This window comes from Clarias gariepinus, chromosome 16, assembly GCF_024256425.1.
Source record: "Clarias gariepinus isolate MV-2021 ecotype Netherlands chromosome 16, CGAR_prim_01v2, whole genome shotgun sequence".
NCBI classification, from domain to species: domain Eukaryota; kingdom Metazoa; phylum Chordata; class Actinopteri; order Siluriformes; family Clariidae; genus Clarias; species Clarias gariepinus.
The window spans coordinates 25138700-25210788 of record NC_071115.1 but is presented as its reverse complement, the minus strand read 5'-3'; the positions used below and the strand labels follow the sequence as shown (position 1 = coordinate 25210788).

General features: G+C 38.6%; 2 protein-coding genes across 3 annotated transcripts in view; one reads left to right on the top strand and one right to left on the bottom strand.

Moving 5' to 3' along the window:
• Nucleotides 1-33966: 33966 nt before the first annotated feature.
• Nucleotides 33967-39113, bottom strand: LOC128544240 (interferon-induced protein 44-like). Its single transcript, XM_053514299.1, has 4 exons — nt 38925-39113; nt 36626-36842; nt 36189-36289; nt 33967-34175 (listed from the first exon to the last, which is right to left on the bottom strand). The coding sequence occupies exons 1-4, from the start codon at nt 39111-39113 to the stop codon at nt 33993-33995; spliced, it is 690 nt and encodes a 229-aa protein (XP_053370274.1). The 3' UTR covers nt 33967-33992.
• A 32836-nt stretch (nt 39114-71949) lies between these two features.
• Nucleotides 71950-72089, top strand: part of ints10 (integrator complex subunit 10) — a 15611-nt gene continuing 15471 nt past the window's right edge. For both annotated transcript variants that reach the window (XM_053514759.1, XM_053514760.1), the window contains exon 1: nt 71950-72089. This exon is cut by the window's right edge and continues 111 nt beyond it. In XM_053514759.1, the coding sequence (XP_053370734.1) occupies nt 72072-72089 (18 nt within the window). In that variant the 5' untranslated portion in view covers nt 71950-72071.

Below are 72089 nucleotides of genomic sequence, written 5' to 3'. Positions count from 1 at the left end.
TTTGTTTTTTGTTTGTTTGTTCTGTTTTAACTTGGAGGCATAAAGGAGGCATTTTTTTCAGACTTCTGAATGATTCAAATAGTTTTTAACATTATTTTATTTATTTATTTATTTTTAACGACTTTATTTAACAACACTAATATTCCTATAAAACATACTGTATATCTTAGGCATAATGAAGGCTGCCTGAATTTTTTTAAACTTTACCTCCTTATTTCCACTTTTAATGTCATTTCCCTTTTCTTGTGAGCCTGTTCAAATTTATAATGCAAGCCTGAGACAGAGTTTCCAGAGAGGAGAAGTGCAATTTCTTTAAAAATCATTGAAATGCAGTTCCAACTTTGTGTTGGTCTGTCACATAAAATCCCAATAAAATACATTTTTATGTAGTGGTTGTAATATGACAAAATGTGAAAAAGTTCTATGGTGTAAATACTTTTGCAAGGCACTACAGTGGTGTGAAAAACTATTTGCCCCCTTCCTGATTTCTTATTCTTTTGCATGTTTGTCACACAAAATGTTTCTGATCATTAAACACATTTAACTATTAGTCAAAGATAACATAATTGAACACAAAATGCAGTTTTTAAATGATGGTTTTTATTATTAAGGGAGAAAAAAAATCCAAACCTACATGGCCCTGTGTGAAAAAGTGATTGCCCCCCTTGTTAAAAAATAACTTAACTGTGGTTTATCACACCTGAGTTAAATTTCTGTAGTCACCCCCAGGCCTGATTACTGCCACACCTGTTTCAATCAAGAAATCACTTAAATAGGAGCTACTGTACCTGACACATAGAAGTAGACCAAAAGCACCTCAAAAGCTAGACATCATGCCAAGATCCAAAGAAATTCAGGAACAAATGAAAACAAATGTAATTGAGATCTATCAGTCTGGTAAAGGTTATAAAGCCATTTATAAAGCTTTGGGACTCCAGCGAACCACAGTGAGAGCCATTATCCACAAATGGCAAAAACATGAAACAGTGGTGAACCTTCCCAGGAGTGGCCGGCCGACCAAAATTACCCCAAGAGCGCAGAGACAACTCATCCGAAAGGCCACAAAAGACCCCAGGACAACATCTAAAGAACTGCAGGCCTCACTTGCCTCAATTAAGGTCAGTGTTCACGACTCCACCATAAGAAAGAGACTGGGCAAAAACGGCCTGCATGGCAGATTTCCAAGGCGCAAACCACTTTTAAGCAAAAAGAACATTAAGGCTCGTCTCAATTTTGCTAAAAAACATCTCAATGATTGCCCAGACTTTTGGGAAAATACCTTGTGGACCGACGAGACAAAAGTTGAACTTTTTGGAAGGTGCGTGTCCCGTTACATCTGGCGTAAAAGTAACACAGCATTTCAGAAAAAGAACATCATACCAACAGTAAAATATGGTGGTGGTAGTGTGATGGTCTGGGGTTGTTTTGCTGCTTCAGGACCTGAAAGGCTTGCTGTGATAGATGGAACCATGAATTCTACTGTCTACCAAAAAATCCTGAAGGAGAATGTCTGGCCATCTGTTCGTCAACTCAAGCTGAAGCGATCTTGGGTGCTGCAGCAGGACAATGACCCAAAACACACCAGCAAATCCACCTCTGAATGGCTGAAGAAAAACAAAATGAAGACTTTGGAGTGGCCCAGTCAAAGTCCTGACCTGAATCCTATTGAGATGTTGTGGCATGACCTTAAAAAGGCGGTTCATGTTAGAAAACCCTCAAATAAAGCTGAATTACAACAATTCTGCAAAGATGAGTGGGCCAAAATTCCTCCAGAGCGCTGTAAAAGACTCGTTACAAGTTATCGCAAATGCTTGATTGCAGTTATTGCAGCTAAGGGTGGCCCAACCAGTTATTAGGTTCAGGGGGCAATTACTTTTTCACACAGGGCCATGTAGGTTTGGTTTTTTTTCTCCCTAAATAATAAAAACCATCATTTAAAAACTGCATTTTGTGTTTACTTGTGTTATCTTTGACTAATAGTTAAATGTGTTTGATGATCAGAAACATTTTGTGTGACAAACATGCAAAAGAATAAGAAATCAGGAAGGGGGCAAATAGTTTTTCACACCACTGTAAGCATATTAGAAAAATATATGATTTAAGCCTACTTGTAACCACGTAAGTGTAATATAACTAGGTTGTTAATAAGAGCTTTACTGATGTGTGTGTGAACTCTACTGACCCAGTAGACCCATTATCAACAGAGATCATCCCCTCAGGTGTCCGGGAGAAATATCTACAAGGTATTGTCCACTACTTTTTCTCCGGGTGTCAGTCTCTTAGTTGTGATAATTGATAAGTGACGGTATGCCCATCTATGCAGTGAGAGGAGATGATGTAATTCTGCTTGATCCCCCAGCTACATTTGTGCAAGACACTCCTGACCCATGTGTAAGTTAGTCATGGTTTTGGTTTACAGGCTAGTCATGCTATCTTCTCTTGCTTTAACAGATTTAGTTTTCCCCATTTTGCAATTTGATGGCCCCAGTACATCCAGGGCTGTTGATGAAGAGACAGTGTCTGCAGACACTGATCTTCAGGAGGTAAGCCCAAATCTGAAATGGTTTGCATATGTGTGCAATCTGAAGAACTGTTTTATTAACAGTAAACCTTGTTGCAGGATGTGCCCACACCACCGTTCCTATCAGCAAAGAGTGAAGTGAGTAACTACCCATTATTACCAGCAACATACTTGGCGTCTTTGTGACGCATTATCTTTGTCACAGGATGTACGAGCCATTTACAAGCGGAAGCTGCTCCTGTCGATTGAAAGAGAAAAGCTAGATATAGAATACAAAAAGCTTCTCATACAGAAAACGAAGTTGGAGATCAAGAAACTACAGACTGAGGTAAGTATACATTGTAACAATGCAATAGTACATGGTTCAAACTGGGTTTTTAATTTTCTGTTGTCTTTCTCTCCACAGCTCCAAGAAAAGGATGATTGACATGTATGTTCTGAATGTGTCCAATTAGGAGTAATTTGACAGCTTCAGAACAGCGACGGCAGGAGGCAGAGTTGTGAAACGGCACCACCAGCTGGTGATTTAATACACGGACATATTTTTGCACCTCGAATAAAGTATTCCAACTTGTTTAAATTATTTTGTTTTGTTTTTTTTATTTATTGGGAAAGTGTATTTTACATGAAAAGATGTTATGTTAATGTTTTTTTTAAAAGTTACTAATTAGACTTGCCCTGCAATAGAAATGTGTACGAATTTCGAACCTGGATTTTAATTGGCAGAAGGTAATTTCTATCCGTGCCCTTGTTTTCGAGTGGGCATTGTTAAATTGCCTTTCTGCCTCAGTATGAGGTTCTGGGTAAGGGGTTAGAAGGTATGGTATGCAGGCATAACCCCTGTCCCCAAGCAGGACTCCATTAAACTCCCCTGCAAAAGAAGGTATCAATTACATATGCTGTGACACTCCTACAGTTCAAGACACCCCCCCCCCCCATATATATATATATATATATATATATATATATATATATATATATATATGAAGACTTATAAAGTTATGTGTGCCTACTGACTGTTACAACTATTTCTCTTTTAAAATTATGATCACTAGTTTCCATGAAAAATGCTTGTGAAGTAAAAACCCTTGCTTGAAATGTTTTCTTGCCTTCTGCAAACCTCTGTGCCAGTGAGGATGCTCGAAAGATCCTGGAGTCATGGACAGAGCCTGGCCATTTTGCCTCAACATTAGGAATTAGACCTTTATGCTTACGATTTTATTTAAATTATTTGGGGGATAATTCAAATGCTGAAACATGATTTTTATAGACTTAATATTTTTTTATTACACGACATGATTAGTGAGAGCGCGGACATTAAACTGACGGTACGATCTTTAGGGAATATGTTCCCACACGTCGGAGATTCTTTGAGACACTGCTTAAATAAGCGAGACAGTTAACCTGGTCCGGAGCAGACTTGTTCGGAGGTGTAAGTTACCATGGCAACTCAGCGGGGATTTATTTAAGACACGTTGATGGAACGGAACTCTCACTTTAATAAGACAGATTTACCATTCACCTCTGCCATTGCCTGAAATCTATTGGCTGCTGCTCTGTCTGTCTTTGGTTGGTCCCGCCTCCTCCCAGATTATTGGTCCTACAGGAGTCCCAGAGGCCTACTTAAGGCCTTCAGACCAGCGTACCCTAGACTGTGTTTTTGCTTATTGTTTATCCTATGTTTGATCCTGAATGATATTCTGTGTATAACCCCTTTCCTACTGTATGTTTCTGACTACTCTTAGACTTTCCCCTTTTGATAGTTGCTTGGTTTTTGTTTGCCTATTCCGTGTATGACCCTTTTGCTTGTTTTGACGACGCTTTTGTGTTTGCCCTCTTTGTTTTTGTTGGTTTGGTTTGTAAATACTTTTGTATATATTTGTACTTAATTCGTTATTGAGTGGCTTAGTAAGGAGTCAACGCCATTTTGTTTGCCCTTTGTGGTTAGTTAGGGAGTAAGGAAAGAATCTTGTATTTCTGTTTCTTTATTTTTGGTGCAGGTAAGTTGTTTCACTTGGTACTAGGTAGAGGGAATTTTGTTTATTGTTTTGGCCTTGTCGGCTTCTGAAGTTTACAGCCACCTTTTGGGGATTTGCTTATTCACCTTTTTGTAAATTAATATTAAGCAAACGCACTTTTGGTCTCACCCTCTTTTTTTTTTTTTTTTTTTTTCACCCTGTTACGGCCCGACCTAGACCAGGGCGTAACAATCTGGGCTTGGAATATCACTAGGAATGCACTGATTCATGCAAATCCTCAGTGGCTCGGGCTTGTTCCCTGATCAGTATTCTAACCCAGGATGCAGTGGTGAGTGTAGCACATGCTAGGGAGCCTAGTGTGTGTAGCACAAAAGGAAACCACTGTTGTGGCCAAAATTTTATGGACACCTGACAATCACACACATACAAAACATAGTATTCCCCAAACACATAAAATCTAATATTTTTTTAGTTTTATGCTGTAAAATAATGAATTCCACTAAATTTGGTTAGATTCTTGTTTCTTTATTTTTTATTACATTTAAAAAAGGTTTCTTATTAATTAAATCACAAGCTCCACAAGTACAGTTTTATAATGCAGTGATTCAGTGATTATCAGATGAATAAAAATAATACAGATTTACCTTTTTGCCCTACGTGCCTTTTTAATGTGAAATATATAATCATTTTTTATCAAAGAGAAAGGAAATTGAACGCCACCCCTTGTACTTAACATGAATTGCTAACTTAAAAGTAAACCTTGTTATCTTAATAACAGACTGTGTTTATTTAGAAAGTGTAGTAAATAAATTCTTAACAGTTACAGGAATTAAGCCAATAGCTGGCTATTAGGCTGTTATCAGCTTAATTAGAAAAAATAAACCATACCATTTTGTTTTTTTATTCTCTATTCACTATTTATATCTCTCTATTTTTTATTCTTCTTGTCTCCAGGCTATTCAGCATAATCATTGGCAAAATGTGCAATTTGTCTCAGTGCCAGTAGGAGGAGGACATCCATGTCATTGTTTGTTTCGATCTCATCACTGTAGTTCTTCACAGGGAAGATGCAGGTCATTGGGACAAGCAAATTGTTGCAGCATTCTTCCATCTAAACACACAAACACACATACACACAGACACTTACAGTACAAAATGCATTAACCAATTGTTTTTGCTAGTAGAAATAACATGAAATTATGTAGTATAATATAATAACCTATTAGGTGAACTGAGCTGCTTACACCCTGATCCTTGCTGTGTGATGTGTGTGATGTGTGTGCATGGTGTCCTTGCACTGTTGTGTAATTATGAGTGGATTTGTCTTTGCTTGTGCTTGTCTGTGTCCTGGCTCCCAGGTATATACACTGATCAGCCACAACAATAAAATCACCAACCTAATATTGTGTCAAAAAAACACTCAAGGAAAGTACTCCACTAAACCTCTGAAGGTGTGCTGTGTTATCTGGCACCAAACCATCAGTAGCAGATCCTTTAAGTTCACTAAGTTGCAATGTGGGCCATTCATAAACCAGACTGGTTCGTCCAGCAAGTCCCACAGATGCTCAATCAGATCGAGATTGCCAAGTCAACACCTTGAACTCTTTTTCATGCTTCTCAAATCATTCCCAAATTATTTTGCAGTGATACAGTGTGCATTGTTCTGCGGAAGAAGATTATTGCCATCAGGGACTACTTGTTCTGCAACAATTTTTGTTAAGTGTTACGTGTCCATACTTGGAGGCCAGGACCCAGGGTTTCCCAACAGAACATTGCCCAGATCATCACACTGCCTCTACCAGCTTGCCTTCTTCCCTTTGTGGTTCCTGTATCCATCAAGCACCCAGCTATCCATGTAAAAAAAAGCTTGTTGAATCAAACCAGGCCACCTTCTTCCATTGCTCCATAGTCCAGTTCTGGCGTTCAGATGTCCACTGTAGGCATTTTCAGCCATGGACATGGGTCAGCATGGGGACTATGACCAGTCAATGGCTACACAGTCCCAGTGATGCACTGTGGGTTCTGACACCTTCCTATCGTAGCCAAAAATACGTTTTTCCGCAAGTTGTGGTAAAGTAGCACTTTTGTAGGATTGGTCCAAACAGGCTAGCCTTTGATTCCCATATGGAATAATGGGCATTGGACGGCAGTTCACCAGTTGTCCTACCTTGGACTACTTTTGGTAGGTAGTAACCAGTGCACACCAGGAACACCACCATTCTGAAGATAAACCCTGCTTTTTAGCGATCACAATGTGGCCCTTGTTAAAGTCCCTCATCCTTATGCTTGCTCATTTTTCCTGCTTCTTGCACATCAATTTCAATTAACTGTTCATTTGCTGCCTAATTACAGTATATCCCAACCCTTGACCGGTCTCAATATAAGGAGATAATCAACACTATTGACTTCACCTCTTAGCACTCTGATCTTTGTTAAGTAATGTGTACATGTGTCTCTCTTCTCTCTCATACACAACCTAAACATCATGACTAACCTTCTTTTTAATTGCTTAGCTCATGTAGATACTTTTCACGTCCCACTTAACAGCTGGACAAAGCACATCACCCATAGTCATGATAACAACACAAAGGATTCCTGCAAATAAGATAAAAAATGAAAAGGCTTTCTAATAAGCATGTATAGCTGTTGAAATTCTATAAAGTAGAAGAAGCGGTATAAGTAAAGAAATTACATCAACAGCATCACATGGTAAACAATGAGCAATTAAACAATGGTAAACATTATATTGTTATTATTGATATTATTGTTATTATTATTTCTAGAAGCTGATGGTTTTAAAAATCCCTCTTATATCAAACTAATATCATGAATAATATTCTTACATCATTTATCACAGGTCTGAAGTGCACAGTTCTCTAGGATTACCTCATTATGTATAGTAAGTTTACTGTAGAGTGGAAATCTATCGGACCATCTTATCTGACTTGATGAATATATATATATAGATGTATGCACATTGCACCATGTGTTATAGATAATAATATTAATGTATCCTATACCAGTTGATGCATTTTAAATAACACACACACACACACTAAGTGTTGTGCCACTTTATTATATTTTCATCTGAGGGGTTCATAATGTAGCGTCGATCATTTGGAGACAGTGGCCTTTTACCATTAGGCTGTAAATAGAAAGCAAATATTGTGGAGTTTAAAACATTAACGTTACAACACTGTTTAATTCTTGCATAGGATTTGACAGAAGGTTGTGTCATTTATCTTTAAAACAAGCCTGATGGTTGTTCCTGCTGCAAGGTTTATATTAATATTACTTCTCTAAACCAAACAAATTGAGTTTCTTTTAACTTTTTTTTTCTTTGGCCCTATTACCGAAGCGATGTGATCTCTTACCTAGTGCTACCTAATGTCAGCACACCGCGTAATGGTTTTGAGACACACACACACAGGTGTAGTGCACTAATTACGCTTATGGCATCGTTGCCTAGCAATCACGTGTATGGGTGACAGCGATTTCCTGTTTAGAACTCTGTAGCGTAACTGCCTGTGGATCTGGTGTTCTGAACAGTGCAGGGTGTCACAGCTCGGATCTGCCCCTTATGAGACCAACATCATTACAATCAGACCTTACTTTGACCTCCACCTGTTTGGATCAAATAAGTTCGACTACTGGACACACCCTATACAATCTATTGTGCCTTACGCTTTTCATTTGTATTAGGATCACAATACTGGGACAGTGCAGGGTTTCCTGAGATTCAGCAAGGGAGAAAGATTGGAAACACTTTATGGATTAATGTACAATCGGTGTCAACTTTATTATGAACACGTGCACACCTGCATATTCATGCAGTTTTCTAATGAAACGATCATGAGGCAGCAGTGAAAATAAAAACTTAATTTGATACAGGTCAAGAGCCTTGGTCAATGTTCACATCAAATATCAGAATTTTAAAAAATTTTGACATTTCTGGCTTTGATCATGGTATGGTTGGTGGCATCAGGTTGGCACTGATTTAAATATTCCTGAATACCACTGAGCTGTTGGGTTTTTTCATTGAACAGTCAAGACTACCACATTGGGTTCAACCCTTTCAGCCAAGGAGAGAGAGTATATTGTAAGCACAAGCTGACAGTTAAAAAATAAAAAAAATACTTGTCAAGTCTCAACTGTCCAGTTTCCATTTCCCAAATATTTATTTATAATAAATAAATAAATAAAAAAAGTACTGTACACTGCCATAAAGTATTTGCCTAATCTTTGCATATTTGTCACACCAGCACCGTGTTTGACTGTTGGTATAATTTAATGAAATGCTGTGTTAGTTTTACGCCAGATGTAAAGGGAGATACCCTTCCAGAAGTTCATCAGTCCATTGAATATTTGGCCAAAAAGGATTTTTTTTTTTTTTGGCAATTGTGAGATGAGCCTTTGTGTTGTTTTTGGTCAGAAGTGGCTTTCGTCTTGGAACTCTCCCATAGATGCCATTTTCGACCAGTCTCTTTCTGATTGTTAAATCTTGAACACTGATCTTAACTGAGGCAAGTGAGGCCTGCAGTTCTTTAGATGTGGTTCTAGGTTCTACAGTATGACCTCCTGGATGAGTCATTGTTATGCTCTTGAAGTAATTTATTGGAAGGCCAACGACTAAATTCTTGGTAAGCCAGCGACTAATGGAAAGGTTTACCACTGTTCCAAGTTTTCTCCATGCGGACTAGATGGCATGCTGTGTTCTAAATACAATCATGTGTAAAAATTAGTGCCCCCTCTTTACATTTTTATGTTTTTGTCTAAAAACATAAAAATCATCTGATCATATTTCATACAACTTTAGCTGACCAACAACATCTAACTTTTTCACCATTTCACATAGTCATTGTTTATTTAACAAAATGATGGCAAAACAAAAGAAAAAATGTCTTCAATACTTAGCACCTTCTTTTGTAGATCCACATTGAGCAGCAATAACTTGAACGAATCATTTTCTGTATGAATGTATCAGTCTCTCACATCATTGTGGAGGAATTTTGGTTCATTTTTCTTTACAACATTGGTTCAGTTCATTGAGGTTTTTTGGCATTTGCTTTTGCACAGTTTTGTTAAGGTCTTACTGTACATTTCAATTGGTTTGAGGACTTTGACTAGGTCATTCCAAAACCTTAATTCTTTTATTTTTTAGCCATTCTGATGAGCTTTAGAGCAGTAGAATTACTGGTGTGCTTCAGATCCTGTTGCTTGACCCACTTTACCAATTTGCCTCACATTTACCTCTAGAATGCTCTTGTATACAGAGGAGTTCATGGTTTATGCAAGGTGCCCAGGACATGTGGTGGCAAAATAAGCCCAAATCATCACCACTCCACCGCCATGCTTAATGAGATGTTTATGCTAAAATGCTGTTTGGTTTTTGCCAAATATCATATAATAATCATAAACCCGTTTAACCTTTATATTTTATACAAAGATACATGCAAAGTGTTGGGTTTATTACGCATTTATTTAAAACTATATACTGTATATATAGAGGAAAAAATGCAGAAAGAGGAAGATGACGTATTTGCTCATTTTTTGTTCTATATAAACCAACCCTGGCACTTAAATGGACATGTCAGCATGCATAGTAAAGGGTGTAGTCATTTTTTCAGTTTCTTTCAAATAGATTAAGTACAAAAATGACCAGCATGGTAAATAAACTGAAAATAAAATAAAGCAAATGAATATGTGTGATTAGAGTAGAATAAGCAAAATAGCCGTGTTATTTCAAAGTAAAGGCTTATAATATATCATAATTAAGCGTGCTTTGTAGTGATGCACATGTGGCAGGGTAAGTGGTTGTTTTGATTTGTTGGTTTGGTTAGGGGTATTGTTATCCGATTAATGAGGGGAACGCAGTCTATTTAAGGACCCTTATTTTGACTGGTGGGGACGTGTTTTGTGGTTTCTGGGTCCTCTTCAATCTGGTGTGTCCCTTTCTATTCTTGGTTTCTGGTTGTGTTCATGAGTTGTATATAGGGCTATGAGAAGACTTGGGTGTCTTAGTCCATATACTATTGAGTCTGTGAAATTGTTTGGTTTATATTTTTTTCTTTCTTTTTTTTTTATTGTTTAGTGTGGATTGTGTAAACCTCATCGGTTATCTTTGTATATATATATATATATATATATATATATATATATATATATATATGTGTGTGTGTGTGTGTGGTGTTGTTGCTATGTTTTTTTTTTCTTTTCTTATCAGGAGCCAGGCATGGTGCAGGACGGGGGTAGGCTGGCTGCATTTGTTTGGGGTGTGTGCTTCACCGAGCGCAGGTGTACCAACACAATTTTTTGTAGTGGGTGCATGCCGTTTAATTTGATGTGAATTTGGGTGGGTTTTGGACGATTTCCTGAGCTGTGGCCGGCCTGCTTTGGTCCTGTTAGTTTCTGGCCCCCCGAGGAGTGGTTTTACGAAACAATTTTTGTGTATTGTTTTTGGTGTCTCTTGAGAGAGAGTATTTTATTGTTGACCTTCTTAATAATAAAATACATATTTTGTATTGTTACCCACGTCCCACTTGATTTTTTATTTCTGTCTTCGATTGGTAAAACTTAACTGTGTGTCTTTATTGGGAGTATTCCCCACCAGGGTGGCGTAGTCAAAACAAATTAATTTGCAACTTCCAGCCTTTTTGGGATTGAAGGACGCCACACACAGGTCATGCATTTTTCATACCTGCACCGTATTTTATCACTTATCTTAAAAAAAAGACGCTGTTCTGTTACTAACCTCACAAAAGTAAGTACACCCATCAGTATCTCACAAAGGTGAGTACACCCATTTCAGCAACCACTTTATTATATGTTCTCAAGGAATACTGTAATACTATAGAAATGACAATTGGATATACTTTAGAAGAGTCAATGTGCAGCTTGTATAGCAGTATAGATTTACTGAGCTGGCATGTCTGGTTGCCGCTGCTCCTAGAAGCTCTTGTTTGTTTTCTGTTCATCTTGTTCTGCAGTGTTTATCTTTCTGCTAACGAAGTTCAAGGGACATTATGTGGTTTGTTTACATCTCGCAGGCCCAAACTTCCGGGGAGGCCTCACAATACTCCATAACACAACTTACAAGGCGTTTCAACTGACTTTGTCCACATACACATCATTTAAGTCCGCTGGTTTACAAATCAGTGATTCAACACTAACTATACTTGCTGTTACATACCGACCACCGAAATACTGTAACAGATTTTTATCTGAATTCTTTGCATTTCTAATCTCTCTCTGTACATTCTCTCCTAATGGTATCTTACTTTGCGATTTTAACATTCACATGGATGACACTGTAAATGGTCTCACAAAGGACTTTGTCATGACTTGTTGGCTTTGGTTTACAACAATTCATTAATTTTCCGACCCACTTTAAACACATGGCCACACATTGGACCTTGTCTGTTGCTCAGGTGTTAAACCTTCGTCTGGAACCCCTATACAAAAGAACTTGACTATACACAGAGAAATGTACAGTGAGCATGTGATCCTCTATAAAAATGCATTGTCTTCTGCTAAATCTGCTCATTACTATAAGCTGCATCTGGTTAAGGGAAGACAAAAGCCTTGTTTACCACTGTAAATAGTATTCTGAAACTATCTGACACTCCTCCACCCCACCTGTATTGCACTGCTCAGTGTGATGCTTTTATGATCTTCTTTAATGCCAAAATCACTAAAATTTATCAACAGTTAGCTTATTCATCAAATATCTCCCACAGCTCATCTGCTGAACATCCTCTTACTCTTTTCTCCTCTTTTAAAATCCCCACCAAATCTAAAATTTCCGAATTCATTAATAAGTCTGAATATTATACATTCAATCCAGCTCAATCCCCTGCCAGTTTGTTAAAGCTTATACCTCCTCACTCTCCTCTCTTATAACTCGAATCATTCACTCCTCTCTATCTTCCGGCATTGTCCCATCATCCCTCTCAACAGCTGCAATTACTCCAATCATTAAAAAACCTGGCACAAACCCTAATAATTTCGAATCTTCCTTTTATTTCTAAAATTTTAGGGAAAAAAGTAGTTTTAATACAGGTTCATACTCACCTCAGTGACAATAACCTCTTTGAATCATTTCAGTCTGGATTCCATACTAAACATAGTACGGAAACTGCTCTGGTTAAGGTTACCAATGATGTCTTGATGGGTGCTCATGCTCGACCATGAACTATCCTTGTCTTTCTAGACTTGATTGCAGCCTTCGACTCTCACTCATACTGTGGCTCACCTCATACTTATCTGACCGTACCCAGTTTGTGCAATTAAAATTTTTCTATCCTCAGCCTCTCCAAGTCAGCTGTGGTGTTACCCAAGGCTCTGTTCTTGGCCCCCTTCTGTTCCTTATCTACCTCCTTCCTCTTGGTCACATCTTTAGAAAATTCAGTATACATTTCCATTGTTATGCAAATGGAATAACTCCAAATAAAATCTCCACAAAGCTTTACTCAGCTCTTCTACCCAGTCTCACCAAATGATTTTCTCAAACTTAACAGCATTCAGACAAAGATTCTCCTCATAGGGTCAAAATCCACTTCATCCACGTCCAACAGTTTCTCACTCTGCATCAATTGTTACTCAGTTTCTACCTCTTCTCAGGTGAAAAAACCTGGGGGTCAGCCTTGATGGCACTTTGTCCCTTTATACGGTATTTGATGGAAGAGTTTAAAATTCTCCTTCTCACTTTTAAAGCATTTCATAATCTTGCTCCCCCTTACATAACAAAGCTTGTTCAATTCTACACCCCCTCTCTCATTCTCCTTCATCAAAGGTTCCTTGTTATCCCCACCTGACCACCATGGGCTCTAGAGCGACACTGGGCCAACGCAACCTCATGTCGTAAAGAATTAATAAACATTTTCTAAATGTTGGCTATTGTTTTTTACTTATGATATTTGTTAATTTAATTTAAATGAGGTTTGGGGTCGGGATTTCGATTTAGCATCGTGATCCTCCTCTTTAATTTCCTACGTAGTCTAATCAGCGCTCAACCGCACGCATAAAGTTTTCCAGAGCGCACCGGCAGAAGTAGACTAATGATTATGAATGCGTCGGGAAAAACAGCAAGCAAACTGACTCTGACCATTTTAAAAATTCATTGATAAATTAGTGATGTCTTTGGTCTCCGCAGCAGTGGATGCGCCAAAAATCCACTTTTCATACGAATTACATCGTCTATATTTTTTTTACATTTAGGTATATAAAAGTAGATATTTTGCTTTCTATAAGTATATATTTTTTCACGTCTGTGAGGCGAGTATACACGGATTTTCACTTCATTTTACATTTTTAAGAACAACAGTTTTTTTCAGCCTGTCACGGCTGGCGCCTGGGCGTGCGCCCAAATCAATATCGCTCCCCGCTTACTCCGAAGCTCACTAGTTAGGCGGCCTCCCCCTCAGATATGTGAAGGACTGCGGAATTAGGCACGGCTGGTGAGCTATCCTTGCTAATGACCTCGGGCTTGCACCATGCGCTATAAAATACAGTGGGGAGTGTAGCTCGGGGTCTGTTGGGTTGCAGTGGATTTTACTACGCAGTGTGAGTGTGACGCGTGCGCAACAACTCGGAAGAGCGGCATGCAAGTGGGGCAAATGGAATGCGCCCCAGGGACCTCAAAGGAGTGGGTATGCCTTTGATAGCCGCAATGAGGACAGCCGCGGGCTCACTGCCGGATTACGGTGACTTGCCGCCGAGGAGAAAAATGCCGCAAGGAGCGTCACTGCTGTGCTCCCGGGCCCACGCTGCCACTCTGTTCGCTGCCCACTGCTCTCCAGCTTGTGCCCACATGCCAGCGTGGCGCTGCCAACCAGACCTGCACATGCACATTCCTTCCTTTCCATCCTCCCTCCTTTAACCCTTTCCTATCCATTTTTCCAGGAAGACCTCGCCTCGAGTCCGTGCTTCATGGTGTCGCCCATGCACTTAGGGTCGAACCCGTTACACAGCCCAAATGTAATCAACAATATTTTGAGAATATAAAAAGTTTTATTGTCCTTGTTTTAATGTTATTTTGAAGTAAATAAAACAGTAATAGCTAAAATAGTAAAATAAATAGTTTAATGGTTAAAATAAATAGTTAAAATATTAACAAGTGGAATGTTTGATGTCATGTGGGCATTACAAGATCTGTATTGAAAACTTCTAACTAAAAAGTGGCAGCTGGCACGCCTAAAAATAGATGCAGGATTATTTTTTTATAGTCTAAATAAAAATGCTTTTCTAAACATGGGCTATTATTTACTTCCTCCTCTTTAATTTCCTACGTAGTCTAATCAGCGCTCAACCGCACGCATAAAGTTTTCCAGAGCGCAGAGGAATTTTTTTGATGTGTGACAAGACACACCCTATCCCATAGGGACTTGCATCACATGCTAGTCTAATGGGTTGTGCTGGGTCAAAGTGCGTCAGTACTTCGTCTGATGTAATCAGTCTTTTTGTTTCATTACATGCTTTGTCACATTCCTTAGTCCACTCCCATTTTTCTCCGATCTGCTGTAGTGTGTTCAGTGGATGCAGCAGTGTGGATAGGTTTGGGAGAAACTCATGGTAATAGTTAACAATACCCAAATATGACTTCAGCTGTGACACATTTTCTGGTTTTGGTGCATGGAGCAATGCTTCAATTTTATTTTGCTTATTTGTGTAGATCATGCTTATCTATCACGTAACCACAATATAAGATTTCATCTCTGAAGAACTCGCGCTTGCTTTTCTCTGAACACAAGCCATATGCACTACACTACCGTTCAAAAGTTTGGGGTCACTTTCCAACTCCATGATCGTTTCTGATTATTATTTCTTTCTACATTGTAAGGGAATGCTGAAGGCGTCCAAAAAATGCATCAATCTCCTTTGAACAGTTAATGGTGAGATGTTTCTGCTACTTATGCTCTGTAAAGACTTCATAACGCCTCTAATCTGAGGTGCTGTTAATTGGTCATTTTTCAGGCTCATAACTCTAAATGAACTTCTCGTCTGTGGCAGAGGTAGGTTTTGGTCTCGCCCTCCTGGGATGGTCTTTATGAGAGCCAGTTTCATTATGGTGCTTGATGGATTTTGCAAATGCACTTGACAATACTGTTCTTGCAAGAACTATTACAGAAAGGCTGACCTCTGTGTCTTAAAATAACTAACTGTTGTTTTTGTTGTTGTTACGTAATTACCTAATCCCATATGTGTTATTTTATAGTTTTGAAATCCCCAGTATTGTTGTAGAATGTAGAAAATAAATCACTAAACAAAAACAAAGAAATTTGCAAGTGACTCCAAACTTTTGAACGGTAGTGTAAGGAGCACTTGATCCATAGCTCTTTGCCATATCGCTGGAGCTGATGCCACGGCAAAAAACAATCTATTGTATTGAAATAGCCCCTTGTGTGTGTTGATTGTGAGGAACTTCCTGCTTGTCTCCTCAACTTCCATCTGCAGGTTGGCATGTGCTAAGTCAATATTTGAGAATCTTTTTCCTCCTGACAATACTGCAAAGATGTCCTCGATGCGTGGCAGGGGGTACTGCACTGTGCGCAGCACAGGATTAATGCTGACCTTGAAATCGCCACATATACGCACAGCCTCAGCCTTTCCTTTCTTGATGTACTTGGGCTTCCTGTCTAATGTTTTCTCCTTATGTATTTGCTTGCCATCTGATTTTAGTTTACACACTTTCTATATGTCCTGCTTTTTTACACTTTCAATCATTCATTGTCAGTTTATGCAGCCCGCTCTCCATGCCTTTTTTTTGTAGCTCCACAGCGTCTCTGTCTGCTGTCTCTATTGACACTGCAATGGACAATGCTTTTTCCAGTGTGAGATCCTTTTCTGACAGCAACCACTTCTGTGTGCTCTGGATGTGCATGCCGCACACCAATCTGTCACCCAGTGCATTAGACAATCCAGTTCCAAATTCACAAAACTGAGCCAGTTTGCGTAATTCAGCAATGTAGTCAGAGATACTTTCATCCTTAGACTGGTTTCTGTTATAAAAGCGAAACCTTTCTGCTATTACTATTGGTTTTGGGTTGAGGTGATTTTTTTTTAATGCATTCACAATCACCTGAAAATCCTGAGTAGAGGGCTTTGTAGGAGCTAATAAATTACGTAGCAGGTTGTAAGTTTTTGCACCCATTAAGCTGAGAAGAGTCGGGACTTTCCTATCATTACTTGTGTCATTTGCAATAAGGTAAAGTTCACTCTTTCAATATATGACTCCCAGTCTTCATTTTCACTGTTGAATTCCTCTATTTTCTATGAGGCGCCGTATAGGGCTTAAATCAATCTTCACTAATGCTTCCTTAATAAACAAGCTTCAGTTAGTCCAAAATGCAGCCGCCAGGGTTCTCACTAGATTCAGAAAATATGATCATATAACACCTATATTATCATCCCTGCACTGGCTACCTGTTCAATTTAGAATTAATTACAAAATAGTACTACTTACATACAAGGCTTTGAATGGTTTAGCTCCCACATACCTTACCAGTCTTCTGATATGCTACAATCCACTACGCTCCTTAAGATCACAAAACTCTGGACTTCTTGTAATTCCCAGAATTTCAAAATCTACAAAAGGGGGTAGGGATTTTCATATTTAGCTCCAAAGCTTTGGAATAGCCTTCCAGACAGTGTTCGGGGCTCAGACACAGTTTCCCAGTTTAAAAGTAGACTCAAGACGCATCTCTTTAATCTGGCATACACGTAACTCATCCCATAACTTCATACTTCAGTACATTTATCCTGAATGGCAACTACGCTAATTCTTTCCATCTGTTTTGTACTTTTCTACCCATCCCGAGGCATCTGGAGATTGTACCAGCTTCAGTAGACAAAGGCCAACCCTGTGAGGATCCTGAGGCATCCAGAGAAAGACCACCTCCAGCTGGATTCTGCTTCATGATGGTTGGAGCTACACATGCTGCTCCTGTACTCCCAGTGATCCAGACCCCATCTGCCCTCTGAGTCTGCACCTACTGACTCATCCCTATGCTGAACTGGACTTCATGTTAATTTAAAGAATTTCTGTTATATTGTACTTTTAGCTGCATAACACACATGATGTTAAATCATCTCTATCTGTCATCACCCAAATGAGGATGGGTTCCCTGTTGAGTCTGGTTCCTCTCAAGGTTTCTTCCTATTGCCATCTCAGGGAGTTTTTCCTTGCCACTGTCGCCGTCACCCTTGGCTTGCTCATCAGAGACATTTCATTCATCCATCTTATTATTTCATTCATCCATCTTATTATGTCTAGACACATTTTTCTCACACATACACAATTTATTATTATTATTATTATTATTATTATTATTATTTATTATTATTATTTTTTATTTTTAAAAAATGATTAATTTCTTTCATTTTTGTAAAGCTGCTTTAAGACAATGACCATTGTTAAAAGCGCTATATAAATAAAATTGAATTGAATTGAACCTATGAGACGCGGGCACACACACAAACTCTCCGTGCATACACACCTATGAGATGCACGCACATACACCTATGATATCCTTAAAAGGAAGTCATTTTAGTGTAGACGGACTTTTCGCTTTATTCTCCCTGAATGGTAGTAGCCTACTGGTTTGTAAACAGCCTGCTGTTGGACAGTTTAGAAGACGGAGTAGGACAGTATAATGATCATCACTGCTCAATCACATGGCGTATTCAGAACTGTCCACATAATGTCCGAATATTGCAGCGGCAGAAAACGCAGGTCATGATTTGCAAAAAGAATATTGAAGCACGGAATCTGTGGCTAATATGTCGGATCCTACAGTACAACAGAAGCAATGGCTGTTTTGTGAAATGTGTTTCCTCACCTTCGCTAATATGAACAATAACTAACTCAAGGGAATCCCACGGGACTCTGAATCGGATATTCAAACATTGTTCTGACCCTCCATATCACCCACTTTTGTGGTGATAAATAAATCACTCGTTGTCTTTTAAACTGTCCATTAGCTGTCTATTTAAGAAACGCTACTAATCAGGGAGAATGAAGTTCATATACATTGAAATTACTACTCCCTACACCCTACTCCCTGCGCAGGAGATGTCTGTTAAGGGAACTTCACTGTACAAAATTCCATCATTCAGAACACCATGCAACGTCACTTCCCCCTTGCTTTACCATGGTAACACACGCACCTTAGATACCTGTCGCTGCTGCTGTGGAAATTTCACGCTACGGACATTAAATATAGAATATTTATTTAAACAAAAACTGATACCATTAAAAAATATTGTAGCGTTTTTACGCCGGAAAGAATGCTGGAGAGACGAGTGAGCTTATTTGCTGCCCAATGCAATGGCTGGGAGTACTTTATTAGGCACTCAGCATGTATGGCATGAGCAGCACCTTCACTCAGGAGCCTACATCTAATTCAGCGTCAGCCTGAACTAGAGCACATTTCACACGTCACCCCCCCTCACACACAACAGGGCCGAAGCCACTAACCATAACACCTTTCCCTATCATGGTGAACACACCGACATCCCCGCAAGGCATGCTGGTCGTCAGCCGCCGCCCCGCCCACGCCACACTGCCCCCACCCGAGCTGTGACCGTCCCTGGTCACCATGACGAACTTGGTTTCGAAGGCGTGGAGGCGGTCGGCGCTGGCGGTGGGAACGCCGGTGTCCTTTGGCAGGTGAGGGATGAACGCGAACGTAGTCCTGAGGCGGTCCGGCCTCCACAGAGTTCAATGTTTCCCCGGCGTGCGGCTGGCAAGGCGCAAGACGGTCCCGGTGGAGCAAAACTCGTGCCCGCCCCGCCAACCGCACCCGGTAGATGACATCGGAGAGCCGAGCTATTACCGTACAGGGGCCCACCCAGTGAGACACACGCCCGGCCGAGAGCCCCCTCCTTCTCCTTCCGGAGGAACACACCCACACCTGCTCGCCAGCAGCAAAATCTCGCCCCTGGCTGTGAGTGTCCACGCCCATTCGCTCCATAGGTGCCCCCACCCGAAAGTCTTGCAGCGGAGCCCGCGAGCGCTGGGTGGGGCCCTTCTGCCTGGCGATGAGCGGTTCACAGTTCTGTGAGACCGGCGGAGCGACTGCGGGTGACGCAGTAACGCGGCTGGACGCTGGCTCGGACGGCTGATTACCACCGGAGAGCCTGGAGGACTGCACGGGGGGAACGTCCTGCGTCGAGGGTTCTACGTCGCAACGGCGCTCCACTTGCTCGCAGTACCGGCCACGCGCTTTGCTGCCCGGCCGGTGAGGTAAAGCGCCGGTGTTAGCGCGCAGATTTTCCCCTCGGTCTGCTACCGGAAGTTCCGCCCCCCGGGTGTGTGCTGCTAACCTGTCCGGCTGTGGTTTGGGTCCGAGCAACCTGGCTACCCCGAAGTTACCATGCAGAGTTCCGCTGGACAAGTTAAGCACCGCACCCCATCTATCCAAAATATCCAACCCAAAAATGCAGTCCTCCTCGACATTCCCCACAACGAACCCATGGGAATAAGTCCGTCCACCCACCTGGACTTGCACTGTGCGACACGCCCTTACCTTCACGCAGCCCCCAGCAACGGTGCGGATGCTGAAGGCAGGATCAGGCCGTCAGCGAACACGCCCGCCTTGCCTCAGTATTCCAGAGCGCAGCAGCGAAACAGTGGAGCCGGTGTCCACGAGCGCCCGCAGTAAAACGCCATCCAGCACACAGTCGATGTAGAGCCCAGCGCGGCTTACCACGCGTCCTCCCGGCGCTAGTCTAGCGGCTGCTGGTGTACGCTGTCCCGTGCCTCGGCCTCGCCGCGAAACGTCGGAGAGTTGCTCGTTGCCTAGCCGCGACGGGTAGCCCTGTCCCCGGCTAGGTTCACGAACCGAGCGCCACTGAGCTGCGGGCAGTCACTCGGCTCTTCCGCCGCGATGTACCGCCAAAATGGGCTCAGCGCGCTCGGCCTCGCGCAGCGGCAGGTCGCTTTGCCGGATGACGGCGCACGGGGCTGTAGCTGGCGCCGGCGCAACGTCCGCCCCTGCCCCGAGATCCAGTGCCGGGATTTTCACCTGGCCGCTCCGTGTTGGTTTCCGTGGTGTGCTCGCTCTAGCGCCGTCGGGAAAGCGCTTCTTCTGCGCGAGTAGTCGCTCCGCTACTCGGCGGCCCGCTTGGATTTTCAGAAGGTCCTCCGTTGTGCGCTCGAACCCGTTACTCTCCATCCCACTTCTGACACCAATGTAGCGTTTTTACGCCGGAAAGAATGCTGAAGAGACGAGTGAGCTTATTTGCTGCCCAATGCAATGGCTGGGAGTACTTTATTAGGCACTCAGCATGTATGGCATGAGCAGCACCTTCACTCAGGAGCCTACATCTAATTCAGCGTCAGCCTGAACTAGAGCACATTTCACACGTCACCCCCCCTCACACACAACAGGGCCGAAGCCACTAACCAAAACACCTTTCCCCATCATGGTGAACACACCGACATCCCCGCAAGGCATGCTGGTCGTCAGCCGCCGCCCCGCCCACGCCACAATATATAACGTATTGAAATAAATTATTCGATTAAGTTACATGATGTACGGAGATGTATTTATTTTATTTAGTTATTAATTTTACAGATTACTAGCCTATATAATACGAATGGTTTCTTAATTAAATTAAAATGTAAATTATTGTGTCCTAGTTATATGATGTCGTCCTCGATAATAATTATAATAAATATATAAATTATTTTTCGAGTTAAATTTTTTCACACTCCAGCGATATGTAATGACTTATAGAAAATTATTAATTCCCTTTTCCGCTAAACTGAAGATTCGTTGTTTACTCGTTCCCTACACCGCTACAGTTCGCTTTGTGCGCGTATTCTAGGTGTGTCTTTGTGTGCATGCGCGTCTCATAGGTGTGTGTGCACGGAGAGTTTGTGTGTATGTGCGCGCATTTTATATGTAGTTGTTTGAGCAGTTAGTAGTATATATGTATGTGTGACTATTTCATATATGTGTATGCAGTTTTCATTCCTGCACCCGACCCACCTGACCGCACTATTGTGCGCAAATCAAGCGCAAGCACCCCCCGACCCGCCGACTGGAAAAAAGAAATATGTATACTTCACATGACTGATAAAAAGAAGAAAAGATGTGTACTCTTTTTTGGAGAGGGAAATGTGTCGCTAATGATGTAATATCCAGCGTACATACCGTATATACTGTACCTTTAAAAGTGAAAGTGAAAGTTTCATTTATTATTTGCGTGGTGGTGTATTTTAATCCCCTCCAGGTCTTTGAGAAGCTGATGAAGATTGTAACCATGACATTATCATTCTTTGTCCATTTTAAATAAAAGACCTAAAGGTCCCAGAAACGAAAACATGGGGGATAATGCTTATAATTATGCAAGTCCAAACTGTGTACGTGATGTCAGATTGTGGGTTTGTGTCTTGTGGATGTCACTCTTTTAGATAAAAACTAAGATAAGAACAGCCGAAAATAAAAGGACAAATTAACTCTAAATTAATATTTTGACTCCAACATTCCCTGTCTTATGAGGATTTCCCATTTTACATCCTGCTGAAAAGTGATAAAGCGGCCGCGTTACCATGCAGTTTTCCCGCTCGGTGCTGGACGGTAAAGTCGTAGTCCTGCAACCGCTCTAACCAGCGCGCCAACTGCCCCTCGGGCTCTTTAAAACTAAGTAGCCACACCAGCGAAGCGTTATCGGTCCGCAGCGAGAAGGATTGCGCGTATAAATACGGCCTAAAATGTTTTAGGGCCGCGACGACCGCTAACAGCTCGCGCCGCGTGATGCAGTAATTTTTCTCCGGTCCAGACAATGCGCGGCTGAAGTAGGCGATAACACGCTCTTTACCCTCGGACACCTGAGACAGGACAGCCCCCAGCCCTACATCGCTCGCGTCCGTGTCAAGGATAAACATACGAGACCCGTCAGGGTATCCGAGAACAGGCGACGTGACCAGAGCTTCCCGTAACCGAGTGAAAGCACGTCCTGTCCCAGCGGAACGGCTGACTCTTTTTCGTGAGGCCGTGCAGCGGACTGGCGATCGTGGCAAAATCCTTCACGAACCGGCGATAGTAAGAAGCTAACCCGAGGAAGGTGCGTAGCTGGGACACATTTAGCGGTTCAGGCCAATTCTGTACCGCCGCTATTTTAGTTGGATCGGTGGCAATACCTCTAGCACTAATTACATGTCCTAGGAGTCGCAAATTCGCCCGCCGGATAGCCAAAAATACTTCCCATAGGTTAGCTAGAGCGACCTCAAACTCCCTGCCGTGCACCAGTAAATCGTCCAGGTAAACGACACAACGGTTGCAAGGAATATCGGCTAACACCTTCTTCATCAGCCGGTTGAACGTAGCTGGAGCGTTACACAGGCCGAACGGCATGCGCCGGAATTGCCATAGCCCTTGCCCGATCGAGAACGCAGTTTTAGGTCGCGCTTCCGGGGCGAGCTCTACTTGCCAGTACCTGCTTCGCAGATCTAATGATCTAAACCACGGCGAGCCCGCAACGTGTTCCAGCGCATCATCTATACGCGGCAACGAATAGGAATCTTTGCGCGTCACCTCGTTTAACAGCCAGTAATCGACACAAAACCGCCACGATTCGTCCTTTTTGCGCACCAACACAACCGGTGAAGACCACGGCCCGGACGCTGGCTCTATGACGCCCGAGTCGGCCATTTCACGTAGCTTTTGTTCGGCAATAGCTCGTTTAGCTAAGGGAAGACGTCTCGGATGTAACCGAACAGGAGCTGCGTTACCCGTATTAATCGTGTGCTGCACCAAATTGGTATGTGTGCACTCGCGCTCATCAACCGCGAAAATGTCCGTGAACTCGTGTAGCAGGGATTTCACGGTGTCGGCCTGTGTCTGACTGAGCCCTACGCTGCTACGCTGCATAAGCTCGGCCATTATTCTCGTTCGGTCTGCTACCGGATGTTTACATGGTGCGCCCGCCGGAAGTTCCGCCCCCCTGGTGTGCTCCACTAACATGTCCGGCTGCGCTTTGGGCACTAGCAACCTGGCTAACCCGAAGCTACCACGCAACGTTCCGTCATCGAGATTAAGTACTGCACCCCACCTTTCCAAAATATCCAACCCCAAGATACAATTATCCTCAATGTCGGCCACCAAGAATGGATGAAAAAGAATGATTGCACCTACTTGTATTCGCACTGTGCGACAGGCCCGTATCTCTAGATAGCTCCCCGACACGGTGCGAATGCTCACGGCTGGGGCCGGCAGCATACAACCGCGATCGCCTTGTCCTAGTACTCCCCAGCGCAGCAGCGAAACTGTGGAGCCAGTGTCCACGAGCGCCCGTAGCGAAACGTCGTCCAGGCCACAGTTAACGTAGACCCCCGCGCAATTTCCTGCATGTCCTGACCGGAGGTTGAACCCGGTAGTTGGGGAAACAAAGAAGGCTGTGGGAGGCGGCTTCCCCTCGGCGCCCCCCGAAGCTAGTTTAACGGCTGCTGGGGTACGTTGTCCTCAGGCCTGAGAACACTGCAGCGGTAATCCGGCGGTCCCTGGCCTCGGCGTCGTCGCGGAATCTCGAAAGCTGGGTCTAGGAAGCTGGGCCTAGCCTAGCTGGGTCGGGTAGCCCTGTCCCCGGCTAGGTTCACCTACCGAGCGGCCCTGAGTCACAGGAGGTCGCTCGGCTCTTTCGCCGTGGCGTTCTGCCATGATGGGTTCGGCGCGCTCAGCCTCGCGCAGCGCCTCAGCCAAGGAAGCCGGTGCCGCTAACCGGATGTGCTCGCAAAGTCGCCACGGCCGGATTCCCCGCAGGAATGCTCGGCGCGCTAGCTCCTCCTGCTGGACATACCCGAACTCCGGGTAGCCTCTGCGCGCGAGAGACCACAGGTCCATGGCGAACGCCCCCAGTGGCTCGGAGGCGCTCCGTATGCGGGTTGCCAGCTCCTCGCACGCGGCCTCCTTACGGTCACCTGCGCCGAGCCGGAAGCGGAGCGACTCCCGCAGCTTCGCCCAGTCCTTCCGCTAATCAGCCCGGAGGTCTTCCAATGCCCGCAGCGCGTCACCCTCCAACGAGAGGGCCACCCGGACGGCTGTTTCCGCCGAGGACCAGCCCGCAAAGTCGGCGGCTAGCTCTACCTGGGCGAGGAACGCGTGGGGATCGACGGCGCCGTTGTAGGCCGGCAGGCGCAGCTGCAGGTCGCTTCGCTGGCGGACGGGGCACGGAGCTGTAGCTTGCTCTGGTGCCGGCGCTGCGTCACTGGAGGAATCCCCTCCGAGGTCCAGTGCCGCTCCGCTCCGGTCGCCGCTCTTTGCCCGCGCTGGCCCCGTCAGGGAGGGTCTTCTTCCTCCTCAACTGCTCTGCTGCAATGTGTTGCTAATGACCTATTCAGCATAGATCAAATATATAACTTAAAGTAAAACTTTCATTAGCAGCTGTGTGTATTGGATCTTATGTTTAGAATTTTACTTAACTTTACAAATAAACATTAATGTCACGAATCAGGGTGTAATGGCGGATGTTGTCGCCAGAGGGGTTTTGTAAACGAAAAGAGTCTTTTAATAAGGGCAGTCACCGGATATAAATAATAAAGACACAAAAACAAAAAACTCAAACAATACTCAAAAACATAGGGTGAAATATGGGCTCTCTGGCAAGACACAGGCTCAGGGACACAAACAGGCTCTAATACCTGTTACACGAAGCATAAGCCCTATGGTGAAACACAGGCTTAGGGACACACACACCCACTAAGTCGGGAGCTGGCACGGGATCAGACAACACTAGCCACACACACAGAGGCGAGGGGCGCCCAGACACACACACAGAGGCGAGGCACGAGGCACAGGAACAGCGACTAACGAGGCATCAAGTTTGTCGGAATCATGTGACTGATTCGTTTGGTGCTTCAGTTGGTTAAAGTAAAGGCTCGGTCACATAGTCTCACTGCTGTCAATCATTATATTAGAGATTTTTTTAAGGAAAACTGAATCCTTTTTTTTTTTGCATTTCACAATGAACTTTACATTTACTTCTTATCTAATATATTAGATAAAAAGCACACATAAAATTTTTTGGTTTATATTAATGACCTCAATCTGTCTTATAAACTCTAGTGTTATTGTATTTAGTTTTTTATCCATAATTTTTCTTTTCCTCTTTAATAAATTTTCTTTATTGTGTGTTTTAATCACTGAATTATTCACACTAAATGACGAATTATATCTATCTTCTGTTTAAAGATTCAGTGGCTTGTTAGTTCATACTGAGAAAAAGAAAAAAGAAAGAAAGTTAAGGACTTCTGACTTGTTTTTCACTTTACCTTTCTGTTCTAGTCCTTCACTTAATTCTTAAAGATTCAGAGATGGTGATTGCAATATTACAGTACTTCAAGCTGCATGTTCATATTAGTTGTGCTGCTTTCTACACAAGATTTGTCCACTAGATGTCAGTATAACGAGCCCTTAAATTAAGCTTTATGAAATTAACTTTTTGGTGAAACTATTGCCAGGAAAGGCTTGACATGCAAATGAGGCTTCATCTCACCATCACTGGTATGAAGCTGATTCAATATTTGAAAGTTTTGGAAATGTAAATAAAAAATGGTCCTTGGATCTGTCTATCCATCCATCCATCCATCCATCCATTAATTTTCCCACCAGAATTAACAAATCTTCTCAGCCCTCATCGAACTGTAAAAGCCTCTTCACCCAAACAAAGTCATCTACTGTGTATATTGTCCATGCTACCAAATGATGCATTTAACAAAATTATTTATTAGACTACACATAAGTTCACTATTTTCCTTCATTCATCAAGGTGAATGGACATTTTATTAGGAAGTACATATGATGCATTTCTGATCCAAAATATTTTGACAAATTAAGTAGCCATTACTGAGTACTACCTTAATCAATAATCTATTTGGTTCAGTAGCAGCACAGCAGTTAACGATTAATGCAACTGGAAGGTTGTAAAGGTAAATTTTACGACTACCAAAAAGCTAGGGATGGACATATGACCTTGCACATCTGCTCAGTTATGTGTTTGGACTAGATACCGTCTCATTTAAAAAAAAAAAAAAAATAGCTTGAAATGTAAATATATATTGTGTCTACATAGAGTATTGTGGAAAAAAGATTGATTATAAGGTATACGGAAACATTGCCCGGACCTTTCAGTGTGGAATTGATGTATCCGTTGATGGTGTGGAACTGCTGACGTTCAGACGGTTTCCTCGGTTTATCCGCCCTGCCCACGTCTCTATACCAACTCTTACTTTCATCGAAAACAGCAAACAGCAGCACAAACTCAGGCACCTTGCGCTGACGGTCATCCGTTAGTGTACCTAGACAAGGGAAAAAGGTTAAAGGTCAAAGAAGCTAGAATTCTGTAAGATATATTTAGACCTAACACTGCATGTTAGCTGGAGCATCTAAAACTGATAAAATTCCTAAAATTTGATTCCGTCAGACCTGATTTGCAGATCAGGAAAGCTTTGATGAGTCCGGAATTGAAGTCTCGCACAGTGTCCACTTGTGATGAGTAGGAGTAGGTGAGACACTCTGGGTCTGCGATGGTTGGCCCACTGTTAGGATGAATGTCCCACACGTATTTATAATATCCACCAGGCTTTACAGAATCATCCTCTTGCTCCAGGGAAGATGTGGCGTCCTCATAACCAGCACCTGGATATAATATGCAACAGCTTGGGTTAAAGGTAAAAAACTGAATTGTAAAAATGTATGATCTATAAAGTTTTGGAATGAAGGCATGCTGTTATAGAAAAAAAAGATACAGTAACATAGGGAGAGATTACATAGGGAGGATGGGAATAAACCTTGCCTTCTAAAAAGCAGCAGGAACATGACCAGATGATATGGAATGGTTGATGATGGTTGTTATGAAGGGAAGAGGGTCTGGTGAGAGGGCCTGACCTAATTAAAGATTTTATTATCGAATCAACTATTGTTGTGGTTTCCTTGCAGGAAACATGGCAGGAAGCTTTGCAATGTTGTGTTTATCCAGCATTACAGTCGACAACTATTGTTGTAGTTTCCTTGCAGGAAACTTGGCAGGAAGCTTTGCAATGTTGTGTTTATCCAGCATTACAGTCGACTCACATAGCCTTTTTTAAAAACACATATTCTAGGAAACTATTCAAACAACCTGTTGTATAATAGGATGATCAACTCTGTCGCACTAACCCCATGGAGGTTTCGTTTTTGGGGTGGCAAAAGTTGAGTCAGTATATTCAGTGTACACGATTTTGACATCCTTCTGTATGCTGGATCCTCTGTAGAAAATAAAGGATAAAAAAATCAGTAAAGCACTAATAATTAAAATATGTAATTCTTGTTGTGTAATTAGATAATACATAGCAGTGTGTTTTGTAAATACATAAGCAGGTTTTAATCAAACTTCAGGCCTGCTATAATAACTAAAAAGTTAAATTATTATGATTAGTAGTAGTAGTTGTTGTAGTAGTAGTAAGTTATGATGGTTTGTAAAATAAGTTATAATTTAAAAACATACTAAAGCAGCTATACACTATGAGACTATACTGAGACTATGAGATTATACAAGTAATAAGAAATAAAGCACGACTTGGTGTAAAATTTTACTGTGGGAAAGTACATATTGTTCAGGTATATTGTGAGGGGATGCATCCTGACACACAGACAAATTATTGTCATGATGGTTATTTTCCCATAACAGCACTTCCTGAGGTGTGTGTGTGTGTGTGTGTGTGTGTGTGTGTGTGTGTGTGTGTGTGTGTGTGTGTGTGTGTGTGTGTGTGGAGTCAGATTTTTCTTCTTCTTCTTGATGATGGTCTGTAATGAAGTTGAGGAAAGGACTGGAGGAGAGGAGGAAAAAATGAAGACAATAAGGAATTTTTGATGTATGTTGTAGTGAAATGTTTCTACTAAACTCGAGTTGACATGACTCAACTTTCAAATAATCTCAACTGGATGTCTGACCATATTCAGAGGTAGCCGTGATTACAGCTGGACACTTTAATCATGGATAAGGTATCTCATTTGCAGGTTACAACAAGCCTTGTGGAACTGCTAATGAAACTTCTTTTGGCTTTCTTCATGACACTCTTCCATTTAGGCCAGATTTATGGAGTCCATGACCAATAGTTGTCCTGTAAAGGGATTCTCTCACCTGAGCTGTGGATCTCTACAGCTCCTTCAGAGTTACCATGCCCAGCCTGTCAGTTTAGGTCTTGGCAGGTTTTCAGTTGTGACATACACTTTCCGTTTTCTGATGACGAATCGAACAGTGCTCCATGAGATGTTAAAAGCTTGGGATATTTTTTATTTTACTTTTTATAGGATAACTTTTTATCCTAACCGTGTTTTAAACTTCTCCACAGCTTTATCCCTGACTTGTATGTTGTGTTCCTTGGGCTTCATGATGCCCCTTATTTACTAATGTCCACTAACAAACCTCTGAGGACTTCACAGAACAACTGTATTTATACTATATATTTAATATTATTAAATTAGACACAGACAGACTCTATTTACTAATTAGGTGACTTCTAAAGGCAGTTGGTTCCAGTGGATTTAGTTAGCGGTATCAGAGTGAAGGGGATGAATACAAATGCACGCCACTCTTTTTAGATTTTTATTTGTGAAAACTTTTGAAAATCATTTATCATTTTCCTTCCACTTCACAATTATTTACCACTTTGTGTTGGTCTATCACATAAAATCCCAATAAAATATATTTACATTTGTAGTTGTAATGTGACAAAATGTGGAAACGTTGAAGGAATATGAATATATTTGCAAGGCACTGTAATCAGGTTTACACTAATACAGATGTTGCCATTACAAATGTGCGTCTTGAGGAAAGGGATCTCATGAGCTGCAGCGGCAGTGCGCGGGCAGCAGTGAAGTTCTCAGGCACATGATGTACCTTATCTGTAGGGGACAGTCATGTTTCAATGTAAGGTATTGCGCGTGTACCGAAGCCAATAATGTCTTAATCTGTAAATACTGACATGTATTTATTATTAATTTTCTTCTCTCCTTCTTTTGTATCAATAACCATTTTTATCTGACTGCACTTTCTTCATTCCTTATTATTAGAGCCCAAACACTAGTGTTTGCAGGGCCCTCTTGTTATAATTATTTTTATTATTATTATTTTTATTATTATTATTATTATTATTATTATTATTATCAGCAGTAGTAGTAGTAGTGCTGTGAATTTTTTTTTTTACTATTATTATTATTATTACTTTTGCTCTTGCTATGAATATTAAAAGTGCTACATGATTAAACTTAATGCAAATATGTCAGGTTCTTTTAAATAATAGTAATCATCCTGCCTTTTTGCTGTTTGTGTCCAGCATAGAAAAATTATTTGATCTATTTTCTGACCACGAATGGCTGGGATGTGTCTGTGAATTTATGACTGAAATAAAGCCACTCATCTTCATGCACTTTCACTTTGTAAAAGGCAGCATTTATTTAGCAAGTATTTATTGTTCTATGTTATTTTAGTAATTTTACATTTTGTATATTTTGCAGATGTTGACACTAATCTAAGTATATTATGACTGACCCCACAGGAATGCAGCAAAACAAAAATATATACTCGCTAAATAAACGCTGCCTTTTTCGAAGTGAAAGAGTATGCCATTGTAAGTAGCTTTATTTCAATCATAAAATACTCAGATGACAAAAAAAAACAACACAGTACAATGCACATTTTCTGAATGGCTGAAATGTGGTTGTAAATAAGCCTTTGTAAAATTAGCGAATGTAAAATGTTTACGTGAAACCGCTGCGCACTTTTAACATTCACAAATATTTAGGCTACTCGCTGAATAAATGCTGGCTTTATTAAGCCGCTTATTTAAGTCAATATAATATAACATATTTTTGCTGTTTTCGACATGTTTTGTGTGTGTGTGTGTGTGTGTGTGTGTGTGCATAAGAATTTCAATGCATGATTCAGAAACATGATTTTTTGTGTAAAGAATTTGAGTGTATAGGTGTGAACAGCTGGCACATTAAAAGGAGTCTTGGTGTCACCTGAACCAGGTGTCAATAGGTCTTACATATTCATAAAAAGTCATGGATTATTCAGGAAACAGAGGCTCTGCTGAAAAAAGTTAGACACATAAGTCACTTCACTCTAAATAAAAAGTTTTTTTTAAGTGTTATAATTTAGTTGATTACTACGGGCACATACCCAACATTTCATCAACTCACGTCTGTGTTCAAAACAATCTGCCAGGTTTGTTTATTCTCCAAAAAAGCAACTGTCCATAAATAAAAAAGGAATATTTGGGCTTATATGCAAAATATATTTCACTAAAATATTCAGATTAAAACAAGGAAAGAAGATGTGCTGAGCTCCAGTTCATTGTGATGTGGACAAAAGGTCTAGGAAAGAAACAGAGACATCAGTTTTCATTATTTTACGAATAATTTATTTGTTAATGAATTATATTCAGTTTATGAAATACACTCAAAAATATCAAATCCAACTATGAAGTCTATTTTAATTGCTATCTTTAAACATTAGATATGTCTTGGCTATGTTTTGGTAATTCATCTTAAAACCTCCTACAAGTGAAACCGGTTTGAAAACTTCACACCTATTGTGAAAAAAAGTTGAGAAGAGGTTTCCGCATAATCACCAGACATGAATCCCATTGAGAAGGTGTGGCATGTGCGCTGAAAGATTACACTGTGTGCACAATTATTAATATTAGGAAAATATCTACAGTCTTATGCAAAAGTTTGGGCACTCCTTGATAAATAGATTTTGGTGATTTTTTATTTGAAAAGATGTTAACACAGTCTCTCTTAGAAATGGAAAAAATGCACAATATTTTCAGCAAACATTGGTGCATAGTTTCATTTTTATGTCATTAATTGAACAAAGATAAAAAAATAAAAACATTATTGTGGCACTGTGCAAAAGTTTGGGCACCCTACATAATCAGTACTTAGTACCACCTCCTCTTTTTATAGACAGTTCAGTTCAGTCTTTAAATTTTTGTACGTGGGTTTTTCTTCCATTCTTCCTGGCAAAAGGATACTAGTTCTGTGATATTCTTTGGTCGTCTTGCATGCACAGCTCTGTTAAGGTTCACCCTCAAATTTTCAATGATGTTTAAATCAGGGGACTGTAATGGCCATTCCAATACCTTCAGCTTGCGTCTCCTGAGGTATTCCATGTGGATTTCGAGATATGTTTAGGATCATTGTCCTGTTGTAGAAGCCATCCTCTTTTCAGCTTCAGCTTTTTTACAGATAGTGTGATGTGTGCTTCCAGAATTCGCTGGTATTTAGTGGAATCCATTCTTCCCTCCACCCGTGCAATGTTTCCTGTGCCACTGACTGCAACACAACCCCAAAGTATGATAGATCCACCCCATGCTTAATAGTTGACAGGGTGTTCTTTTCATGAAATCCCGCTTCTTTTTTTCTCCAAACATGCCTTTGCTGGTTGTGGCCTAAGAGTTCTATTTTAACTTCATCAGTCCACAGCACTTGTTTCCAAAATGCTTCAGGTTTCTGTAGATGTTCTGTTGCATATTTGATGTTGGATTTTATGAGGGGGATGCAGGTAAGATTTCTTCTGCTGATTTTTCCATGAAGGTCTTGTGAAATGGTGCACCACCACTCCTGAGTCTGCTAAATCTTCCTGCAGGTTTTTTGCAGTCAAAATTTTTATTTTTTGTTCAATTTGTGGCATAAGAAGTAACTATGCATTAATGTTTGCTGAAAATATTGTGCATTGTTTCCATTTCCAAGAGACACTGTGTTAACATCTTTTTAATAAAAAGAAAAAAAATCACCAAAATCTTTTTTTTTTATCAAGGTGTGCCCAAACTTTTGCATGTACTGTATGTGTATGTGAAAATGTTCCCATCTCACTTGTTTATTTTTATCTGTTAAGGTGAGCATAATAAGCAACCAGTTAAAAGATTACAAATAAACATTTTTGACATAAAAAAAAATCAGTGACTAATATACTGTAGCCACCCTTCTTTTCTTTTTATTCATGGAGTCTGTCAGTTTCTTGATCTGTTGACCATCAACTCTTTGTTCAGTGGTGTATTGTTTTTCTTCACTATAAATCGTCATTTAAGAATGTCCCACAAGTTCTCAATAGGGTTCAGGTCAGGTGAGGAAGGTGCCCAAGTCAATTTTTTTTCTTTTTTAGGGCCATATCATGGTCTTCTTGAAAAAGGCAGACTTTTTTCTTAAAGAAAGTATCTTCTAAAAACTGGCAGTAGATTTGAGAGTTGCTTTTAAGTCCATCTTAAACACGAAAAGATCCATCTACCACATCTTTAATAATACCAGCCCATATAAGTACCCCACCTCCACCTTGGCGGCGTCTGAGTTGAAGTGGAGCTCTGTGCCCATTACTGATGCAGCCATGTGCCCATCCATCTGGTCCGTCAAGAGTCACTCTCATCACATCAGACCATAGAACCTCTAAAAAAAATCTGTCTTCAGTTATTTCTTTGCCCAGTCTTGACGTTACAACTTATGTGTCTTGTTCTGTGGTGGTCGGGTTTCAGCCTTCCTTACCTTGGCTATGTCTCTGAACTCAGAACACCTTGTACTTCTGGGCACTCTAGGTAGGTTGCAGTTTTGGAATATGACACCACTGGAGAATAATGGGTTCCTGGTAGCTTCACGTTTGATTCTTCTCAAATATTTGGCAATTGAGTTGCGTTTTTTTTTTCTCAACACGTTTCTTGTGACCCTGTTGACTGTTTGCAACAAAATGTTTGATGGTTCTGTGATCACGCACCAACATCTCAACAATTTCAAGAGTGCTGCATCCCTCTGAAAGACGTCTTAGAATGTTTGACTTTTCAAAATCAGTTAAATCTCTTTTTGGTCCATTTTGCATGAGAAAAAGAAGCTGCCTAATAATTACACACAGCTTGATATAGTGTTGATCTCCTTAAGCCACACCCTGTCTCAAGTAGCATAGTTAATGTTTAAGCCAAGGCTAGAACACAAGTATTTAATATTTTTAATGTCATATTTTTGAGCTTTCATTATGTAAAAGTTTGTGTATATTCTGAATAATAACTGATTTCACAACATCTGGTTAGAGTATTTATTTATCAATTTATTTTAACATTTTTTGATAAAGTTTTCATTATTTATTAAATTGCAAGCTCAGCAAGCACAGATTTATCAGTATATACAATTTAAAGACAGATGTTTCAATCAAAGGAGTACAGTTAATATCATATATATGTCATATATATATATATTATCAGTAGTTGTTAACTTAGGAAGTTACAAAAGTAAGCCTTATTATCTGAATAACAGACAGTATTCATTTACATAATTATTATTATAATTATTATTATTAATTATTTCTAATTAATTATTAATTATTATTAATTATTATTAATTATTATTAATTATTAATTATTACAAAGTGTAATTGAATTCTAGCAGTTAATTAAGCCAATACAGTAGATAACTATAAGGCTTGTAAAGTTAACAAGCTTTTAACATTCTACATTCTTTTATTATCTATTCTTCATGATCCTCGTGTCCAAGGTCTTCAACATAGTCATTGGCTAAATAAGCAATTTGTCTCAGTGCTAACAGAAGGAGGACATCGACGTCATTGTTTGTTTCTGTCTCCTCACTGTAGTTCCTCACAGGGAAGATACAGGTCATCGAAACTTGCAATTTGTCACTGCATTCTTTCATCTGAGCCCAGAAACAAACACACACACACACACACAATAAAATTTAATTGTCAATTTTCTTGCTAGTACAAGTGACATGAAAAATATGTTTACCATAATAACATAATGAACCACTCCGACCTCTAAAGGTGTGCTATGGTGCTGCACTAAGCTGTTATCTGTAGATCCTTTAAGTCCTGTACAGTAAGTTCAAGTTGGAGCCATGGTTCAGACTTGGCACATCCCACAGCCCCCCTATCAGACTGAGATCTAGGGAATTTGGAGGCCAAAACTAGACCTCAAACTCTTGGTCATGTCTCTCACACCATTCCTTGATTATTTAACAGTACACCAGTACAAAAGTCATTATTCTGCTAAAAGCCAGAATACTTGGTCTGCAACTATTTCTGATAGGTGTTCAGTTAAGTATGTGTCATTTCAACATATACATGAACAAAGCCCACATACATGTCTTCCTGCAACACAGATGGACCTTTTTTTTTTTTTTTTTTTTTTTTACCACTTTAGTGCTGTTACGGTAGATTATTGTAAAGTAGATTATTAAATCAATATTATTTTCTGAGACTGGTTTCTGGTCCTCTAATGTATGAAGCGTAAAGATATCATTAACAGAGTGAGTTCTGACCAATGTACAGACAAATCCTTTCTTTTATTCATATACATTCCCTGTCAGCTAGCCTATTATTTGGCCCTTGTCAAAGTCGATCAAAGGCCTTATGCTTGCCTATTTTTCTGCTTCCAGAAAGAGTCAGAGTAACTCTAAACCTGCAGCTATTGTGGGATGCTCCCAGGCTGCAGTGGTCAGGACTTACAGTACAGTACCAAAAATGATCCAAGGTTAATGCTGGTTCCGACAGAAAGGTGTCAGAATACAGTGCATTGCTGTTTTGGTGGCAAAAGGGGGATCTACTTAATATTAGGTGTGTGGTTATCAGTGTTGGGTGTAACGCGTTACTTTGTAACGTTAGAGTACTTAGATTACTTGTTTTTGGATTACTTTTTACTGTAGCGTTAGAGTACTTGGATTACTTTTTTGATGTAACAAGTAATCTAACGCATTAGGTTCGCCATTTAAGTACTTAGTTATTTAGGTTCTTTTTCAAAAATGTAATCTGTTATTCCGAAAATTTATGTAATCCGTGAGCCAGACAGCAGTCATTCCCAATCCATCAGTGTGTGTAAAATCGTTTTACAAGCCCTGCCCCCAATAACCCACCCCCCTCTGTTATTCCTGCTGTTATACCCCTATCTCACCTACGCGGTTTGACTATGCGAGGACCGACGCACGGAAAGATGGAAACCTAATCATAGCGGCAAAACTCACGGTAAAACATGACGGCCACCGCGCGAAACCGCGTACAGTAAATTAGTAACAGATTATGGGCCAAACATCGCTGAGTGATGATGGTAGAATAATTATAAAGGTCTCGACTAAAATAACATGCATGAGGAATCACAAAAGAGTTTAAATTTTTTGAAAAAGAAAAGTACTTGAATTAGTTACTTTTATCAGAAAGTAACGCAGTAATGTAACTGATCACTTTTTAATGACAGTAATTTTGTAATGTAATTAGTTACTTTAAAAAGTAACGTCTCCCAACACTGGTGGTCATAATGTTATTTACGTGACCTATCAGTGCTTTCATTGTTATGACTTCTCATTGTAATGCGTCTTTTTAATCTCTCTCTCTCTCTCTCTCTCTCTCCCCCCCGCGCCATACAGTACCAGCCAAAAGTTTTACCACACATTTTAATTCTATGTTTTCTGTTAAGTGATTTATTTTTGAAACACATACAGTATATAAAACAATACTGGACATTTCAAAACTATAAAATAAAACATATGGTAACATATTAGGTAATTAATCAACAACAACAGTTTATTGTTATTTTAAGACATGAAGATCAGCTGCTCTGAATCAGTTCTTGAAAGAACAGTATTATCAAGTGCATTCGCAAAACAAGGACCATGGTGAAACTGGCTCACGGGACCAAAATGCACAGAATAACTTACCTTTTGTTTAATTTTCTTGCTCATGTAGATGGTTTTCACAGTATACTTAACAGCTGGACAGATTTCATCACCCATAGTCATGATAACAGCTTGAGGGATTCCTGCAATAAGATCAAAAAAAGACTTTCTATTAACCTTGTATTGAGTTGAATCATTTATGGTTCAAGTAGAAAAACTGCAACAATGACATCAAGTCTTATAGCAAGAACTGTAAACAATGACACACACTAGATAATAATAATAATCTAAATAAAAATAAGCTGATATTTAAAAAATCTCCCTCTTATATCAAGTTCATGTCATTAATCTAATTCTCACATCAATCACCACATCATGATGATTGACCTGTTTAAAGGTATTGAATGTATTGTTCTGCATTATGTATTATGGATTTGTGGAAAATGTTTTTTGCCACTTTATAATATTTTATCATTTACCGAGTTCTCTTGCTTCATCCAAATATGCCTTCATCTTGTCAGTGGTAGCCTGAGGCATTTGAGAGATAGTGTTTGCTGACACAACACAGACCACGCAATGTGTTTTTTCTCTGTTTGAGGGGGTACTGATGTATCTTGGGTCCTTTGGAGACAGTGGAGTGTCACTATTAAACTGTAGATAGAGATCAAATATTGATGAGTAGGAAACATAACAGCACTATTGAACTCTTGAAAAAGATTGGTCAGAAGGTTGTGTAATTTATTTCTAACAACAGATCTAATGGTTATTATTACTGCATGGTTTATATGAATCTTGCTTCTGTATTTCAAACACTTTTTCTCACTAAATATCGAGGTAAATATGCTTTTAAGAAATGATTGCTTAAAATTGACTGGTTGATTTGGAGTTTATTTTTTTAAGTGCCTGGGTACGATTGCTCCCCCTTCCCCTCACCTGGACTGCTTTCACCTTAGTAAGATTGTATTGTACCAGAGTACACTAGTGTACAATAGGTGCAAGCTGTCAATAGACACAAAGGGAAAGTCAAGCCTCATGCGAAACCTAATATAATAGATACTTCGGATAACATGTCAAGAGGCATCCTTTTGCCTGCCTTCCTACCGTATTAGATATGGTTGGGTATTGCAGAGGATGAACTTAGTATGTGCTGGTATGCATGAAGATTTTATAGGATAGAGATTTGCTAATGCTGTTTAATTATAAACAGCCATTCACTTCTATGTTCAGGTATGGTTGGTGTTCATGTTTGGTTCACAATAGCATAAGTACGCTTAGTACACTGATCTGTACCAACGAACAATAGTTTGTTCACATTACACAACAGTTTCAGTTAGATGAGGAATCTAAGTTTATTGTGGACACTGGCTCATAGACACTGGACATTTAAAGATTAGAAAAAATAAAAATAAATAAATCACTTGGACTTTTTAAGTCTCAACTTTACAGTTTCCACATACTGTACGTAATATTTTGGGGAGGATTTTCCCTTCTCTGCAAACTCTAGACATCTATTTGTTTCATTCAAATTTCAGGAATAAAATGTAAATAAATATATGATTAAATGATACATATGTCAATTTAACATGCTGTTACCCACCTTATAATTATTTGGCAAATGCCCATGCAGTGCATTTGTCAAATCACCAGGATGAACATTTTGTTCTTTTTCTTCCACGCCCATAAAATCAAACGCAGTGATTTTCAAAGCTGCGGAGGTAACTTTGATTTCATGGCCTTTGTACTAAAGTGGGAAACACAATAAACACATGTCATCTTGATGGTTTTTGTCCTCCTAGAAAGCATTATACTTCCTGTTGTTGTTTTTTTTAAGTAACAAATGTAAGCATCAACACTTTTTGAACAGACCACTCCAGAACAGACCATCAGGGTTGAAATGCAGGCTAGAAAATTGTCCTTTATATTTTTTTCTACCAAAATCACATTTGCACATATTAAAAGGGAGGGCATTAAATATACAGTAACACTTTGTGCAGAAATCCAAAAATGATAGAATAAATGCTAAATAAAATAAACAAGAAAGTGAAACATATTTGAAAGCACCAATGAAGGGAACAAGTGCTTTGAAGTTTCTGTAATTGGATAGATCCTTACATTGGGTTACTAGGTTACTAAATAAGTACCATCAGCTGTTCCACCGCCTAGGTACCAAAACAGAAAATAGTCTAGAGGCATATCTTTCTCAATCCATGAGAAAGGGTGGGACCAGCCGAGCAGTGCTGGAGGATCGGAGAGAACGTGGTGCGGTGCGTGGTGTGATTAGAGCTGAGAGGTAAGTGGGTGCTGGGCCATTTTTAGCTTTGTAGGCAAGCATCAGCATTTTGAATTTAATACGGGCAGCTACTGGAAGCCAGTGCAGGGAGATGAGAGGTGGTGTGGGAGAACTTGGGAAGGTTAAAAACAAGATGTGCAGAAGTGGTGGACAGAGGCAGATCTGCCAGGACTGAGTTCATAAAATAACATTAAAATGTATAAAATGAAATAACAAGGGACAGAATAAACATCTGAAATATACATATGTGCCAAGTAAGAGACAGTACATAAATGCTGAGAAATGCCCTCACTTCCGGTAACTTTAATATTGAATTTGTCTCGCTAATGAGTGTGTGGTTGATAGTGGTTGATTCTGGATAAAAAAAATTCTGGAGAAATTGGGAGTAACAGTGATTAGTATTTATAAAAGTTATTTATTTATTCATTCTTATGTATATACAATAACATCACTTTCAAACATAACATGATTAAAATGAATATACTTACTCTTTTTGTGCAACTCATGCAAGCTCCTGATGGAACTGTTTGCGCTTTGGTAACAACCCGTGTTCCGGAGACACTGTTCAGAGAATTTATAAAGCTGGACTTTCCAGCTCCAACAGCTCCATACAACAGGATCCGAAGATTACTGATATCTGGATTACTTGGTATAAGATTTTTCACACTCTCCACCATCTGCTGTTTACTGTGGTATGAGAAATTACAAATGGGAGTCAAAATTGCAAAATCTTGTCTTTACTTGGTGGTAACATCTGTTGCTCTAGAATTTAACAGTCTTTATTATGTTAATTTATAAATGCACAGATTCACAAATGTGATCTCTAAAGGAAAATCCATATAACCATTTTCTGATTTTTGTATATCAGACAAATTACAGTGGTGTGAAAAAGTGTTTGCCCCCTTACTGTTTTTTTTTCTTTTTGCATGTTTGACACACTTTAATGTTTCAGATCATCAAAAATTTTAATATTAGTCAAAGATAACACAAGTAAACTTATTATGCAATTTTTAAATGAAGGTTTTTATTGTTAAGGGAAAACAAAATCCAAAACTACATAGCCCTGTAAGAAAAAGTGATTGCCCCATAAACCTAATAACTGGTTGGGCCACCCTTAGCAGCAACAACTGCAATTAAGCATTTTCGATAACTTGCAATAAATCTGTTACAGCACTGTGGGGGGATTTTGGCCCACTCATTTTTGCAGAATTATGGTAATTCAACCACATGAGCGGGTTTTCTAGCATGAACCGCCATGTGGTCATGCTACAACATCCCAATTGGATTCAGGTCAGGACTTTGACTAGGCCACTCCAAAGTCTTCATTTTGTTTTTCTTCAGCCATTTGGAAGTGAACTTGCTGGTGTGCTTTGGATCATTGTCCTGCTGCAGAACCCAAGTTTGCTTTAGCTTGAGGTCACAAACAGATGGCTAAACATTCTCCTTTAGGATATTGTAGTACAAAGCAGAATTCATAGTTCTATTTATCACAGCAAGTCTTCCAGGTCCTGAAGCAACTAAACAGCCCAAGAGCATCACACTACCACCACCATATTTTACTGTTGGTATGATGTTCTTTTCTAAAAATCTTAGTCTCGTCAGAGTATTTTTGCAAAAGTCTTGGGGATCATCAAGATCAAGATGTTTTCTGGCAAAACTGAGACAAGCCTTTATGTTAGTTTTGCTCAGCAGTGGTTTTCGTCTTAGAACTCTGCCATGCAAACCATTTTTGCCCAGTCTACTTTACTTTGTCAGGCAGGTCCTATTTAAGTCATTTCTTGATTGCGAACAGGTGTGGCAGTAATCAGGCCTGGGTGTGGCTTGAGAAATAGAACTCAGGTGCGATAAACCATGGTTAAATTATGTTTTAACAGGTGGGGGCAAACACTTTTTCACACAGGCCTATGTAGTTTTAGATTTGGTTTTCCCTTAATAATAAAAATCTTCATTTAAAAACTGCATGGTGTGTTTACTTGTGTTATATTTGACAAATATTTAAATTTGTTTGATAATCTGAAACATTAAAGTGTAATGCAAAAAACATGCAAAAAAGTAAGAAATCAGTAAGGAGGAAAACACTTTCTCACACTTAGAACCATTTTCGCTTACTAGACAGTTTTTAACACGTTCTAGGTCAATTTGGAGACTGGCATTTTTTTTAACAGTAATTTAGTGGACCATTGCTTTTGATGCACAGAATAGAAAATGGTTTACATTTAGTGCATGGAAACAGATGGGATAAAGTTTACATCAATAAAGTGAGCTTGCACAGTGTACCTAAAGAAATATACAGTATCATGAAAAGGTATACTGTATATTATTTTGCATACTTGTCACACTTTAATTATTTGATGATGATTTTAAGATTGCACAAAGATACAGTAACCCAAGTACTGTAAATACATGCAATTTTTAAATGATGATTTCATTTATTAAGAGAAAACAACCAATGGTAAACCTTCACAGGAGTGGCCAGCCTACCTAAATTACACAACATCTAAAGAACATCTAAAGAACTGCCAAGCTGACTTGCCTCAGTGCTCATAATTCAACAATAGGAAAAAGACTGCCATAGATGCGGTTTGGATGCCCAACAGTCAAATTTTGTGGTGGTAGTGTGATGGTCTGGAGCAGCTTTGCTTTGACTTGCCATAACTAATGGAAACATGAATTCTATACTCTAGTAGAAAATCATAAATTAGAATATCTCATCAGTTTGTGACCTCAAGCTCAAGCGCTCTTTGGTTTTGTAGCAGGACGATGAATCAAAATACAACAGCAAGTCCAGGATGGCACATGCAGTTATTAGGTTTAAGGGCAATTACTCTTACACACAGGGTCAGACAGGTTTAGACAGCTTTACTTTAATAAATAAAATAATCATTTAACAATTAATCATTTGGGAATCATAAATACTGTAAAATGACTGATGCTATATATATAGCACATCTTGTTTATATATATATATATATATATATATATATATATATATATATATATATATATATGCATACATATATATATACAGTATATAGTAACGAGTTTGATAGGTTTGGTCGGCACCACAACCAGGTGAGGTATTAGGGATAACTTTAATAGGAATATTGGGAAAGGAAAGGGTTAAAAGGAGGAAGTCATAAAGGGAGGAAAAAATGCACATGTAGGTCTGTGGGCAGTGCCCCACAGGTATGCGGGCACAGGCTGGTAAGCAGCGTGGGTCCACATAGGCAGCAGCTCCTGCGAGCTTCTGAAAACGGCACCTCTCATGATAGGCCTCTACTTCTAGAATGAATAAAGAATTTTATTTCCACCTGCTTTCCACCTGAATATACAGTAGCAGGACTGATTAAGTCAGGTTATAAAGGGTGACCTTACATACAAGGTCCACCAGGCCACAGCCACAGAACTTCCCAAAACTAAAAAAAAAGCTTAGACATTTATTCATGAAGGTGTGTCCATGCACTTTGATCTAAGGGTACATTTTTGGGAATGCAAATAGGACATTTGTTGACCATAACAGTATACTGAAGATAAAAGGTTTAGTACACCTTCCACTATTTATTATGAGCAAATATGCACAGTGTAGATTTTCTCAAACAAGCTATGGTTTCTATGTTTACATGTGTCAAACAGCCGCTTCTGTGCAGCCTTTGTGTAATCACAGCTTACACAACTTTCCAAGGGGGTTGGTATAGTATTATGTTAGTTGTCATTGAGAATCTTTATTGGCTACAAGGACCTACATGTTTCATTGAGCTACTGTCAATTGTAATTAGCAGTATACTTAGTCAATGCAGAAAAATTATTAAATTGCCAATGAAATAAAAGAAAATAACTGATTACCAAAGTTTAATCCATACTCACTCCCAATTTACTGTCCTCCAGGGTGTAGGAAACACTATGAAGAAAAGGCAGATCTTAAGACATAAAAAATAATTAATGCCATTTGATTAAATATAGCATGACAGATCATATGATCAAGTTTTTAAAGCCATTAAAAAACAAAAATTTATTTAAAATGATATTCTGAATGCTGAAGACATACTATTTAAATCATAAAGGTTGAAATTTTACTGTGCATTTATTGTATCAGATCTAACATCAGGGGAAATCTGATCATTTTGATTCATACACATTCACATTTCACATAAACTATTTTTTTTTATGGTGTAAAGCTGCTTGCGATACTTTAAAATATATGTTTAAATAGCATTGATTTCTGTATTGTGTTATATTTTCATACTAGTAACTGGTGTTAAAAATGTATCTCTACATTAATAAGCCAAGGAATTATTATGTGGGCTGCTGTGGGCCAGGAAGTCCAGGGCCACTTTTTGGTCCTAGTCCGGCTCCTGGTTCCAAATAAATAAATGTAAATAAACAAGGGTGGCACAGTGGTATAGTTTCTCTATGTGTGGAGTTTGCATGTTCTTCCCATGCTTGGAGTTTGCATGTTCTCCCCAATCTGGTTCCCTTAGGCTAAATGTATGGAGTTAATTATGTGCCAAAATTTAACAAACAAACACAATCTGCTTGGCAAAGAAAAAAACGACTTTCTCACAAATGCAGCGTTTTGCAAACAAACACAATCTGCTTTGCAAAGAAAAAAATTCGACTTTCTCACAAATGCGCCGAACGTATTTTCTCACAAATGCACCCAACCTATTTTCTCACAAATGCAATGGAGCAATTAACGTCCTCTTCCAAAACAGCAGATGGCGCTATCGGTCAATTTACTCTATTCTCCCGAGACCTCAAACAACGTGTTTATATGGTTTACCCCTATGTCCCAAAGGAATATGAGTGGGGAACAGTTTTGAGGTGTCTATTATATATTTAGACAGCCAGACATATTAACAATCCACTATCTTTAGGATAGAGCCCTGTAGGGGAATAATACAGTTATATCAAACCACAGTTGCGTCTATTGAAGGCTGAAAGAACTGCCATTGGCTTTTTATATCCATAACGGACGTATGCGACATGATGCATCAAAATCTTTTATAATTAGTAATCATATCTACATTTAAATAATCTTTAACAAAGTTATAAGGGGGAAAAGCTATAAATGAACAGTAAACATACTGAATTACAGACAGAATTCTATTACAAACCAGATTGTAAAAAGTTTCATAAATTTTATGCAGTCTAATACAATGATTCTTGCATCTTACTGTATCTACACCTCGCACTGCAACAGCTGTCTACAATGTATGATTGTACTACAGACACAGATTATTTAAATGTAGATATGATCACTAATTATAGTTAATAATTCAATAGTTAATTAAAATGCAGCTGTGGTTTGATATAACTGTATTCCCCTACAGGGCTCTAAAGATAGTGGATTGTTATATGTCTGGCTGTCTGGATATATAATGGACACCTTAAAGCTGTTCCCCACTCATATTCCTCTGGCACATAACGGTAAACCATATAAACACGTTGTTTGAGGTTAGGAGCGGCAAGATGGCAACCTAGGCGCACATGTTTTTTTGAGCTCTGGCAGAACTGTTACTTAAATTTGTATCTTTGTACTCGCACAAGTTTATTGCAGGGGAAAAAACTCCACTTGCTAATTAAACGCATTGGTATCACTTTTATCTGTTTGACAAACTTATAATTAGCGTTTTTAAAGAGTATAACCTTCGGGACCATGGCGCATTCAGCAAACAGGGGTCAAAGTGCACTTATGGAAACGGATCATAGTTATAGTCCAGAAAAACGATGAGATGCTTCTCATATCACCTCAACCAAAAACCCTCAAAAAAAGGTAAAACCAGACGACACTGACATCTCCAATGCAGCCCTGCTGCAGGCAATTAACTCACTGATAACCAGATTTGATTCTCAAGAAAAAAAAATTGGAAGATATTGCAGATAAAATTAAACAAAACACCATTATGATTGCAACCATCTCCAAGTCAGTGGAGTTTAATGCTGCAGATATTAAGGAGTGTAAGGACAAATATGCTGTTCTGGAAAAACAAACAGCATCTCTGGTGAGATCCAGTGAGGAGTTACAGTTGAAAACACCAGAACTGGAGTGTTACAAGCAGAGATGGAACCTGCGCATTAAAGGATTGAAAGAGCATGAAAATGAAAACATACTTAAAGAGGTGGTTGAACTTTTGGGTAATATAGCCCCACATTTGGCACAGAAACTGGAAGATGTCGTTGACTCATTCCACCGGATTGGGAAAAAAGAAAGTGGAAGACACCGCCAGATCATTGTTCAGGAGGATCACAAAAAGTTCGCAGCTGTGCATTGATCGAGGGATCCAGTTTGCGGAGGATCTATCAGCTGATGACCGGAGGGCTCGTGCAGCTCTTTGGCCGCTCATCCAAGAAGCCAGAAGTGACGGGAAGAGGGCGTACTATCGTGGTCCTTTGGGATACATTGATGGTCGTCTAATTTCATCAGCAAATAAAACCAAAGGGTGATTACTCCTGAGAAATGAAAATAAGGATTTACGAAGCGAGATCCAAAGAAAAAATTATCTGCCAGAGCATCAGTGCATTATTATTAATATTCTTTTGTTGTGTGGTTTTTGAGTCAGATTTTGATAACTGACAATATTTCATCCCTGTTGGGATAGGTTATTTATTATTACTATTGTTATTAATATTATTTTCTTTTTCTTTTTTCTTGTTTGTTTGTTTATAGTGCTATATCTTTTTAATGTTCCAATTTAATAGTTGTATTTCTTTTCTTTCATTAAACGTTAGGGGTCTAAGAAATAATAGCAAAAGAAAAGCTACTTTTTTATTTTGTAAAGAGAAAAAAGCTCAATGTGTTTTTTTGCAGGAAACTCACTCAAGTGGCGGTGATTGTACTTTTTGGTCTAATCAGTGGGGTGAACCAATTTTATTTTCTCACAACGAATTTTATTTTCTCACAACAAATTCAGGGGGTGTTGCTTTTTTGTTTAACAATTTAACTGGGAAACAAGATGAATCAAGATCTGCTTTAGATGGACATTGGTTATTTTGTATTCAAAAATAGATAACTGTTACATTATCTTAGGAAATGTGTATGGGTATAACAATATATCCCAAAACAAACTTTTAATTTCAGAAATCTCAGTAATATTAGAGGAAATAAAAACAAAATATGCCACTGATTTTGTTATACTGGGTGGTGACTTTAATATGGTGTATGATGAGTGGCTAGATAGATCACCAACTAAATATGATGTACATCATTATAATTCATTACTGCTACACCTTTGTAATAAACAGGGATTAATAGATCCCTGGCGTGAAGCAAACCCTTATTAAAGACAGTTTTCTTGGTTTAAACCTGATGCCTCTAACAAGTCCCGAATTGATTTCTGGTTAATTTCTTATAATTTTCTACACTATCAAACAATGTCCAGTTTATCGGCAGCTCCTCTTACAGATCATTGTTTAATTAAATCAACAATAAATCATAAAAACAAACATGTTCGTAATAAAGGTTATTGGAAACTTAATTCTAACCTTTTTGTGAAAGATGAGTATGCAAATTTGGTTAAAGATATAATTTCAATGATTATTAGTGATGATAATTTGGTCTCATGGACAAGTAAATGGGAATTTTTTAAAATATAAACTTCGTCAGAAATCTATTTTCTATAGTAAACAGGTGAACAAAAATCATATCACAGAACAGGCCTTAATTATTAAAGAAATAACTGATTATGCAAACAAAATAAATTTAACAGAAGGTGATAAATCAAGGTTGTTATTTTTGTAATCACAATTGGATGAAGTCTATATGAGAAATGCCAAAGGGGCATATATTAGATCAAGAGCTAAATGGATGGAAGAGGAGGAAAAAAATACAGCTTATTTTTGTAGGTTAGAAAAAATACGTCAAGAAAGGAACTCTATTAAAACCTTAATTATTGATGGAGCAGAATGTTCAGATACACAATTAATAGCTAGAAAAATAGCTAGCTTCTATCAAGATTTATACTCTTCTTCCTCGTTAATATTAGATCCTGATCCTCTTTTTTAAAAACTCAGCGACTCTATCCCTCAAATAGATGAACAATTCAAACTGACATGTGATGCAGAAATAACAATTGAAGAGCTTGATTCTGCTGTTATGTGTTTGTCATTAGATAAATCACCTGGACCAGATGGTATTACATCTAACTTTTATCGCTATTTTTGGGATTTGTTAAGAGAATTTCTTTTTGCAGCTTTTCAAGAAATTATTAGAAATCCATCTTTGCCTAACTAGATGAGACAAGGGGTAATTACACTTATTCCCAAACCAGGAAAGGATGTTAGATTTTTGGACAATTTCCGACCTATAACTTTATTAAACAATGACTAAAAATTGTATATATACTCATATATATAATAATCGCTTAAAATCACATTAGTCCAAAATTATTGGGGAGACTCAAACTGGGTTTATCAGAGGTCGATCTATACAAAATAATATACGGCTGGTTTTGGACTTGTTAGAATATGACCAAGAAATTGAAGATGATGGGGTTATTTTATTTTTAGATTTTTATAAAGCCTTTGATATGTTAGAGCACTCCTTTATTTTTAAATGTTTGGTGAGAATTTTTGTAAAGTTGTTAAGCTATTCTACACAAATACTAATAGCTCCGTTGCCCTACCAACGGGTACTTCGCCCAGATTTGATATCAAAAGAGGAGTTAAACAAGGCTGCCCCATCTCACCTTCACTATTTATTTTGGCTACCGAGATGTTGGCCCTCCTTATCAAAAATTCCAAAATTGAGAAATTGAATGGACTTTGGTCAGGAAATTGTAATTAGTCAGTTAGCTGATGATACAACATTATTTTTAAAAAACATTGATCAGATCCCTAAAGCAATTGAGATAGTTGATTTCTTTTTCAAATTTTCGGGCTTAAAACTTAATATTGAAAAATGTGAAATTATTCCCATACATGAATGTCATCTTACAACTGCATATAACATCCCAATTAAATCAAATGTTAAATATTTAGGCATACACATTTCTAAAGATGAGATCAAGATGGAGAAGCAAAATGTCTGGAACTGATGGAATGAGTGCAAAAATAGATTTGAGGTATGGATGCAGAGAGATTTATCTATTTTTGGTAGAGTTTATTCAACTAAAATGGAAAGTCTGTCTAGATGCATCTATCCTGCATCTTGCCTTTCTATTTCTAATAAAGCCATTAAGACTATCAACCAAATTAATTTTAACTTCATATGGAAAAAACGTGTGCATTATATCAGGAAAGCACAACTTGTACATGAAAATGGGGGATTACAGTCCTTCGACTTTTCCTGTATAAATGGTATGTTCAAAATTAAATGGCTAAAATATTTTGTAACAAATGAAAAAAAAATTTGGTTTTCCGTTCCTAGAGGTTTATTTAAAAAACTGTGTGGAATTGATTTTCTATTAAGATGTGATTTTACTGTTTATAGACTACCAATTAAATTATCTTCATTTCACCAACAGGTTTTGCTATATTGGAAATTATTATACAATTATAACTTCACTCCACACCAAACCTCAATATGGAACAATAGATTTGTTTTATTTAGATATAAATCCTTGTGCATTCTTGATTGGCTTGAAAAAGGTGTTTGGTCAGTTCATCACTTGATGAATGAGGACGGGAGCTGGTTATCATTCAGTGGTTTCTGCTCAAAATACAACTTGCATGGTGAACGCAAACAATTTGAACGAGTATTAAAAGCTATTCCGAAAGGTTTTATAAACCTTGTACAAAACAGCTTTACTGACATCTCAGATGGTTCATGTGATCTCCCATCACTTCTTTTTAATGGTAATAACCTTAAAGCAACGCTTCCCAACAAAACCATTCGCTCCTGTTTAAATTCTATAATATATCCAACATTGTTACATTATAACAATATTTTACAAACTTATGATAAACCAACCGTTTAAATACCACGAACACAATATATTGCCTTTCCAGTGGCTCCTAAAGCAAAGGAAACCCATTTCAAAATATTTAATGGTATTTATCCATCATCTGAGTTTTTAAGACACCGGTTTAATTTTGAACAAAATGCTTGTACTTTCTGTAAAGTTGACATTGAGACTACTGATCACCTTTTCTTTTCCTGTGAGTACTCTGCTATCTTTTGGGAAAACATGTCTTATTGGTTGGAGCCAAAGATGCAATCACTGCCCGCTTTTGAAAGAAAACATATTATATTTGGAATACTACTAGATGATAAGAATAACAACTTTCTCATCAATATAATACTAATTTTAGGCAAATTTTTTATTCATAAATGCAAGTGTATAAAAACTAAACCTGATTTTTCAGTCTTTAAAAAGGATTTTATTTGCAATTATGTTTCATCATTGGAACATATGAAAGGTAAAAAGGCCAGAAAAATTGCTGAAATAATAAGAGAATTTGGTTTATCAGGAGAAGAATAAATAGACCCTTTTTCATTTACTTTTTTTTCTTTTTTCTCTATTTCTTTTGTTATATTTTTTACTATCATTTCCTTGTTTCGATACTTATTTTTGAATAATTTATGTGTGCCTTGTTTTTTGATCAACGTTTACACAACTTTATGATGCTATTATAAATGTATATTTTGTTCTGTTTTTGTTCAATTAAAAAAAAAAAAAACCTTGTTTGAGGTCTCGGGAGAATAGAGTAAATTGACCAATAGCGCCATCTGCTGTTTTGGAAGAGGAAGTTGCTCCATTGCATTTGTGAGAAAATAGGTTGGGTGCATTTGTGAGAAAGTCGATTTTTTTTCTTTGCAAAGCACATTGTGTTTGTTTGTTAAATTTTGGCACATAATTAACTCCATATGGCATTTTCAAATTGCCAATAGTTGAGTGACTGTGCACCTTGTGTGCCATGTGATAGATGACACCACATCCAGGGTATACCCTGCCTAGTGCCCTAAGTACCCAAAGATACACCTGAATATCCCACCACCCTGAACAGGATAAGCAATATAAAGAATGAGTGAGATGGTCAGGGGTAGCTCAGTGGTTAAGGCATTGGATTACGGTTCGGAAGATCCCAGGTTCAAACCCCACAACCACCAAGTTGCCACTGTTGGGCCCTTGAGCAAGGCCCTTAACCCTCAGCTGCTCAGATGTGTAATGAGATAAAAATTTAAGTCGCTCTGGATAAGAGCGTCTGCCAAATGCCCAAATGTAAATGTAAATGTAGTCACTTGGCTTGACATGTCAGGTTCTTTTCTGCAACATTTTTTATACTAGGTGTCTAAAGGGAGAGACTTACCTTGAGTACCATACAACCATACGTACAATTTGTTTCTCATATAATCCATCACTATATATAAATAAAATCAAAACTTTAGTTTGTTATTGTTTGAGAATGGCATTTACAGTACATAGTTTTATGGCACTATGTAGAATTTCTTTTTTCTGTTAAATTATGTTAATCTTAAGATCTGACAAGATAACAAGCTATATTTACATATTTCCTAAATGCAATTAGTATCCTTAAAAAAAAAAGCAGAAACATACCAAAGGACATGTTGTTTTACTGGCTGGATGCAAGTTGTACAGTTGTAGAATCTAAAATGAAACAATACTGATAAGCATGATTAGTACAGAATAATAAGACGTTTTTCTTCTCATTTTTTAAATATATAATATCTCAAAAAATCCCCCCAACACACACACAAATACTGGAATGTCATGACTTTTTTTTTTTTTTTTACATGTACTGAGATCAAAAGATGATCATAAATAAAGTAGATCCTAATTTCAGGTTTTATTTCCCAATATGTAAATGTAGCTGGAACATTATATTTAAAACCATCTATTTTTTAAAGTGATCAAAAATATATTGACAGGTGTGTCTCATTGCCCAGATGTACCACGTACTGTAATGTACAACAAAATATTGTTTAAATAAACAGCTAATCCAATAGACCAGATTAGTCCATGAAGTCATTTGTTTTTTCAACCTAAAAATCTATCACAACTATTGTACACCTAATCTATCTATATAAATAAAAGAAAAGTTGTGTCTGTACATTGGCCAGAACTCACTCTTTCAACGATATCTTTACATTTCATACATTGGAGGACCAAAAGCAGTTTCAGAAAATGTTCTTTCTGTATGTCTGTAAGTCTGTCCAGCTGAGTTTGTCACAGCAAAACTCAAAACTGGCAGAACAGAGTTTGATAAACCTTTGCCAGTTTTTCTGTACTTGCCCGAAGTTAAATTTGCAGCATAAAATGAAATTAGAATGTTGAGTAGTAGAGAAGTCATGAGCAGTTATGTGCCAGATTGCATCATAGCATCTAGTGCTTTTTTTTGGCGAATATAACGCTTTTTCCCTCTATGTGGGCGTGGCTATGTTCCGAGACTGTGGTGCTAATTAATACAGTACTGTGATAAAATAAAACACAGGTAGTTGGAGCAAACATATCTTCAGCAGGCAAATTGAAATACCCAAACTGACAACAAATTGTAATGCGCTCAAGTCTTAAGTAAGTAAGGTGTAACATACTCAACCTTACATAATTTTATTTCTTTGTATTAATAAGTTAGGCAAAGGCTTCTGCCATACAGAAAGACAGGAATAATAATACCACTGATTACATAAAAGCTGATCAAACTTATTTTTACATTTATTTTTAAACCTTTATTTTTAGTATTTAACCTAACTATTTCTACAAATTCTTTACATGTCAACAACCTGTACTTGTCTGTATATTGGTCAAACAAAGCAGGAAGTTTTGTGCCAGATTATACACTGCAAATTTCAACAGCGTAATGACCATGCATCAAACTGTGGGTGCATCTTAAATCGACCACTGGATAGAATTTAATGGAATTTTAAAAAATAGTTATACAGACAGAAAAATAGTTATACAGACAATTTTAAAAAATAGTTATACAGTATATCTGCTTGAACTTTAACCTGCACCATAAGCGAAATCAAAATGCTGAGTAAAAGCGATGTTATGAACAGTTATGTTATCTACTAATCTACTTTAAAATATGATACTAATAAGCTACTTGCTCAGTAGCTCAGATATTAATTGGATATTAATTAGAAAAGCTAAACTGAATATTCTTACTGAGATTAGTTCAGATTTTTACTGCTGAAATAACAGTGCTAAAGTGGTATAAGTGATAACGCACTGGTGTCAAATCTTAATCTTTATTCAATCTAATTTTTTTCGATTTCTCATCTGTGATTCACTCTCCGATTACGGAACAGGGAGTGTATTTGGCTAACGACAAAAGAAGTATAATTCACTGTAAACTATTTTATATTTTAATATTTTATATTCAATTTCTACTTTTAACATGTGAAGTACAGTATGTTAAACGTTTTGCATTTATTTCTTCATGCTTTAAACACTTTACCATCTTTACAGTCCCAAAGAAATTTTATCATCAAAGGACTTAATGTTTACAGACCTGTTGATCTGACATCTGTGGTCAGTTAAACAACAGGTGATGGCCCAATTGAATAACATCACCAGGTAAACAGGTAAGTTAATATAGCTTTTCTTCCACTCACTGACTCCAATAAAACCAAAGAGGTGCATTCTTACTGTACATTCAGCAAATAAGACTGCACTATTGTTACGGTTGTGTTGGGGTTGTAGGCAAGGCATAAGCACAGAGGTAAAGACTTTAAGTTGTTTTAATAATATATAAAAAAAACAAAAACAAACATACTTCAAACAAGAACAAACCAAACATGAATCTATGAAAAAACCAAAACTATGAACTGAACCAAACTGAACATGAAACTATGATAAATTATGAACCGAACAAAACCGAATCGAACTGAAAAGCATTTCACAACGGCAATATACAAAATAGATGCAAGACCAAAAAACAGAATTTAAACAGGCTATTTTTAATCGAACTAATGAGCCACCTCGGGTTAGGTGAGCACTCACATCACCTGACCAGGGTGCATTCTAGGAAACGTAGTTCAATAAACAAAAACACAAAAAACACAAAAAGCCTCTGGGCGCAAGGCGTCCCCTTTGGTTATCCCTGACAACTATCTTTGACCTGATGACTCTCCTCTAGCGAAAGTTGCCAAGTTCTGTGTGAAAGGTTTTGGCTAGCTTTACAGGCCTAAGTTGTTAAGGTGGCCTGATTTTCAGCAGTAAGAATTAGAAGGCCAGAATGGAATTCTCAAAATAAACTACATAATCAAACAACTAAAGAAGCTTCTGTTTTTAATGTCAGTTGGTCAGCAAGGAAAAGGAGCCAGGTTCTAGATTCTAACAAACTTAAATATCAGGAAAATATCAGTGATTGAAAACTACAGGAGATACAGTATGAAAGATATTCTGAAATACCTAAACCAGCCTGTCATGAACAGTTAAAGACACAGATAATTTCTTCTCCATTCTGATTTTTGTAAACATTAACTGAAGTTTTTGACCTGTGTCTGCATGTTTTTTTTTTCACTGTGCCACATAATGGGCTGATTGGATGAATTCAAATTCAAAATTCAAATTTTATTTGTCACATACACAGTCATACACAGTACGAAATGTAGTGAAATGCTTACACGACCGCCAGTGACCTTAAAAAGAGAATTAAAACTTATAATAAGTAATAAATATCAATAGAAGAAATATGATAGAAAATTTAAATAAAAAAATTAAAATAAAATTTAACTAGAAAAAATAGAACCTGAAAATAGAAATATACTGTACACATAGAACTATAATGGTGTGCAAATATGCATAGAAAAAGTGACTTTGTGCAATGGTTATTAAAGTGTCTTTGAATGCATAAATAAATAGGTATACAGGTCTTCCTGTAATTTAAAATTAAACTATTTTTCGGGAGTCTCAGACATTGAGTCCAAACTGAGTTGTGATCAACTATGAGGAAGATTGACATCACCAAAGCTGCAGAACCAGGGTGTCAAGCCACACACTGAAGTCATGTGCTGACCAAATAGCAGGGGTGTTCACCAATATACTGTATTTAACTGTACCTGCAACAGGCTGTAGTCCCCACGGTATTTAACGATCAGCGATTTGGGATTAACCGTCACACTTTGCTTATATATATATATATATATATATATATATATATATAAATTATTATTATTTTTATTATTACAATTTGTATAAAATAATAATATAAAATATTATATAATATAAATTATAATACAGTACACAATTATTTTAAAAATATATTTTTATTATTAATCTTATTTTTATTATTATTAAAATGTGGAAAAGTTCAGCGGCAATGGATACTTTTGCAAGGCACTATAATAACTACAGCATTCATATTTGTGATAAGCAGCTGTGCATTGCACACCTATTTCAAGGTAGGTTCATTGTAGTTTAGTCCCTGCTTTATTGGAAGGAATTACTTCACACTTTACATTTAGCTGGCAGCCCCCTTTAATCGGGTAAAAAGATACAGGACAATCAGGACACAAAATAACAGACTGAGGAATATCTCCTTCCCCAGAGCTGTAGCATCCACTACACGCCACACACAGCACTGCTATGCACTGCTTCTTCCAACGCCCAATAAGGCCTTCATTAGCAATTTGTGTGTGGGTGTGTTTTAATCGGCACCTACTGTGCCCTGCATACTGTAACAACATAAGTTTACTGTAGGAAGTTCCTGCCTTATGGGGAAAAACTGCTTCATACTTTACATTCAGCTGGCAGGCCTGTATATTCCAATGAGTAAATTTTTTTATCCTAGCCATAGTTTTTACATCTGGATGAATTTCATATTCGCGTTTTATAATGTTCAAATTGCACTTAATTAAAGATCTCCACTTGACTGCACTTGCATCCTGCCTCGACGTCCTTTATGGCAAAATTTAACAGAGTACTCAAGGAGCAGAGTACTATATTGACGGCCTCAATGTCAGCTTGTGTACCCAACCCCTTTTCCCCAGGTGTTTCTTGTAAAAAATTATAGACATGACGTCTCCTCAAGCTTTAAATGTTTATCTGAGTACTAAAAATTAATGGTTATAGAAGATATTCTAGAGGGATATATATATATATATTCTTTTAATAATCTAACATTATTCCGCCATGAAAAAGATTTTTCCCCTTTTTTGGAGCAGAGAAGGAGGATACAGGATACCACATTTATTTCATCACTTACCTTAAAAAGATGAAGATAAATGTTATGCTAATGATCATATATCTGGCATAGTTACCATATAAACAAATCAAAAGTGAAGGTTTCCTGAGCAGTTTCTCTCTGAGGTGTGTTTTATTACCCACCTGGTGACTGACACTGCTCTTCGACTGCATCTTCTTATTTTTACAATAAGTGATAAAATAGGTGTGGTATCCTGTCTCCTTCTCCCCTGCTCCACAGTCTGTCATTTTACAACCACAAACATTAATGCATTTATTGGGATGTATATTATGTTATAATGTTATAGGCCAACACAAACTGGCACATGTAGTAATTGTGAAGTGGATGAAAATAGATAAATGGTTATCAAATTGTTTTATGAATAAAAAAAACTGAAAAGCGTGGCGGGCTGTACAGCCCCTTTTTTTCTGAAACCCCTAACTAAAATCCAGTGGAAATAGTTGCCTTCAGAAGTCACCTACTGTAATTAGTAAAAAAAAGTCCATCTGTGTGTAATTTAATCTCAGTATAAATGCAGCTGTTCTGTGAAGCCCTCAGAGGTTTGTTTAAGAACATTAGTAAACAAACAGCATCATGAAGCCCAAGGAACACACCAGACAATTCAGGGGATAAAGTTTTGAAGGAGTTTAAAGCAGGGGTGGGTTATAAAAAAAATAAATTTGTGAACATCTCACAAAGCACTGTTCAATTAATCATCTGAAAATGGAAAGAATAACCTACTGTACCAAGACACGGCCGTCCACCTAAACTGACAGGCCAGGCAAGAAGAGCATTATTTAGAGAAGCAGCCAAGAGCCCAGTGGTAACTTTGGAGGAGCTAGAGAGATCCACATCTCAGGTGGGAGAATTTGCCCATAGGACAACTATTAGTTGTGCGTACCAGAAATCTGGCGTTTATAGAAGAGAGGCAAGAAGAAAGCTGTTGTTGAAAGAAAGCCATAAGAAGTCCCGTTTGAAGTTTGCGACAAGCCATGTGAGGGACACAGCACACATGTGGAAAAATGTGCTGGTCAGATGGGATCAAACTTGGACTTTTTGGCCTAAATGCAAAATGCTATGTGTTGTAGAAAACTAACATGGTGGTGGAAGCAACATGCTGTGGGGATGCTTTTCTTCTTAAAAATATAAAAACAAAAAGCTTAAGATTTTTTCTCCTTTATTTAAACCTATTTAATTTTGTCTTTTACATTATTCTGTTCCCTTTATTGGATATGGGAAAAGGACATTTATTTTGTCACTGACCTTAAAAAGGAGGTTGGCAATATGTCACTAATGTACTGTCCAGCATAGCATACCTTATATTCCTTTAAAAAGTAAACGTTTTGTTAGTGATTTGTCTATGTGTGAGTGTGTTTTAATCCGCACCTGGTCTTTGTGCCATGTCTATTTTAAACAAAAGACCTAAAGTCCCTGGTATTAAAACAATGGGGCAAGTAATTATAAATGAAACTGTGTCTGTTGTATCATGGTTTTGTGGTTTGTTGTTACCATTCTCAAGTAAAAGAACCAATAGTAAGTGTTTATTTATTTATTTATTTATTAATAAGAAATAAATTAAAGGACAAATTAATTCATTCATATTTAGATTTTTCCTGTAAAAAAATCAACGTTTTAACTCATACTTGCTAATAAAACAATTATTGAGTTACACATATAAAAGGACCTTGCAAAAGTATTTATAACCCTTAAACTTTTCCATATTTTGTCATGTTACAACCACAAACGTAAATGCATTTTACTGGGATTTTATGTGATATGTGATGTGTTTGACCACCACAAAATGGCACATACAGTAATTGTAAAGTGGACAGAAAGAGATAAATGTTTTTTAAATTGTTTTACAAATAAAATTATTTTATTACTTAAATAGACACGCCAGCATTCATCATAGTATTTTTTTTTTCTGTTTCTTTCAGATAGATTAAATACAAAAATACCAGCATGGTTAATAAACTGAAAATAAAATAAGGCAAATTAATTTATTTGTGATTTAATTAGAATAAGCAAAATAGGCCTGCTATTTCCAAGTAAAGGCTAATAGTACATCATAATTAAAAGCACTTTGTAGCGATTTATGGGTCATGCATTTTTCATACGTGCACCTGACCCACCTTACCTGCTCTAGTATGGGCAATTTAAGCACCGGCATTGGCTCGCCATCCAGGAGAAGAAAAAAATGTATATACTGTATCATAGCTGATAAAATATATAAAATATTTAAACTTACATTTTTTTCTAAATTATTCTGCCATACACTAGATTTGTTCCCTTTTTTGGAGAGTGGAAGAGGACTTTTATTTTCTCACTTACCTTAAAACTGAAAACAGCACAGGTGTCCCTAATGATGTAATATCCAGCATAGATACCTTATATACCTTCAAAAAGTGAAAGTAAAAGATTCAAAAGTGATTTGTCTGTGTTTTAATCATTACCTAAATGATAAAAGAAACGAAAGCAATGGAACATGTGACCATGCTCATAATTAAGGACATTTACACTGTGTATGTGATGTTAGATTGTGGTTTTATGGTTACCACTTTATGGCACTTTATGTAGTTTAGATAAGAGAACCAAAAGTAAGAATAAAAGAAAGTGAAAGGACAAAATAACTCATTTATATTTAGTTTTTTTTGCTTCAAAACTTTAAAATCGAAAGGAAAAACTCTTTTTAGACTCTTTTTTAATTTACACAGGCCAAATAATAAACATGAAATTCACAATGACCGACCCAGTAACTGACTTGTTTTTCTGTGTATTTAATGATTTTGTAATTGCTTGATTATATATATTTTTTAATTACTTTAAATTATAATTTTTTTAATGTACACTGATCAAACTATGGTCTTTTGTGTTTATCAGGTTGTCCATTGAAACATGCATGATTTATTATTAAATTGCCATTTTAATTTATACATACTTTCCTCTTGAGTTCTGGGCTGTATTCATGAAATTTTATATAAAAATTCTCCTAATGACAAAATTATAAGAAAATTATTAGAATTGTGTCCATTTCGAAAGAATTCTCCTTAAAATTAAAAAGCAGGGTCTGTATTTACTAAGCGTGTTAGAATCACTCGAAGAAATCAGACTCAAAGTTCATTTAGGACTGAAAATATTCCTACCTAAGCGTTATTAACCTTAATAGTTATTAAGGAAGGAATAACTGAGGAAAGCATGTGATGCCACTTTTTATGACACTGAGAGCCATAAAGTACGTTATAGAGCTGTGTAGGATTGTCATAATCTGATCAAAAAAAGAAAGTGAAACTGGAGAGAGGATAAGAGCATTTATAGTAGCTTGCTTTCATTTTTTTCTTTACATTTACTCCCTACTTCCTCTTGTAGAAACTGTAGAGAGGATGAGAGGATGAGAGCATTCAGCTTGCGGACGAGAAAGTAAAATGTAAAGAAATAATTAAAGCAAAATTCTAAAAACTAAAGATAAAAATTGTGTGGACAGCAATTACTTTTTAAGGCCACCCCAACTATGGACTGTTCAGTCTGTTGCAGTCAGGAAAATGCTTCCGCTTAATGAAGGCCAACACAGAGAAACTGAGAAGGAGCTTTTCCCCAAAGGCTATTCAGGTCCTCAATGAGAACACCTCATACGACTAAACTAATTGGATTTGTTTTTTTGTTTGTTAGTTCATTCACACAATAAACACGTACCCTGCATTTCTGCTTACACATCAGAATCAGGGTGTAGCACACTGCTCACTGTGTTGCACAGTTCTCATACATTTCTAATTCTTGCTGATTTACACATAAATGAGGACTAACTGCATTTGGAACATGGACAACCACACTGCTGGATACACATGTAACAGTCCATCTCGTACGCCATGTATTAATCATACTGTGCTGCGGTCATACACACACACACACCATATTTTTACATGCCTACACACTTTTAGAACTCAGTTTATCATTTCTTTTTGTACAGTATGTAAATCCTGCATAATTTATACCCTTCTGTTTTAATTTCATTTTGGGACCTTTTGTAAATATTGTACAATTTGGGCCAATTTTTTAAAATTATTTTTATATATTTAAGATCTTACTCATATTACTTTACTGAAAAGTTATAATTTAATTGTACTTTCTAGGGCAATTTATTTTATTGTAGAAAAATCTTTTTAGGTCACAGGCATTCTCACTGCATATAAGCATTTCACTGCATACAGTAATACAGTGCATGGTTGCATATGTGACAATTTTTACATATATTTTTTTGTTTTTGTCTTTAGAGGAATGTGTGATACCTAGCAGTGGAGTCAGCCCAACACCCTTACTGAAATGATAGTTTTTGTCTTTTCCTTGCTGTCAAGTATGGAAGAAAGTAGGCAAGGCATAAGGACAGATAATAAAGAAAAACATTTAATAAAGAAAAGTAAACACAAATAAAGAAAACTGAAACATCAAGAAAACTACCAACAGATTGACTGGCTAATACCTGAACACACCAAAACAGCCCAAAAAGAGTAATATCAAAACAGATGCCGGACAAGTCGCTGGCTATTTATACACACATGCCTAAAGAAGCTGCAGGTGATGGCAATCCAACCATGTGACAGAGGTGCACTCTGGAAAAAGTCCCCACACAAAACCTGAAACAAAGGCCATGAGAGCAAGGCGCCTTCCAGGGGTCATCCCTGACAATTGCTCAGAGTTGCTCAGAGATGGGTCCTACAGTAAATCTGATAAACCTTAAATCCGATTTAAGCTAAGATTTCTAGCTAGAAGTTAGGGTTTCTCAGTGAGAATGAATAAATGAATAAATTGCGCAGAGTCTGTTGTGTTCATGTCAGCTTAGTTAGATAAGCTTGAAAGAAAAAAAAATAGTATGATATAAATAGCAACAGTAAAAATGTTTATGTATACTTGCCAATTTAAGCCACCTCTTTCTGTCAACAGAGGATGCTTGCTGTCACAAACCCCAGATATTTCCATCTATCCAATTGTTTGTTGGGAGTGCTTTAAGTCCCACCCATCTAAATGATTTCACTACAGATTTCACTACAGACCTTGTGAATGTCGCTACCAATCATAACTCACTCACTCATCTTCTATACTGCTTAATCCTGTATTCAGGGTTTTGAAGGGCCTGAAGCCTATTCCAGGAGACCTAGGGCACAATGCAGGGTACACCCTGGACAGGGTGCCAACCCATCGAAGGGCACACACATACACACACTACGGGCAATTTTGGGAACGCCAATTAACCTAACCTAATGTCTTTGGACTGCGGGAGGAAACCGGAGTATCTGGAGAAAACCCACCAAGCACTGTGAGAACATGCAAACACCATGCACACAGAGACGGGAATCGAACCTGGTGCAAGGTGCGACAATGCTAACCACTACCCTACCGTGCCGCCCCAATCATTACTACTGTATGAATGAAAATGTCAATCATCAAAATTATTTAAAAAAACAGCAACATATACTGACATGGCTAATGAGATGATACAGCTAATGAAAGAGAGACAAATTTCTGTAATGCAAACAGAGTAGAAAAGCTGTTTTTTTGGGGGGATTTTGGGATCAAGAGAATCGTCTCGGGTTACTTTGCGTTTACGAGATGCTGCGTGAAAACACTATGGGAAACATCTTGTCATGTTGCCGGTTGTGAAGCATGTGTGTATTAACACGCCAAATTTGTGGCTTATATAACCTCGGTCAGGTGACATCATCTGATAAGACGCACCTGCAGGTTATAAAGGAGTGAACCGGAAACATTCCTCAGATTGATTTGTCTGAACGGACGTCCGGTCACGTAGGCAGTGCGGCATTGGGACACAGCATCTCGTTTCTGCCTTTTCAGGGAACAGGGTTACAGCAAAGTAACCCGAGACATTCCCTTTCAAAGGCTACACTCGATGCTGCGTGAAAACGCTATGGGAACGAGAGTGCCAACGCCGCCGCACTGCAAGTGTCTGGACTCCAAGGTTGTGTAGCGTGTGCACACAAGGCTGAGAAGGTCTTAGAACTATGTCTGGGTAGCTGACTTGAGGACCCATTAGCCCAAAGTAGCATGAACATCCAGACTATAAATGTAACAAATGTGTGTGGAAAGGACAACCCTCCGCATCACACACTTGCTGCAGGGGAATACCTCTTGCTAGCACAATAGATAAGGCGATCTCCCTGGTTGAATGAGCCTTGATTCCGAGAGGTGAAGTGAGCCCACGCGCCATATAGGAGAGGGCAATAGCCCAGTGTAGTGGCGGCCGCCCCCCGGTTGCAGCCCCAGAACTGACTTACGCCACTGGCTGATGCGGTGGATGTAAATCTGAAGAGCATGTACTGGACACAGTAAGTGAAGTCTCTCCTGCTTCAAAGCTGTAAAAGCGGAGAACAAAAGGCTTTAAGACAATAGGATGCATATTGACAAATGTGTGCGGAGAGGACCAACCCTCCGCGTCACACACTTGCTGTAGGGGAATACCTCTTGCTAGTGCAATAAATGAGGCGATCCCCCTGGTTGAATGAGCCCTGATTCCTGGCGAAGTAAGCCCACGCGCCTTATAGGAGAGGGCAATAGCATCTCTCACGCAGCTTGTGGCCCCAAAACATGTAAAAGCTGCTCTGACTTACGCCACTGGCTGATGCGGTGAATGTAAATCTGAAGAGCACGTACTGGACACAGTGACAATAGAATGCATGTTGGGAATGGAACTTTCGGAAGTTCAGTGAGGATGCAAAATGGCCCTGACTAGCCCAGGGCAAAGTCTAGGCAGGATGGAGAAACTGACAGATCTCCGATCCTCTTAGAGAGGTAACGGCCATTTAGAAAAACTATCTTGAGGGTCAGAAACCTGAGGCGCTGACTCTAGTGGTTCAACAAGGGGGCACAAGCCTGAGGACCACTTTTCCTGCAGAAACTCCAGCACTGAAACAATTCGGCAGTAGGCTGGGTCTACCTGCTTCATCATGCACCAACTTTCAAATACATTCTATTTGAGGTCATAAGCTCTCCTAGGGGAGGCAGCCCTAGCACTTAGAATAGACTTAATTACGCTGGCTGGAAGACCAGCTTGACTTAGTTGACCAAGGTGTCCAGACCCAGGAGCTGGAAGAGTCAGAGAGTAGTAAAGGTGACATTTGCTGATCTTGCGAGGCAAAGAGGTCCACCTCTGCTACATGAAATTTTCCCAGAATGTAAATCGCCCTGAGGGATAGGAATCTGGTGCGCTAGCTATTTAGCGGCGCGAGCACAGTCTGCCCTGGCGATTAATATATGAGACTGCCATAGTGTTGTCCACCCGCACTAGGACATGGTAGTCTCAACTGCTGGAGGCAGTGCTTTAGGGCCAGAAATAGAGCCATCATTTCGAGGCAATTGATGTGCCGCGCGAGAAGATGGCCTCTCCAGCTCTCTTGGGCTGGACGGTCATCTAAGACCGCACCCCAGCCCATGAGGGAAGCGTCTGTCGTTAGCATCTGCGACGACAAGACGAACTAAGAGTGGGACCCAGAGTCAGAAATCGGGTTCTGAACCACATACTGTATGAAGGGTACTAAGAACCTGGCGCATAGCCCTTATTGGGGATTGGCCCTAGAGTGAAATCCCCTGGTTCTTTGCCACAACTGAAATGCTCTCATGTGCAGAAGGCCCAAAGGTGTCACCGTGGATACAGCTGCCATGAGAGCTAAGATCTCTGAAAGTGATGGTCACTTTCTGGCTTGATTTCCTTGAGGGTGTTAAGAATGGATTCGACACGAGCGGGAGATAGCTGTGCCCGCTTACGCTCGAATCCCATGTGACACCTAAATATGTTGTCCTCTGAACAGGAAAAAACACGCTTTCATGGCGTTGAATCTCAATCCTAAGAAACAAAGATGAGCTAGGACGACTGCTTATGTTGAAGTGCTAGCTACTGAGACTGGGCCAGCCAGTCATGTTATTCAAATACGGATGCTCTGGAGTCGTAAGAGCCAGATCCATGTATTTTGTGAATGTGCGGGTGAGAGAGCTAGACCAAATGGAAGGACCTGATACTGGTAAGCTTCGCCCCCGAAAGCGAACCTCAGGACCCTCCTGTGTTGTGACAATATTTCTATTGATTTACTTTTAGATAGCGGTAAAGCCCGCAAAATCTAAAAATTGAACACAGCCCCCCATTTTTCTTGGAAACCAAGAAATACCGACTGTAGTAGCCTGACTCTCTGCCTGGTAGGGGAACATGTTACATGGCCCCATTTCCCAGCAACTTCTGTCAGCAGATGCGCACTTTCTGGTTTCATGGAAGTGGAGACCACGCCATTGAAACGCGGAGGGTGATGTGAGAACTGAATCCTGTAGTTTCTCTCTACAGTGCTTAGTACCCAAGAAGATATACTTGGCAGAAGCTCCCACGCTGCCAGTTTCTCAGAAAGGGGCAAAGTCTCGGTGGCTTGGTTAAACAGGGGGGATGTTAGATGTTCGGCATCCTGAAACATGGCAGGAAAAAAACGAAGAACTACCAGGTTATTGGAGACTGGAGTTGCCCGAAACACCAGTGGTGGCGGAGCAAGAACACCGATCTCCTGGGGGTGCCAGGGAGAACACTTCATTCTTTGAAAGGAATTCTGCGTGCCTCTTTCCATTAGGGGGCCACCCCCCACGGTCCTGGGCACATGAACCTCAGGGTTTCTTTGTGAAGAAGACAATATGCCAGTCTGACCTCTTTTAAGGCGGATTGCGCGACGCACCCCAATCTTACGAGGGGTGTGTTTCACGCCTCGCAAGAGTCAGACCCGGTCGAGACTGGGTGGCCGACAGTCCCAACTCTTTAAAACAACGGGGAAGGAATTTCATGAAGGCTTGTTATATAACTTCGCCCTATGAACCTAGTGGTGACCAAGTTAACGACATCGCCAAGTAGGCCGGAAGGCGAGATGGGGGCATCAAGGAGGAATGCACAATCCTTCTCCGTGATGCCCCTGAGATTCAACCACAAGTGCCTCTCCACGGAAACCATAGCAGCCATAAAATGGCCGATAGCACGAGCCGTCTGCTTTGTTGCACGAAGAGACAAGTCTGTGGCCCAGCGTAATTCCAATACGCCCTACTTTGAAGAGCCCCGCCAGTACTCAAGTCTCTCAGCAGGTCAGCCTGGTAGGCGTGCAAAACCGTGCAATGGAGCACTAACCTGACCTGCTGCCTGAAAAGCTTTTCCCTCCAGGGAAGATAAAAGTCTACACAGCTTGAAAGGAAGTAATAGCTTTTCAGGAAGGATGATGTCCCAGGAGAGAGATAGCCTGGAAGCGTCTCTTCTATCTGGGTGTCATCATAAAAAAAAATTTGAATTGAATATAACCCTGCGCTTCCACCTCAACTATATTTAAATAAATAAATAAGTTGATGGCAGGAAAACACGGGATGACTACAGCTTACTCCATGAAAGAATTAACTCATGAAGATTGCTAAGAAAAGCAAGTAGGGATAACTGCAGGCTGGAGCAATAAGGCGTGCCGAAAGGTCGGGGCGTGCCGAAGAGTAGAGGGCATGTCAAAAGAAACTGGTGGGTGAATGGAGCTTTTGCGTTGGCCAATCAACGTGCCGAAAGGTAGGGGGCGTGTCAAAAGGTAGGGGGCGTGTCGAAAGGTAGGGCGTGCCAAAAGGTTTCTCATTGGTGAATGGAGCTTCTGCGTTGGCCAATCAGCGTGCCGAAAAGTAGGGGGCGTGTCGAAAGCTTTCTTATTGGTGAAAGGAGCTTCTGCGTTGGCCAATCAGCGGTAATCTTATTTATATGCAAGTACCTTTATTTTAGCGTGGAAGAACATGGCGGCGGTAAGGCTTGGTGTGGTTAGTCAATATAAATAATTTTTTTCTTTATTTTCGTCAATTAATTGTTCGTTTAATTGTTGTCGACAGACACATATTACTGTGAGACGAAACACGGACAGGTTTTCACTCGAAGTAAGGGTTGGCAGTTTGCATCGGGGTCCGTTTTGCGCTACATGTTTTTAGGCTTCGTTAATGTTTTAGGTCTCGTCATTTTATTCTGACCGAGAATTTGAAGGATTCTGTTCCATGGACTGCTACTACAGCATAAATAAATGAATGAATGAGCAGATTGAGTGTACAGGTTGGGTGGAGTACACTCTTAAACGGAGCAGCTCTGCCTCTAAATAAAATGTTTTATTGGCTAAAATTGTGTCTGTTTACTGTTTACTGAATAAGTGCCACTTCAAAGGTTACTAAACTGTACCCATCCTCCTCTTTATTGTGGTGTTTTATGAACTATTACATTATACATTTTTCATTATGCTCATATCTATTTGTAAATTCCTGTCTACAGTTAATAACAACTTGTATACAGTATATTGACCACCCACTGTAAATTTATAATTATAGTTACTTGCAATATGTATACTATGCTTACATAATATCCTGCACATAAGTATGGTTACCAGCCATACCAGTTACCATAATATCCTTCTGTAATAGTTACCCATAGCTTCTCCCTGCACATATCCCTCTTAAGTGTACTTAGACTTTATACCTTTATCCTGCACTTTCTGCTAATTGCACTTCTGGTTAGACCTAAACTGCATTTTGTTGCCTTGTACTTGTACATGTGTAATTACAAGAAAGTTTAATCTAATCTAATCTAATATTTGTCCTTATCAGGCAATGTCAAAGTCAACGTTATTGTCAATTCTGCTACATGTACAGTGCATACATATAGAGAATTGAAATTACATTTCTCTCACATTTCCTTGTTACAAATAACACAAAAAAAAAATTAAAAAAAACTAAAAAACTTAAATAACACTGGAGAACTTGGAGAACAACAGAGGTAAGATAATTGAGTTACTGTTCTGCAAAAAGGGACAGTTTACAACACAGAAAGCCGATATGGTGAAAAATGAAACAGTGCAATAAGAATAGTGCAAGTGGGCTTATTTTAGTTGAGTGACATTTTAAAGAGCAATATAAAACAGTATAAACAAGAATGTTTATACTTTTTAACGTAGTTGCACTTCTAGTAAAACTACAGAAAACAACTGTCAGTTCAAAACATTCTGAATGACTAATTCTGTAACTTTTTTTGGTCTTGTTTAACCAATACAAAGTTAATAGTATTCCAAAAATATTAAAATTACATTAAAAATTTTATGAACAGCTTGTGGTACTATAATCTTTAAATAATTGTAATTTGATTTTGATTATGGGTTTAATACAGTTAAGGCTAGAAGGAATACAGCTTGAGCTCTATTGGGCATGCGCACATCAATCTAACGTTTCTTCTCTCTTACTGTACAACAATAAAACTTTTTGTATTACAGAAAAATGATCCAATAGGTATAACAATTCATTATATTGTTAGTTTCGGTGTTATGCGCTAAAATGCCCCCCATACATAATCGCTATCAAATATTATAGTAGAACATAAATTCATGGGTTTATTATTATCAAATATTATAATAAACCCCAGTTACGTGACAGCCGTCAAGACCATGAATACAAATTTTTGTATAATGTTTATTTTGTGGCAAATTTATTTTTAAGGGCTTTGTCATGAATATACAAATAAGCATTTATATATAATAAAAATAAATATTGTTTATGATGAAAAATTAGAGTAAACTATTTTTATTATAAAATAAACAATCCAAAAGTATACATGTTGTACAGTATATGAAAAAAATATTTTTGTATATGAAAATATACCATGGCAGGGGGGCATTTTAGCGCATAACACCCCAGTCGGAGCTATATATCCCTTTTAGCCACGACCATGACTCAAACGCGCGAAGATGACGTCAGTAACCCGTGGCAACGCAGTAGAATGTTTAGAAAGGAATATTTCTAATATCGATATTTTACAGGAAAAGAATGGAATTTTAATATGAAGGATTATGTTGGCTGCATTACTTAAACGCATTAGAAAGAAAAACAATAGCGTTTAATATTAGCCTGTTATGATTCCGATAGAGGTCGTAACATAGCCTTTAAACAGGCAACTTGTGCAACCAATCATGAAGAGCTTTCGGCACGCCCCCTACCTTTCGACACGCCCATTACTCCGAGCTGCAGCTACCCCTGTCTCAAGAAAAGGGGAGAGAGCATCGTTGAGGCTCCGCCCCCTGGCCACCCGACATAGCCTGCCGTCTATGTTTTTTTTATTATTATTATTTATTTATTTTTTAAGTGCTTAGAGGCTGTTACCATCTCCGCGGAAGCAGAAAAGGATGTTTATCCTTGCCCATTCACAAGAAGCGCCAGGGCGCGCTTGAGAGCGGACTGAGGAATTTCCCGACCCGATGAAAACGCGAAAGAAAGGAGTTTTTAAATTCGTCTCTCACAGCTTTGCCGGATGCACGAGTTTAAGCCTCAGGAATGCGCGGCGGCTCGAAGCTTTTCAAGGAATGCGGGGCGCGCGCGTAGCACTTAATCGAAGCAGTAAAGTGTAGAGATCGCCCTCCGATATGGATTATACACACGGAGGGACATCTCGTTTAAAACTCTGCCATTATCGGTGAGTTAAACACTTATTTTGCTGATTAGACACAGACACGCTCACACAACTACATGAAGACAAGAATCTGAGGAATGTTTCCGGTTCACTCCTATTTATAACCTGCAGGTGCGTCTTATCAGATGACGTCAGCCGACTGAGGTTATATAAGCCAAAAATTTGCCGTGATTGATACACATATGCGTCACAACCCGCAACATGACAAGATGTTTCCCATAGCGTTTTCGCGCAGCATCGAGTGTAGCCTTTGAAAGGGAACATTAATGCACAGCATTACATTATGTAAGTGTCAAGTTTGCTATAATAATCTTTCTAAAATCTACACCACACAGGTCCAACCCATTGGTGCACAGAACCCAAGACGTCATCTATCTAAATCCTATACTAAGAGAAACACAAATTACATAAAGTGCAAGCAGTGATTAAAGTAGTTTTTCTTGCTGGTAATATGTAGCCAAAAGACAAGGAAAATGAGGTGGTTGACAGTCCTGTATTTGTTGTAGATCCAAGGGTAACTTTATTATCTCCAGGGGGGAATATTTCGTTAACTGTACATCTAGCTGAAACATCCAATACCAAACCAACACAGACAAATAAATATCCACACAATTTTACAATTACAATCTGTCATTAACCAAACTGATAACAGCATATAAACTTTTAAAACCTGTTTGTTCTGCATAATGGCAGAATATACTATATCTTCGCCCTGATAGTAGCATCCTAAAGTTACACCACAGCGGATGGCCGAATCGCTTTCATCACAGACCTTATACAGATCTAAAAGGATCATTTAAGAATGTACACCAGCCATTTTGGTACACGCCTTCACAATATCCTGCTATCGATTCTACTGTTTGACAGAAAGTGACCAATACACCAGCAGATAAAAGAAAATGTAAAAACAGATTCAATAAAACAAGAATATTTTTTTAAATTAAAAGTAGTACCAACATTAAAGCACTGGCACTTACAATAAAAATACTAACACTCAAGTGCTTTCTTACACACAGCATAACCACCGTATGCCTCCATGTATTCATTTTTTTTTGAGGGGGCACAATTCTGTGGCATTGCATCTAAAATTTAAATCGGGGAGGAGGGAGGGAGAATTTTTGTTTTTTTATCAGTTTAAATAAAGTCAGACGTACATATACTTTACACAAAGTTTATTGTATCTTTAAACAAACAAACAAAAAAATCTCCAGACAATTTCATTCTGAGCTTAAGAAGCTTCTGATAGCTCAGTTGATTCCATTTGAATTAATTGGTGGCACATCTGTAAATACATATAAAGGCACACCTCAAACACACAGCCTCTTTCTTTGACATCATGGGAAAATCAAGAGAAATCAACCAAGATATCAGGAAAAGAATTGTGGAGCTGTTGTGAAGACAACAGCCAGGAAGTTAAAGCTTGGGCGCAAATGGGTCTTCCAAATGGACAATGATTCTAAGGATACCTCCTACCTTTGTTGCCACTTTATAATTCTTTATAAAGTGGCAACAAAAACAACAAAGTCAAGGTATAGGAGTTGCCATCACTGCCACCCAGATAGCCTCCTTGAGCTAAGCTAAATGAAGGTGCTGGATGTACTTGGAGGTTCCTAGCAGAAGCCATGCAATAATTTGCTCTTTTGAGGTCATGTAGCATATGTGGACAGTACTGTATAATTAAGGTCACACATAAGCTCATTTATTAAAAATTTTACAGTGTGGGATTTGAATGTAAGACTTGAATCACTGTGATGTGTGTGTAAAATATTTCTCCATCATTGATGGTTTCACTCAAAACATCCTTGAAACGAACAAAAATAATTTCATCAAACATGTCTGGAAATAGAGTTTTAATATTTTAGACATCAACTTATCAGTAGATTCTTCACAATTTTGGATTGTGTATTTTCAAGCTTTTTTACTCATTTCAGCCATGTTCTATCTATTGGTCTCTCTCATTGGTCTCTATTTTCTGGCACTGAACATTACATATCTTCCATATTTATGTTTTGGGTCCTAGCTAATGTTTTGTTTTATAGCTAGCACACTTTTTATGGTTTTAATCACGGCACAGTAGCATAATTACCCGCCACCGGATCATTCATTGTATTTGCAAAATTCTTATACTACTCATATTAGACACAAGTCAAGTCTTTTTTTTATTTTTTATTCTTGCCTTAGTGCTACATCTATTTTGTCCTTCTGAGGGAGTAGCAGGATTATCAGATTCAACAGAGGAACCTGAAGAACCCAGAATAACTGGATCTATTTTTCTTCAGGCGTACTGGAATAAAAAGGGCCCTGTCAGGCAATTTATCATAGCCTCTTCCAATGACCTGCACTAAGTCAGGCTTTGATGTCCACCAATTGCTGATTTGTACTTACGGTCAAAGCCTGATCTTTTACCTTGGTCCTGGTGGGATTCAACTGTGGAGAAAGTATCAATAGGCAAGAAAATATACAAAATGTGAGAAAGAGAACAAGGGATGGGAAGGCAACTAAAAGGTTTGGGGAGCTTAACATTAAAACCATGTCACTTCTTGTGGCATCCGTGCAATAAGCCTTTTAAGTGCTATTGGGTCAACGATCACCTCGGTTCCAAGTTCCTCTGCCAGTAGCCACTGGCAGCAGGTCTCTAAACAGCATGGAGCTTCTCACCTGCCCAATGTGATTCGGGCCAGTTCCACATTGCTGTGGCATGTACAAAGGTTGGGGTAGGCCCCAATGTTTCTGTGGATTTTTTTAATTTACAAATCAAGATTTGGACTTAAACTTTTTGCATTTTACAGAACTCGCAAACAGAACTGCATGTACATCTTATCTTTAAAATACATGAAGAAGGAAAATGCACACAACAAACAATTGGGTTACATTAGTGAACAAAATCTCTCATAAACCCTATAGTTATTGTGTCTAGGTTGTTTTTTTTTCTTCTTTTTTATCTTTTTTCTTTCTCTCTTTAATTAATTTATTTAATTTATTATGTGTCTTAATTGTTTAATTTGTGTATTCATCCTTAACAGAGGCTGTCAAATTATATATTTTGTACAAAGATTCCAAACAATTGTTTGTTAGTTGATGTTTTATCTTTATATTGTTAATATTATTTATTATTAATATTATCATTATGATCATTTTGTTCTTCACCTAATTTTTAAACATTCAGAGATGATGGTAGTATATTGACAGTCTGGCCCCTGGAAACGATTTCTCAATGCACAATGCCGTGAATGCCTCGCCTTTTTCGGTCGTGGAGATGATGGGCTCTTCCACTTTTGAAGACTGTTGCTTTGTCTCAGGGTCATAAACATGCGCCCGAGTTTCATCAAAGATAATGATGCTCAACATGAAGGATGGGCTTTTCATGGCATGCTGACAGACTTCAACATGTTTCCTCTGCTCCTAGTTCAGCAACACGGCGCATGTTCAAATCACACATGAACATTGCCTGGACTGTACCCTATGACATACTGACAATGGCAGCAATGTTGTGGATTGTTCTCTGATGATTATCATGAGCAAGTTGCCAAAGGTTTTGACAACTTTGAGGGTTGAGGGTTGATGTGCATTTATTCAATGAGCACTGTGCTACGTCCGAACTGACTGTACTATTTTATGTTTAAAAAAATTTTTTTAAACTGTTTTATTTTTATTTTAAATTATGTTTTTATTAGTTTTAATTAGTCTTTTATTTTTATTTTTAATTAAATTTTAATTAGTTTAAAGTTTTGTTACAAAATGCATTTATTTTAATTTTAAATGAAATGTAAAAGTTTTTGTTAAAATGTCTTATTGCTATTATCTTTTATTTCATTTCATGTTTATTTTATTTTCTTCTATGTAAAGCACTTTGAATTACCATTGTGTATGAAATGTTCTATACAAATAAACTTGCCTTGCCTTGAGCTTGTTGAAGGTCTTCCTGATCAATTGTCATCTTCCAGTGATGATCTTCCATTCTTGAAGTGAGAATGCCACTTAAAACACATTGAACAACTAAATCGTGTCAAACGTCTCTGTGGCAGATTTGCCCAGTTTCACGCAAAATTTCATATTCGCTTTTTGTTCTAACTTGCTGTCCATGATGAAATAGCAGACGTGGTAACGCATGTGGTCAGTTTTGTGGACCTCTGTGGGTGTTTTCTCAAAACTTTTTAATACTATTATACACACAAGTGACAAGTCTCAATGATAAATGTAATAATAGCTTATTTGTAATTCCAAATTGTTTGTAAGTCCAACAAACACTGTCTAGGTACTAGATTACCAACACAATTGGCGATACACGGTATAAAACTAACATGTTCCATGATTTTGTCTTTGTTCTTTAGAATCATGAAGATTTTTTTTTTAATTCATGTTAAAAAAAAGGGGAAATGTCTGCCATCTTTTTCACCTCGCCCCATTCTCTCAATTATTCTCACTACGTCTCCATCGTTATTGGTTGGGCACTCCATAGCACTAACTGCATTTTTCGTTCCCTCTTCAATGATTTTTTTTTATCTCCCATTTTCGAAGTATATCTATAATCTGTTTAAAAATTCAAAACAGTGGCTTGTTAGTTGTGTTCATAATTTAAAAAGAAAGAAAGGGGAAAATGAAAAGTTAAGGACTCTTTTGTTCTTCACGTTTTCTTTTTGTTCAAGCTGCATGTTTATATTAATTGTGCTACTGGTTATACAAAATTTGTCCACTAGATGTCAGTATACGAGCCCTTAAACTTCATGAAATGAACCTGGTAGTGAATCTATTGGCTGGAAAGCCTCGTCGTGCAAATGAGGCTTCATCTCACTATCTCTAGTATGAAGCTGGTTCAAATCTGATTGTATAAATATTAAATAATGATTTAGCAGGGTAAATTCACTGTGTCAGTATGAAGACTTTTATTTTGCCACATGCTCGTGCCCCAGAAGTGAAACGATAATCGCGGTGTTGTACGCATGCGCAGTGTAGTCATTGTTGTTACGCCTAAAAGTCTTATGTTTTATTTGTGTGTTTTATGAATAGAGGAGCTCAGTCGTCCTGGTTTTCAACCCCAGCCCTGGAGCTGTAGCAGTAAAACATGTCGGCGCAGGGGGAT

Coding starts and splice junctions, on each gene's coding strand:
- LOC128544240 (XM_053514299.1), bottom strand. CDS start 39,113: ATGGTGGAGAGTGTGAAAAATCTTATACCAAGTAATCCAGATATCAGT. Junction 36,843..38,924: donor GCATGAGTTGCACAAAAAGA/GTAAGTATATTC, acceptor AGAGTTCAATAG/TGCTGTTATGTTTCCTACTC. Junction 34,176..36,188: donor GCAAGAAAATTAAACAAAAG/GTAAGTTATTCT, acceptor TTCTGGGCTCAG/ATGAAAGAATGCAGTGACAA.